Source organism: Harmonia axyridis, chromosome 5 (assembly GCF_914767665.1).
Source record: "Harmonia axyridis chromosome 5, icHarAxyr1.1, whole genome shotgun sequence".
Lineage (NCBI taxonomy): Eukaryota > Metazoa > Arthropoda > Insecta > Coleoptera > Coccinellidae > Harmonia > Harmonia axyridis.
This window is the reverse complement of record NC_059505.1, coordinates 18,798,535-18,870,623: the sequence shown is the minus strand read 5'-3', so window position 1 is coordinate 18,870,623 and position 72,089 is coordinate 18,798,535. Positions and strand designations below refer to the sequence as shown.

Genomic DNA, 72,089 nt, shown 5'->3' with positions numbered 1-72,089 from the left:
ACAGTCAGCTCACATGTCTCGCTCTACTCACTTAGCATTGGCACAATCTTCCCAAAATTCTACTGAATCTTCAAAGTCAATTGTAAATCAAGAAGATACACTTAATAATATTCTGACTAAGTTCTGGGAAATTGAAGAGATATCTAATCAATCTGAACACATTTTATCTTCAGCAGAAGAGAATGCTGAACGGATATTCAAAAACAAAACCATTCGGTTACCATCGGGTAGGTTTCAAGTTGACCTGCCATTCAAAACTCCAAATGAACCATTTAAATTAGGTGATTCATATTCGCAAGCGAAGAAAAGATTCTTGAATCTCGAAAGAAGACTACAAAATAATCAGGAACTGAAACATGAGTATACGGAATTTATAATGAATTATATATCCCTAGGGCATGCAAAATATTTCTTCCCTCATCATTGTATAATGCGTGAGCAAAGCCTCACAACTCAACTTCGAGTAGTTTTCGACGTTTCAATGAAATCTTCATCTGTCTTTTCTATCAAAGGTTATATAGTACGACCCGACTTGTTCGATATTTTAATTCGGTTTCGTACGTTCAAAAATATCAAGATTGCTAATAATTCAGTTAATTCACATATAATTACAGCTAAAAGTCGTGTTGCACCTTTGAAAATTTTGACTATACCCAAGCTCGAACTAATGGGTACACTATCTCTGTCTACCCTTGTTTCAAAAATATCAACTTTTCTGCCAATTCACTCACGAAATATAAATTCTATAAATCTATGGTCTGATTCGGAAATAGTATTAGCATGGATTCGATCACATCCATCACGTTGGTCTGTATTTGTCTCAAATCGAATTGTGCAAATGCAGGACAATTCCAAAGATCCTACTTGGCGACATATTCGATCGCACCTGAATCCTGCAGATATATTTTCGAGAGAGTCATTGCCATCACAATTACTTGTCTCAGATTTATGGTGGCAGGGTCCCGATTTTCTTCTTCAATCAAATCTAGATCTAACACCGCCGCTTAAATGGCCTTTGGCCCGTGTAGTAGAATTGATTCCCGGAAAAGATTCACGCGTTCGCATTGTTCGTGTTAAAACTCAAGGAGGAACATTCACTAGAACAATCATTAGGATATGTCCACTTCCATTCTGCACGGAAAACATTGACAATCAAGTATGATTATCAATATGACTCTTTCTTTCTTTACTTCTTTTATTTTTTATTTATTTTTTGTTTATTTTATTTGTTCCAAGAAATTATTTTTTTTATCACTACATCAATTTTTTTATTTTTTTTTTTATTTATTTTCACTTTTATCCTTAACCTGGAAGGTTCAGCCCGGGGAGTATGTTAAGTTTTGATCAAGGTTCGTAGAACTGAGCGCCGCCATTGTCCAAAGATTCACCCCTGAAGTTGGTTATAGATAATTCCGCGCACTTTATGAGTGCGTTGCACGCAGTCGTCCTTATAATGACGGCTGGCTATAATGATAATTTAACTATGTCCGTTTTATCTGTAGCACTTCTATGTTCTTAACCCTTTTCGATGGTTCGACAAAAAGGTCGAGGTGGGTTAAGACATCGAACTTCACTTCAATTAATTCGAGTTCAAGTCAGTTCAGTAATATTCAACACACAGTCTAGTAAGTACAAGTCAAGTACAGTTTAGTATAGTTCGTCGTTGCTCTCGCCCCTTGAGACACAGTGTTCAGCTTGCACATTTCAAGTTAGTTAAATATTGGCCTTGTCGCCACGTGGTTCAAAAAGACCCTACAGTCGGTCATCGTATCTTCGTTAGTACCCAAGTCGGTAAATTGTTATTTGATAAGTGCGTGCAACTGATTCATAGTTTTCGATAACTAGTTAAGCGAATCTTGTAAAATGTACATTGTGTAATTGTATATATAAACCTACTTCAATAAATAGTGTGGAAAATTTCATGGTCCTTCGAACTTCACACCCCAGTACCTCACAGTCCAATTTATGTATGGATGTTCTCATCTAATATCTACAATATGTATCTCCCAATCCAGAATTTCATCTATTTGTATGCCAAGGAATTTTGTAATTGATACAGGTTCTATTATATTATTTCCAAGAGTAATACTTCTTGGTGTAGATGTTTGTGATTGTTTATTACGAAAGAACACCAAACTTGTTTTTGGAGTATTTATCACTAGCCTATTCATAGAAAACCAACTATCAACCCCATTGTAGCAATTCTTTGTTTGTTCAATTATTTTATTGGAAATATTTCCATGTAATAAAATGTTGGTGTCATCAACGTAATTAGTGATGAGATATTTATTCAATGACAATGGCAAATCCTTTATGTAGATTATAAACAGAATAGGTCCGGCAAGACTAACCTGAGCTATACTTACATCAATAAAAGAAACTTCAGATTTAACTTTATTATCAACAACAATCTGTTGACACCTATCTGAGAGGAACGACCGTATCCATTAGCCTTACCCCTAACACCACACCTATCAAGTTTCTGCAATAAAATATCGTGATCCACACAATCATAAGCTTTTTTCAGATCTATAAAAAGACCTATAGCTAAATTTTTGTTTTCTAAATGATCTAGAATTGCATTTATGAACTGATAAATAGCAGTATCAGTCAATCTTCCTCGCAAATATCCATGCTGACATTGGGAAAAAAGATTACACTCATTCATAAAACTGAGCAGCCTTGAACACATCACTAATTCAAAAATTCTGGAAAAAGCGGGTAATAAACTTATTGGTCTATAGTTGTCAAGATCATTTGGATCACCCTTTTTTAAAAGTGGTTTTATCAGAGCATGCTTCAACCTATTTGGGAAGGTTGAGAATTTCATTGAGTTATTCAATATATAAGAAAGTATAGTGGAAATAACTGTAATTGATGATTTAACGATACTAACTGGTATATCATCATAACCACTGCAGTGTTTATTTTTCAAATGACTCGACAACTCAACCAACTCAGCAACACTTACAGGTTTGAGAAACATTGTCCTATCATTTTCTGGGATAATATTAACAAAAGGGGTATCTTCCCGACCTAATTGAATATCCTGAATAACTTTCACTAGGTATTTATTGAAGTCATTAGCTAACTTTAATGGATCTTCACAGAAAGTCTGTTCATGCGTTATGTTCTTTCCTGTTATTTCTCTACAAATAGCCCACATAGATTTTATTTTGCAGTCAGATTTTCCGATTCTTTCATCATATGATTTGCGTTTTTCTTCAACTTCAACAATTCATCATACTCTCTTTTACATTGATTATACCGTATTCTATATGAAACATCAAATCCAGATAATACCATCAGAGTATCCAATTGTTGCTTCATACTTTCTATATTATCATTTTTCTTAATAACTTTACGATTTTCATACACTGGTGTCAATGGAAAACATTCATTGAATAAATTCAAAAATTGATTAATATTAACATGCCATTATTCATTAACATCATGCTCGGCAATGAGATAAACATTATCCCAAGTTTGTTCTTCAAGCTTATGCATGAAAATTGTTTTTATTTGTTTCTCATTTGTAAACGTCAGTTTCCAAAAACACAATATTAATCAAGAAAGTTTATTTTATCAAGTCACTAACTTGTAAAACTGACAGTTAACTTGCAAAATTTTTACAAGTTAGTAGTATTATTTACATTAGAAAATTTTGTTTTATCGTCATATATGTTGAAAATCATGTTACAATTGTTATTTCAGTAACACAGATTTTTCCATGTGGATATGTCAAAAAAAATCTTAGGCTTTCTGTTCCAGGAGGCCGAAGATTTACATATTTTCTGTATAACATGCAAGGCTTGAAGCTGCAGCCATCATCGGTTATGGTGAATCTTCTTGTTGTTAAATTTTTTGTTTCCCGCAATATCACAATAACGTATTTTTCCATATCTTCTACATCATTCATGTTTAAGGAGAGAATTTCGTCACATCGACAACATCCAAAAATCCCAAATATTGTTACAATTTTAGCCAGCAACCACTGGTTATCAGGAGCATGTAAAAGAAATTGTTCAGCCTCTTCTTTACTTAATACCTTGGCCTTTTTTGGCGTATAACGCTCATTTTTTCGTTTCAGAAACGCTATTACCTTTTGAAATCTTCAAATGACAACTAAACGTCATATTTTTCAATAAATTTTTTAAGGAAAACAAACCTGTGAACAGGGGCATTTTCTTCCATTTCCAAGCAGCTTTTCAGCCTAGACCATTTTGCCCATAAAGTATTAGGGCTGAATCTAGCTGATAGTTGATTCAAGTAGACCAACAAACATCTTCAGTTACCCCAATCACACTATTTTTGTTTTGCCACTTTTTGAAGTCGTCGTATTCTCGCTCGTACCTTGAAGCTGATTTTGCAGGTAATAAACTTGAAGCTACACTACTGGCTGCCTCAATAATTTCTTTTGGTACATTCATTCTCTCTTTCGCCAAAACAAATGTAAAGAAAAATAAACAGACATGTTCATGGCAACGCTTCCATAGCTTACATAGACTTGTCTATGATAGCTTACGACATTTGAGACAAATTATTGAGATTTTTTTGGAATTTATCTAACCTTTTTACAAATGAGAAACAAATGAAATATAAAACAATACACGCAAGGTAACGGGTTTTACTGGCTCAAGGAGGTAACTGACTCGCCTGCGGCTCGTCAATTATATCCTCCATTCGCCAGTTAAAACCCTCTTACCTCGCTAGTAATGTTATATACTATATTGCTCTCATTAATGAACCGTTTCCGAACAATCTCAGTTTTGACTCTATTACTAATACGAAAACAAACTTTTTGAGCCATGTGGTCAGAAATCTGGTATTCTAAAACCACTGCTGATATTACGCTAGAGAAATCAGTAAATATGTTGTCTAAACAACTCTTAGAGTGTTCTGTTATTCTGGTATACTCATTAATCTCAGCCCTTATTGAAAAAGTATTGAATAATGTGAATAACCTATTTTTAACATTGTTTTCATTTTTCATTTCAATATTAAAATCACCTACTATAAAGAATATGCTATTAGGTACAATTTTCTCAAATAGAATATTCTCCATTAAATCAAAGAATAAATCCATACCTCCACCAGGTGGTCTATACACTGAGAGAATCACCAAAGTCAACTCATTTATAACGCATTCCACAGCACTGCACTCAAATTCGCCTATAATTGATAGATCACTAATAATTTTACGTTTTCTTGCCATGACAGGATTTCTTACATAAATAGCTGAGCCCCCATGTTGTCCTGCTTCTCGGCATACACTTGCAATTGATTTGAAATTTTCCAAACCCAATTGATCCAGTTGATCCTGTGATTTCCAGTGCATAATATCATACATTCAGGATTGTCCTTCAGAAGTTTTTTCAACTTATTACAATATCAGAGTAGTTTCATGTGGTAAACATCGTCTAATTGCGCTCCGTAATATTTCACAAAGTTGGCTGGTAAAATACCGGAATTTAATCAAGAAGGCATTGTGATTGAATTCTTTTCACCATTAGTCACTACATAGGCAGAAATAAGAAAGGAAGAAAAAACTCCCTGAATAAAATATTAAATACAACAAAGAATCCATTTTGGATCGAATTCGTGTATCGATTCGGAGCAAAATAACGAGAGCGAAACCTCCTAAAGGGTAACACACCCGTTGTATCTAATTTGTGATTATGCAAGACAAGGGTAAATCGGTACTACGGCGGATTACACACTGAAACGATTGTATGAAGAAATAGTCGACAGCAAGAAGGAGGTGAAATGCTCGATCGCAGCTGCTGAGGCAAGACTCGTACTGGAGATCCATTCACTGAAAAGCAGAATAGGTCATTTGGAGGAAGAAAATCTTACCTTGAAGGAAAAACTTGAATATTCTGAAAGAGCCAATAGGAGGAACAACTTAATAATTTTTGGATTGAATAAACCAGTGGACAAGACCACACCCAAGTTGGTTTGTGAAGAGTTGCGTAAACTGTTGAAGATTGATCTTACTGAGACTGATATTAACGATTGCTATAGGTTAGGAAAAACGGAATATTCGCCAATCAAGCTAGAATTGACTTCGAACCTGAAGAAAAAAGTCATCTTCTCTAAGGCCAAGCAATTGAAGGGAACATCTGTCAGCTTATCGAATGATCTAACGGAAAATCAACGCAGAGAGTTCAAAATATTGAGAACAAATCTTCTCCAGGCAAGAAAGAATACATCGGTCAAATCCTACATACGTGGTAACCGCCTCATAATTGGCACAAAAGAATATACGGTCGATGATCTACTGAACTCCCCCCAGGAAAAGAAGACGTGTAGTGCGCCCTCAACACCTTCAGCCTCAGAGAGTTCACGACAACATATACCATAGGAAGAGAATCAAGAGGTTGATGAAGCAGGTTGGGAGACTGTAGAGGACAATGTGGAAATAAGCAGTACAGCTACAGCAGGCCCAAGTGCACCAACTCCCAATTTCACTGGTTCACATAGAGTTTTAAGAACTAACAAAGTCCTCAAGAAGAAATCACCACTTAAAAAGGATCCCAAACCAGGTAGGGAACTAAGGAATGGATCTACAAGATCTTAAGTTGACTGTTTATCATTTCTTTTATTGTTTTGTTTAAGTTAAATTGATTGCACCAGTAAAATGAATCCATATATAAGAGACTATCAAGATGTTAAATATGAAACGGGGATAATAGAAGATATTCACACATTCAAACACGACAGTAAGCTTGGAAAAATTAATATATTACATTTGAATATTAGAAGCATTGCAAAAAATCTTGATGAGTTACTAATCTTGCTTGACTACCTCACAGTGAAGTTCGATATAATAGTACTATCTGAAACATTCCAAATAAATAATTCAGAAATTTTCAACATAAGTGGATACCGAACAATTTACAGCAACGGAACATTGAATAAAAATGACGGTGTGTTAGTATACATAAGAAAGGATATAGAATGTACACACAATATAATAACTTTAGGTGAAAACAAGTCCATAGAAATAAATATAGCCGGGGATAATAGCCTTACACTGACTGCTATTTATAAATCGCCTCAAACGTGTGTGCATACCTTTAATACAAATATTTTTGATTATTTAGAAAGTAAATGCCAGGTTAAAACACATATGATAGTTGGAGATATGAATATTAATTTATTAGCAGATGATGAGTTTGTTGAAGAATATAAAAACATAATGTGTACATTCGGATACATGTCTGTTATAAATGAAATAACTAGGCCTGGAGGAAACACTTGTATTGATCATATATTCCTTAAAGACGTCAACCTTGAAAATCGATTACAACACATAAAAGGATATATTTTGCATTATCTAATTACAGATCACTTTTCAATTATGGTAACTTTTGAGTCAGGGGATAAAACATTATTTCATAAAAAGGCGGAACGGAAAGTGAGAAAATATATTATGATAACTATTCGAAATTACGAGAAAATCTACGTAAAGAAACATGGTCACTAATGTATGAACAGAAAAATGTTAACAATATGACTAACTTTTTTATTGAAAAACTGATGGAACACTTAAATGGAAACACACATTTCGTGAAGGTTAAAAAAAATTAGCAAACTCGCAAAAAGTGGATCACACCCTCTTTGCTGAAAGCGATTAACAAAAAAAAATAACCTCTATATACAGCTGAAAAAGAGTCCAAATGATACAAACTTAAAATCGGAATATACTAGAATCAAAAATGAAATTCAAAAACTTATAAATACTTCAAAAAAAAATTATCTACAAGAAATAATAAAAAACAGTCAAAACGAGTCGAAGGCTATATGGAACTGTATGAATGGTATTTGCGGGAATTCCAATGAACAAAAAATGGAAATCGAACATATCGAATGTGAGGGAACTCTTATTCGGGAGGAAAAGGAGATAGCGAATAAATTTAATGAGTATTTCACTGGTGTGGGAAAATTATATGCTGAAAAAATTGATTCTCCCAATGAATTCGAGGAAGTTGACATTTCACAGTGCAATTCATTTTACTTGACTCCTGTAGACCCAATGGAGATACAGGATACCATAAGTCAGCTGAAATCCGGAAAGACTGCAGGGCACGATTCTATAAGATCTGAAACTCTAAAAGAAATCAAATCAGAAATATCTGAACCTTTGACATATCTAGTGAATAGCTGTTTTGAAAATGGATGTTTTCCTGATGCATTCAAATTAGGTATAATTAGGCCAATATATAAAAGCGGTGACCGTTCACAAATCACGAACTACAGACCCATCTCCCTGATATCAAATCTGGCAAAGATAGTTGAAAAGACCATAAAAAAACGTATAGTGAACTATCTGAAGAAATATCATATTATCGATGAAAAACAATATGGATTCACTGAAGGAAAATCTACAGAAGATGCGATAAGACAACTAACAGGTAGGTTGTATGAATGTCTGGATGAAAAGATTCCTACGCTGTGTATTTTTATCGATTTATGTAAGGCATTCGATACTGTATGCCATATTCGTTTGCTCAAGAAGTTGAAAAATTGTGGATTTAGAGGACCAATATTGCTAAAAAGCTACTTGTCAAGCAGAAGACAGGTTGTAGAAATTGGGCATTCCAAGAGTAAAGAGGAAACAGTAGAGTACGGAGTTCCGCAGGGTACTGTATTAGGACCTATTTTATTCCTCATCTACATAAACAGCTTTCTAAAAATGAAGGAATCTCAAGAAGCAATTTGTTTTGCTGATGATGGGGTTATTCGATACCAAGGAAATACATGGGAAGAATTGAAAGAGAACGTAAGATCGAAGTTTGCTGAAACAATAAAATGGTTTAAAAACAACAAACTAACCTTGAACACTGAAAAGACAAAATATATGGGCTTTGGTTCCAGCAAACAAAGTCTTCCAACTTTCGGAGACCTAAACATTGACAATGAGATCTGCATAGCTGAAACGAAATATATTAAATATTTGGGAATCACGATTGACAGTCAATTGAGATGGGACCAACATGTGAAAAATCTTGTTAACAAGATAAGAGGCCTTCTCTTCAAGTTTAGGTACCTTCGTAATTATATAAACTCCATAAAATATTTGAAGATTTTTTACCAAGCCCTAATAGAATCTCAAATCAGCTACGGCATAGTTGGATGGGGTGGTGCTTACAACAACCACATAAAGCCCTTGGAAGTTATCCAGAAATGGATATTAAAAATAATATATAAAAAAAAGCGCACGTTTTCCAGCCAGCGGTTATTCAAGATCTCTGAAGTACAAGATGTTAGACAATTATATGCTCTGAAAATTCTCACAAACATTATGTCAAAGAAAATACACGTCAGTACGTTGCATCATGAATATACAACCAGAGGAAAAGATCATACATACCTGCTCCCTAGATGCAAAAAAAGTATAGGACAAAGAAGTTATACCTACCTAGCACCAAAAATTTTGAATGTTGTCCCTGATCACCTAAAAAATATAAAAAGCATTGGAAAGTTCAAAAAACGAATGAAAGCTTGGTTGACTGGTGAAACTAGGGAAATAATCAATAATACAATAAATAATAATTGAAAAACTATCAAAACATGAATTATGACAAATACCTACCCTCAACTGTGACAGAAATTTCAGAACCGATTTAGACACTATATAACACGATTAAGAATGACTTTGAATTGAATTGAGAAAAACTACACCCTAAAATGACATTTATGACACGCATTCTCACCTCATGATGTGTCGAGTGTGAATATAAAATAATATATCCAACAAATTTAATCAGTGCAAAAACTTTCACCCTGTTTTCTGTTTTTTTTTCTGAGTTTTGTTTGCTTTAGTTATTATTTATCTTTTCTCTCAAACTCTGCCTTCATGGACAATATAAGTGGTTATTTTTGTGATTCTATTAATGAATGAAATTTTTTAATTTTTTTTACCCAATAATTTTCGCATGAAACTAATTTAAGAATTTATATTGTATTTCATATCACATACAGGTAATAATGTTTTATACCTCAGTGATGTATTTTGTTTATTTACCGAAATAAACTCTATTATTATTATTATATTTACACTATTTTCCAGAGACCGCACATTCTGATGAATTATGCTCGCCACTTGGAATGTACGATCATTAGGAGTTACTATTCTTAAGGGTCTAATTGTTGCAGCCTCTTCTTGAAAAAAAACTTCTAAACCAACGCGTCTGAGGGCCAAACTTCTTTTTTCCATGCGTCCTTGAGATTTTCTTGACGAATATTGACTTTCATTGATACGTATTTATCAGGGTGTCGAGATTCATGTATCTCACACCTGACTCCAGGAAATTTATCTTTCAGAATGTTCAGTACATCAGTGGCTTTAGTCTGTGGATGGAGTCTAGTAATATGCAGAGTCACATATTTGGGAACAGTTGTAATATTCCCTATATTATTGTTCTGCCCCACAACGAATTTGACGATTTCTCTTACGTTTTACGTACTTCCATTCTGTGTTATTATCGCCGTCTTTCGTGGTTGAATTCTCCTTCATTTCATTTAGTTGATTAGCTTCCATTATTGCTGATCTAACCTGTTCTATTCTGAAAACTGGTTGTTTGTTGTTACTCATTTTGAGGTTATGATTCGAGACAGCTTGACTTTTCTGGTTTTGTTTGATTGTCACATTTGAAGTATCTCTGTCTCTTTCAACCACACTGGAATAAGTATACACATGGGAATTCGATGAACACGTTGAATTATCTTTGTTTACACCGGCAATCTCATGATTTTTTTGTTGCATTTCCGAAATTTGCAGTTTTTGTTCAATATTTTCAATTTTCTCTTTGAGGAGTACTATGTTATCCTCCAAGATCAAATTCTTAGAATCTTTTTCGTCGATAAGTGGACGTAAAAGCACATTTTCAGCGGAAAGAACATCATCAATTACTCCACTTTTCGTGGTTGGATTTTGATTTTCTTTACATGGATCACAAACCCATAACATATTAACATTTTCATTGAAAATTTTTAGCCAATTATCTTTGATGGCCACACAGCTAGCATGGTACTTATTTTCACAGAAAAAGCACTATATATATTTGTTTGATACAATAAAATTCTCCGAGCATCTTTCACATACGTCCGCACTTGGCGCCATCATAACTACATGTACACTTGTACACTTTAGGGGTAAAAAATTTTAGCGCTAGTCTCTACGATGAGTGGATCCTGAGATATGGCCGCTTACCTCGCTTATTTGCCCACCCTGTACAACTTCGTACACCGTACAAAGTTTCGTCATTGCAGGAGTGCCAGAGGTAAAATAAAATGGCTACCAAGTTTGATTTATACCCGAAAAACCACGTGGTAGTAATCCCTCTTAACCCATTTGTGCCCATGTTCCCATATGAGAACGGTATAATTTTTTTTTTTTCGTATATTATAGTTTTATCTGATGACCAACGATCAAAAAGTTCGCTAGCAGTGAATTTTGAGCCTGGAACGTAACTATTTTATGAAATTTCATAAGTTATGAAATTAATTCATTTTCAATGTTGAGTACCATTTTTTGTTCAATTATTCCGCAGAATATGTGTTTTGCTGTTTTTGATCTTTTTTCTTTCACTTCCGTTGAGACCCCAGATATGCCCAACGTACTTATATGAGGACACACCTCCAAAAAAAAAAAAAAAATTAAACATGATAATGAAAAATTCATCATACACTCGATTTTACGGTTGTACGCCATCTTAAGATCATTCCGCCCTTTCTTGTTTTTACTTATGGTGACTGGTGACTCAAATTCAAAATTAAATAATGGTAAAAAAGAACTGCCTCTACATCATTATTGTGCAGACTGCAGAGACTTTAACATTCTTATTCTACACTGAACGAAAAGAGTACGTAAATACAACGAAAAAGTACATTGCGCCAATTTATTTATTCATCAAAATTGTCCCAATGAACGCGTCCATTGGCCTAACGAATTATCGTACATCGGGAGTATGTACCGAATGTGCGTAAATATCACTACTATGATACATCACGACAACGTATGATAATTCATCGACCGAATGAATCAGTTTCGTTGTCCCAATGAAATTTGTTCATTGGATTCACGAACGTTGTACGTTAATTCAACGTACGAATTCGTTGAATCAATGTACGATGTTTATTATTGGAACGAACGAGTTCATTGACCCAATGAATGGGTTTCGTTGCCGGAATGATATTTGTTCAGTGGATTAACTAACTTGGTACGTTCATTCAACGTACGTATTCATTGAATCAATACTATTCGGTTTTGCAAAAAGTTGAGAAAATCGTTATCAAAGGTTCATACTCCTTTTATTTTGAATAATATTATTGGTTTATAATTTTATCCAAAATAAAAGTATAAGGAACCTTAGACTGCGATTTCCTAGACTTCTCGCCAAACGGAATTATAATAGTAGATAGTTTCATTGATTCAATGAAAATTCAAACTATATTATTTTTGGATTTGTGTAAACATAACAAAACATAGTTTAAAGTGCAAACCATTAAGGATTTTCTAGAAAAATCTAGGTAAAACATATAATTTTGACTCAAATATCAACCACTCTAAAAAATCTATGGAATTTCAATCTTCTGTCATCAAAATATACAAACAATTCATGTATAAGTTTTATATCATCTCCGATGCAATGCCTTTTATGAATGGATGTATGGGGTTGTTAATCTTGTTTTCTAATATTCTATATGATCTTCCACTTCCTGAATCTACCTTCCAACAAACAGGAATGATCCCTGAGAATCTTCAATTTTATATTTGGATGTGTTCTTTGTCCAGTAATGGCAACCATCGTAGGCACCAAATAAGCAAGTAAGCTCCAAACAATTGAAGCATCTTGTCCATCTATAAAACAATTAAGTATAAGAACTCTGAGCAAATCAGAAATAGGTCCAATTTAAATCGTACAGGTATTTTGATTTGAAAAGAATCTTACTTTCACTGAAATTTCCTTCACTAACAGTGCCCAGAAGTTCTCTCACAGTTTTTTCTTTCTCGTTTTTCTCTTTCATGAGGAATGTGATGATGTTTTGATAGCACCTCTCCCAACCTGTGAAAAGGGAGTTTGATTTACCAAAAACCATTTGGAAATTCATGTCGGCCCGAAAATAATGTATTATTGAATGAGTCGAACCAATTCCGTAAGCTTATGAACAACGCACAACTTAAATTTTCTTACCAAATGTTTTCTCCGAGAGTGTTTTCGAGCATTTTGAAGATTCTTCCTTGTGTTTCGTTCATTGATATGCTTGGAAATTGTACAATTAATTGATTTTTTCATATTTGACAACTTATTTTTGAGTCTTTTCTGTTTGGTCGTTCAATAAAATTCCTGGAATAAGAAAATTTTAATTGTTTATTTAATTATGTAATGAATAGAATCTCACCAATTTTTCAGTAGAAAATCGTTCCAATATTTTTTGTCAATATTGGGCACTCATTGAAATTAATAATGTTATTCGATCATCTTGAAATCTTGGAGTTTCATTGAGGATATTGGATAAATGAATCAAACTGCTTTCATCAGGTGTTATCGCTCTTGAATACTGTGTATAACTACAGGAGGAATAGGATGAAACTTCAGAAGGTACTCGGAATGAGTGCTATGAGTTCAACAATTCTTACACAATGAAATTCATGCGGAATGGATGACCAATAGATTGTTGCCAAACTCCTAGCTTCTGCTGAAACCTAATTTGTGAGCCCATAACACATATAACTTTTACTTATAACTTTGAGGTCATCAACAAATATTTTTTGCAGCTGGAAAACATTGAATTTCTAGAATAATTCTGTACATAGAGTAATATTCAACTCACCTAAGTGATGATCATATAATGATTCCATACTACTTTCCTCCAGAATAGTGCCTAATTATTCCTAATTCTTGAATTGTTACAGTGGATGATGTACTAATATTATAGATAAGCTGATTATTTTATCGAATCATGAATCTTTAGGAATATAATAATGTACTGTTTGAAGAATCAAAGGTAAATTTGTTCTACTTTTGAAGAGCCTTAGTAAAATATTGAATGCACCAAAAAAATCCCATTTGAACACCATACAACTTGAATTTTTTACCTAATGTTTTCTCGGAGAGTGTTTCCAGGTATTTCGAAAGTTCTTTCTCTTATATAGGTATACAGGGTGTTTCCTAAACATGCGGCAAAAATTCAGGGGGTTGTTCCTTGGACTATTCTAAGAATATTTTGTCCTTTGATGATTTTTGAAAAACCTATTTGTTTCGAAGATGTAGGGGAAACAAAATTTCAGATAATAACATTTTATTATGAAAAATTACATGAAAATTGTCATGCATGTCATGCATGTCAGTCATCTCGGTGTTTGTATAGCGATTCATAATAGTCAAAGATAAAATGTTAATTGCTAATACATCACAAAACGAATTCAAATGAAAACCGTGTTTAATCTGTATTCCTTTACCATCTGCACTTATCAATTTTTAGTCAAAAAACTGGCCGTTTTTAGTAATTGGAATGTTGTTAAACAAATTTAAAAATAAATTGTACCTACTTAGTAAACACAGTGCGGTACGCATTTTTATTTAAACTATTATTAATTTTAAAAATATGAAAAATGTTGTTCGCCCTGTATCTTCGAAACAAAGAGGTTTTTCAAAAATCATCCAAGGACAAAACATGCTTAAAATAGTCCAGGGAACAACCCCCTGAATTTTTGCCGCATGTTTAGGAAACACCCTGTATAAATTTTGTTCATTGATATGATTGGAAATTGTACAATTCATTGATTTTTTCATATTTGAGTAGAGTTTTTCCATTTTACATGTTTGACAAAATTCCAGGAATTTGAAAATTTTAATTGTTTGTTCATATTAATATGAATAGATTCTTACCAATTTTTCAGTAGGAAATCAGGTAATCGTTCCAATATTTCTTCATTTATACATTTCGCTGATGATCAGGTAATAATCTGCCAGGATCAATATGATTTGTGATTGATTGATTACATCGCACTCGATGTGTATTTAGGTTTTTTCACTAGCGTAAAAAATTGAATACGATTTCCACTATCAAATATTCATAATATAAACACTTTGCAAACTCAAGAAACTAAGCTGAAATTCAAGAGTGATTCTTTCATCATCAAAATTTAACTGGTAAAATATTCTAACCTTAATGCTGGTTAAAATGGCGGTATATTTGAGAATGTCAAATCAAATCACAGAACTATGAGAATTGTTCTGATGAATATAGAAATTGAACAAAATATTACAAATACATGCTATTCATTAATTATTAATAAATAAAACATAACACTCAGCTATATTTATTTCAATCGACCACATATAGATTCAGCATTATTGAATTGAATAGTATGGGTAAATAAATATAGTGCATAGACCTAAAGTCTGATATTAGGTATATGATGTAGTGTGATATTAACTTATGTATTAATTGAGGATTATTGATGGGGTTCCAAATAAATTCTTTATTTCCATGAAATAAATATTTGTCCATACGGCCAATCCATTATTCATCAATTATAATGCATTTCCGATGAAATCAAGTAAATACTTCTTTCAGTGAGATAATTATTTACGAATAATATCATTCTATAAAGCTTAATATAGTTTTCGATTAAAATGAATATAGCTGAGTGTTAATATAGTATTGAGTAATAATTAATGAATATCATTAATTATCAGTTTATTCAATTTAATTTTTCATTTGATAATTAATGATAAGCATTATTTATAATTCAATGTAGAATAAAGATAATATTTCAATTCAGTAATGAATAACGTATTTGTTTGATAGTTATTTGGGCTGTTTCTTCAATTTGGTTGTTTGGTTGTGAGAAGAACCGTTTGCCAAACTAGGTCGGTCTGGCCTATTTTTTTAGACTTCCTATAGGGTATTAGGCAGGTACAAACGATCTAAACCCAAAATTCAGTACAGATGGGCTCAGCAATATTCGATAAGCCCAAAATAACACAAATTTTCAGTTTGAAAAGGAAATAATGATGGGAATTGTGTGTATACTCGGATTTTAAGCATTCAAAAGAAGGCTGTTCATCTATGTGATCGCTAGAATTATTTAAGTTTGTTAATTATTAATAAATCCCATATTTTTAGTCAATATATTATCTACTGAAGTCAGAGTTTATTCATACAGGGTGTCCTATAAGTGGCACGTCACAGTGACACCGGAGGTAGGTCAGCTAAAGAGGGACCTAACCAGCCTAACATGACCCCAGTAAAAGTTGCATGGTTTTCGAGTTATTACCAAATTACGTTTTTTAGTGAATTTTCATCTTTTTTAACATTGTCAGAGTCAGAATTCTGCTGGAAAGCTCTCGAAGCTTATTTTTTTGTTGTAATGGAATCTTAAATAGTTATTTAAAATGACATGAGTATGATTCTGTCAAAAAGTTATGTGGATTTCCGTAAATTAATGGATAAATCTTGATTTCAATTGCTAGCAAAACGAGAACTTCGACTTTGGACACCTGCTGTGAAAAAAAAATCCTTGAAACAAAACGAGCAAGTAACATCAAAAAATTGAGCATTTTAGACAGATTTAGAAATGGTACAATACACGAATCTTATGCCCATAAAACTAGGTATTTTCATCATTTTACCGATGCCCTATGTAACTAATTTAAAACTATGCACCTCGCTAGCCGTCCCTAGAGAGAGACTTGTTCTGTCTCTCTTTATCTACTTGGTAAAGAAAGGGATGGATAGAGTGCTTTGTTCGATCATGTAGCACGAGCAGCGATGGCCCTGCAAACCAAATCAGTTCGTTACCTTGCGTTTCGTGCGATCCACGTGTTCTCCGTGTCTCTGTTTTCGTGTGTTCCTTAACTAAAATCGACTTGGCATTTCTCTGGACTCTGATTTACTCTTTATTTGTGGAATAAAGTGACAACTCGGCACTCTATCGGACACTGATTTGTGTATGCAACCATGGCGAATCACAAGTTTACTCATAGTGAGTACGCTGACATGCATTTAATCTACGGCGAAACCAGGCGTGTTTCAAATCGAGGCAATGTGAGTTACAATGCAAGATTGGCTGCAAGGTTGTACTTGGAACGATATCCGAATCGTAATCCTACCAACTACGAAGTCATTTTGAGAACTGCAAATGCTTATCGCGAGGGCAGACTACCAGGGACGAATAGCCGATCTGGAAGACCTAGAACGATTGACGACAACGTCGTTTTAGAAGAAGTGCGAGCGGAGCCAGGAACTTCAGTGCGAAATATTCAACGCCGTACTGGAGTCCCCAAATCCTCGGCACAATGAATTTTGAACAGGAACAAATACTATCCCTTCCACATTCAACGCGTACAAACTCTACAGCCGACTGATTATGCACCGCGTGTTGAATTTTGTCGAAAAATGATACAAAAGTGGAGAGAAAATCCCAACTTTTTTAATGAAGTGTTGTGGAGCGATGAATCGGCCTGCAGAAGGGACGGATACACCGACTTACATAATATCCATAGCTGGCAACTAGAAAACCCGCATGAAACAAGAGAAGACCGGTCCCAATACCAATTCAAAATCAATTTGTGGACGGGAATTTTTAACGGCCAAATAATAGGACCGGTCGAGTTGCCAGCTATTTTAAACGGGGCAAACTACCTGGAAATGCTTCAAAATGACCTGCCAGGATTATTGGAAGATTATTGGAAGCGCCGTTGGCACTCAGGCAGAGGATGTGGTTCCAGCAAGATGGCTGCCCGGCACACTACGCTCGGCGGGTTCGCGAGCAACTCAGCAACACATTCCCCGACAGGTGGATTGGGCGATTAGGACCCATACTGTGGCCACCGCGATCCCCGGATTTGAATCCACTGGATTTTTTTCATTGGGGATGTTTAAAGGACAAAGTGTTTGCAAAACCAATAAGAAGCGAGGAAGAATTGCGTGAACGCGTATTCGACGCAGCCCGGACCATATCGGAAATTAGTTTAAGATAATTGAATCGTAATTTTATAAAACGGTGTCATTATGCATTAGAGTCCGAGGGAAACAGTTTGAACATTTACTGTAAGTTAGATTTAATAATTAAATAAATAATCGAAAGTTAAGTCTGTTTTTAATTAATTTACCTTTTTTTTCAATAATATTCCTTTTTCGCTTCCCCTAATCCATCTTTTTCGCTATTGTGACTTTAACGAAAAATAACAAAGCTCGGTATCAAATATAATGTCATAGCAAGCGGCAAAATTGCCTGATAGCGGGGTTCCTAGTTTCAACTTAGTTAAGTAGGGCATCGGTAAAATGATGAAAATACCTAGTTTCATGGGCATAAGATTCGTGTATTGTACCATTTCTAAATCTGTCTAAAATGCCAAATTTTTTGATGTTACTTGCTCGTTTTGTTTCAAGGATTTTTTTTTCACAGCAGGTGTCCAAAGTCGAAGTTCTCGTTTTGCTAGCAATTGAAATCAAGATTTATCCATTAATTTACGGAAATCCACATAACTTTTTGACAGAATCATACTCATGTCATTTTAAATAACTATTTAAGATTCCATTACAACAAAAAAAATAAGCTTCGAGAGCTTTCCAGCAGAATTCTGACCCTGACAATGTTAAAAAAGGTGAAAATTCACTCAAAAACGTAATTTGGTAATAACTCGAAAACCATGCAACTTTTACTGGGGTCATGTTAGGCTGGTTAGGTCCCTCTTTAGCTGACCTACCTCCGGTGTCACTGTGACGTGCCACTTATGGGACACCCTGTATATAGCAAATGTTTGTTAACTACCGGTTGAAAATTTGTTGACAATGTAGTTATGTTATGTAAGTTCATATAAATTAGTTATGTTATTACATAAATACTTTGTAAACAAATATTTATTCCCTATTAATAAACTTTTTTCAATGCATGATTTACCTATTGATGAATAAGTATATCAAATATAAATTTGCTGTAATAGTTGTGAATAAGTATCCTTCAAATAATTGCTTTATATAAAAAAAGATGGATTTCTCTCAGTGTAAAGCAGTAAATTAATATTTCCAATCGAACCACCAAACATCTCCAATTCGGATCGGTTATTCTTTTATTTACGTGAGTCACGTGATCTGTTAGCAGGTGGTCGGCTATGTTGAACAGATTCATTGAGCCAACGTACAAGTTCATTGCAGGGATGAATATCTTTCATTGAGTTGATGTACTGTGTACATTCCTATGATGAACTGTTAATCCAAAAGCCGAGTTAGCACTTAAACCGTCAACGAACGCCTGTTCATTGGGACAACGAAACTGTACGTAACATGAATTTCAACTTAAACGAATTTGTTCGTTGGCATAATGAAAAGTACATTGTATCAACGTACGTAAGGTCGATGAACGGCATTCATTGATATTACGAACAATATTTCTGTCAGTGCACTGGGTAATTCTTCAATGAAATAACAATTTGAAAATCTTATATATTCATTCGAGTTATAACTTCAATTTCTAAATTGATCCGGACGCTGTCGCTACCGAAACTGACAGTCAAAAGTATAGCTACCGCTATGTAAATGTTGTGAAATGTTAATTATATTCAATCATGTACCGTAGTAAACTGATAGAGAAGGCTGAACATAATAATCGCAAGAATGTTAGAATTGTAACTCTTCTAGTAGATATTAGCCGGTTATATGCATTCATAATTTTAAGATTTATCCAATAACTAGCTGATCTGGCGAACTTCGTACCGCCCTATAATCAAGAAATATGTTACCTTTTTATCTGAATTAAGTTAATTTCTTTATTAAGTATTGCTGTTGGTATATTAATAAATCAAAATTATTCCAAAAACCAAGTGTTTATTATTCTGATGCTTTATGATACACAATATTCTTAGTTTTATTTTCTGGCACGTATATAAATAGTGCTGTTGGTATTCCGACACGGGAACAGGCGACATATAACTGGCCATGTGAAAAACATGAATTTTCAAGATCAATGCCACAAACACTCAACGAATGCCCTTGTGATTTATTTATCGACTTTGCAAATGCTAGCCGCACTGGAAATTGAAACCGTTTAATGTCGAACGGCATGTCGTTCGGCTTTAAACGGTTACAATTTCTTTGTTATAATTAAATGCAGCTCTATAGGGGTTAAACGCAACACTTCTATTTTGTTGGTTCCGGTTCCATCGATTCCGTTCAACTTCATTCCGCGTTTCACGTTGCTCATCAGTTTGACTTGCTCTTGTATTTCTTTGACTTGCAGCATACGGGTTCTGCGACTTAAGTTTGTATGTCTAATTGCCGGCATTTTTGGAAACAAAAATTCAACTGAAAATAAAAAAAAACTATAGTACTTATTCTGTTGTAAAAGTATGAAAATGGTCTATCAAAACTTTCCAACACTATATTGATTTGACTAACCTTGTTGACAAACACACACTACAAATCATCCTGTAGAAACCAATGTGAAAAGTACACTAAGAAATGGTAAATGAATTATGTAGGTATTTTGTTATTATAACTCTGACCATAGACCAACTCCGATCGATATACTTGCAAAGAACATGTAAATTACATTTCTTTGTTTTAATGTCAACTACGTGAATATTACTGCCAGTGACACATTATTTTATTGAAAAAGTGAAATGTTCTAGTTTCCTGTACAACTTTCGTATTTTTTCCTTTCATAAGAACCTTTTACTAATAATAACGAATACAACAAAAAAAGAATTAGTGAAATCGGTCCAGCCATTCTCGCGTGATGCCGTGACCAAGGGAAAAAGGGATTCATTTTTATATACATATATATAGATGTCTTGATATTGCAAAAGAAATCAAACTATTTTGAATCGTTCGAGAGCTGTTCAAATATTTCGCAAAAAAATTGAATACGTAAATCAAGTATTTCTATTCAGAATTTAGGAATGTTTCATATTCATGTTCATAAGTGAATTATTTCTAAATTTTTCTCGCTCTCAAAACCCCTTCACTGCCACAGCTACTTCTTTAGCATCAACAAGCGAATGAAAGAAGACTTTATCCTATTTGTACATAATGAAATATACACTCAATCTGTCCAATGCTCTACAAGTTTCAGTTTGATTAAAATCTTTACTCTGCAGAATTCCTGTTTGAATTTTACTACAACTCTCCATTCTATTTCCTACAGAATTAATTGTTTCTATATCGAGCAGCCAACAAAATTAAAATTGCTGTGATGATAGCCAACGTTCGAAAAGGACAAGGCACATGAAGAAGAAGAATACCGAGGAGCTCGAAATGAATGCATTATCAAATGATTTTATCTTTCAATACGGAAAAGACAATAATTTTTCTCAATACGAGGTGATTTCGAACGAATAATAGAATGAATATTGAAAATTTTCAGGAATGAATTCTGATATCAAAAGGTTTTTCCACTACTAATTAAGGGTTCAAAGGGCAGATCGCTCTATAATTACGTGTCTATATTTTTCAAATTTTGAACCGGAAATAGTCTCACACGATAGCGTTTGACTCATTGGTAACAAATCCGTCCCCAAATTCGGTTCTATCCGTCCGTCCGGCTGTAAACATGATAACTACCAAGCGAAAAAAGAAGAAACTTGAAATTTTCAGGGTATGTTAAGATGCCGAATACTGGTTGAGTTATTTAATAGACATTATCTGACCAGCAGTTCCATAAATGTGGACGTTCAAAATGCTGTGTATCTATTAACTTTTAAACTGCAGGTTCCATCAATTTTTTTTTATGTCAATTAGGAAAAATAACAATTAGAGCTCCGTACAAAATTTCATTCGATCATTCGATCTGAATCATAGAAAAATGATAGACTTTTTATGTAGAGGGACCAGGACGCCTGCGGCTCCCTTAAAGACTCAGTGCCCCTGGGCCCTACCCATATTGCCTCTGAGGGCGGCGTGGCCTAGAGATTCATGGCTTGACTTGATATTCAAGCTACTTGACATGGCTTGACTTGAAATCGAGTCAAGTTCAAATCAAGTTGTAGATTTTCAATGTCAAGTCAAGTGTTTATTTATCAAGTAGGTACTTGAATTTTATCAAGCTATTTGATTTTCGGCTTTGCGTGAAAATTTTTTATAGAAATGCGAGAAAACTACTAACCAAGTCCACTGGTCGATCATAGGGGAGGTTATTGGGGGCATTAACCTTCATTGTTTAAAAGAAAAAAATTGTGAGTAACATTAAAAAAAAATGGAAGATTCTGCTTTTTCAAAGTGGGGTAAACTCCCCTCATCAGTTAACTCTAGTTATGCCACTGCTGGCGATCGCTTCGGTCATCTTGGAGCTCAGGGAATCCCCTTATTTTGTCTAAGCGCGCACAAGTTTGCAAAAATATATGACGAGCAACTCGTGGGTATCAAGCTTAAGTAATATCAAGTACATAGTTTGAAATTAAGTAAAATAATAAATATCTCAAATCAAGTCGAGCTCAGTATGTTCAAGTATGAATTCTTCATTGTCAATTCAAATAGTTGGTTAAAATATCAAGCTACTTGGCTTGATGAATCCCTAGCGCGGCAATGTGTACTGATATATTATTCCAATTTTTGTGAGAAAAATCAGATATATTTGTGCTTGGGCAGAAATGAGTTGAATGCTGCAATTGTATAATCCAAAACACCGAAAACTCATACACATTAATATCAAAATAATGGAAAACTTATATTCAACTTGAAATATGACGTGAAATAGTGACTTTATCGATGTAAATGAATATTATTTCAGAACGAATTATTTTACACTTGGATAAAGCATGAAAATTCTGAACAGAATTTCAGAAAAATAAATTAATATTTCCGATCTAGTTGCGATTTTGTGTGTAATATGAAAAAACAATTCGAGAGTTTTATATTTAAGGCGTCATCAGATCATGAGAAGAATAAACAGAACAAAAAATGATACTTCAGTGAAATCGGATTCGATCGAGATTAAATTAATTTCAACTGCAGAATTCTAGATCCGAACCGATCTCAAATATTTCAAATTTCTAGGATTTTCATTTGGGAGTTATCGCATGTTTACATAGGAAAGGACGTTAAAATTTGCTTTTCGAAGTTCATGTTCATAATTGGAAATAATCAAAACGACAACCGTTTCTTGAAGTTACAGGTGTGTAGGTTTTTTGTCGATGTTTACCTGCAAACCTGTTATTCAATCTAATTCGTTTACAAAAGGGGGACTGAATTTCCGCAAGTAAACGGTTGACTTAATGAGCCCTTCCTAGTAGTCGTCTCGCTTTAGGGTAATGTTGAGTACCAACGACTTTTCCACCGACGCGACAGTTCAACGTTGCGAGACGACCACCTATTTCAGAGTGGCGTTGACGTTAACGAACTACTGAATGGATCAGAAAGCCACTTGATGTTTTCAATACCATAAAATTGTTAATTAAAGTTCCTATCGCGGGGTATATTATTAGATTAGAACTCCGCTCGCTTACTGATATCTCCAACTGCAACCGTTTTTCCCGCTAAGATTGTATTAATATCTACTATAATCTAGTTTCGCAACACTTTGCTTAGACAATTGTCATTTCTTCCCTAAATCGAAAATACGCACTTATCCCTGAACGAAATAAAACTCAAATTTTCGGGAAAACATTAAACCTGAATAATAATTACTAGACTGGTTTGTGAATTCCACAACTATTCAATATTTTATATTTGTATTGACTTCCCCATTCCTCAAATAGGAACCAAACCAGGATTATAGATTTTATCTACTCCTATTGAATTATAAACTCATTATTCAACTGCTTTTGAGCAATTAATAGTATCTATTAACAAACAGCGTGATTTATAATAACTCACTACTATAACTCACTATTATAAATCGAAAAATATGGATCTGTGCTTCTATACTTCTCTGCTTCTATTCGATTGGCCGAAAGGGAACATTCCATTATTGTTATTGAGGGGAGGAATGTCCGAGGGAATGTCACTTTTGACGTTTTCAAATTAAGTTGATATCTAATAATTGTGAATGTTTTGCTGAAAACGATTAATTCAGATAGTGAATTAAATTATAAAGGTATACAATTCCAAAAGACAAACAGCTAATGTTACCATACAGAATTAATTGCTCGAAACAATATGAAGGAGTTTGAAAAAATTTTCAAGATTGGTGTAGCAGTAAGATTATTAAGTCATCGTTTACAGGGAATATTTTTTGGTATATTTTAATGCATTTTTACAGGCAATTATTAAGGTTTTTCAATAAATTTCTATGTCTGTACTCTGTACTGGATTCGAGCTAGCCGAAGCTAGTTCGATTGTGATTGGTAGCATTAAGTTTCCATCTCTCGTGTACGGGATCGAGCACATTATGTTTATTTCCCGTTCCTTCTGTCTTTATTCTAAGTCTGTATTTTTTCCTTAGTATTTATTGATATAGTCGTAGATAAAGTATAGTATTCAACTTGCGGTAATGGTCATAACTCACTTGATGAATTACAGCACTCGCCTGCGGCTCGTGCTGCAAACATCATCTGCGTGAGTTATGACCTACATTACCGCTCGTTGAATAATATACTATTACGATTATATTGGACATTTGCCGCCTGGAATTTCTAACTATTCTATAACTGTCAAAAATGAAACAATTCGATAGAATTCAATCAAAGATGTGACAAAAATGTGTGTATATTCGACGTAAAATTATTGAAGTACGTGTTTCGGAACCAATTTATTTTCATTCTGCAATTTATAATAATTGTTGTTGAATTTTATAACCATTTTTAACACTTTCGCGGCCACAGCGGTCACAAAGAAAAGATCAGTCAGGCCATGGCGGTCACCGGTGACCGCTCTCAATCGAGAGGTTTGTATGCATATCACACTTATTACGAAGAATAGCTTAGTTCAGATGCATAAAGTGAAGCGAGTCGTAACTTACAAAAATGACCGCCGATATGATGGCTGACTATACGTCGGAATGATGCGAGGAATAATATTCCTCTACAAATTGCAATGCGGTCTTCAGTGACTGATCTATTTTTTTGTAAATATGAAGTAAATAAAAAAAAAATCGATATCAACAGAATCAGACTGAAGTAATCAATAAATATAATAATAAATTTATTTGCAGAAATAATATAATACAATCTACAAATAAACAAAATTCCCACAAAGGCTTAGCCGGTCCGTGAGGTGAACAACCAAATTGAATTTTTTCTCAATTTTATGAACAGTGCAGAATAACAAAGCCAATATATGCGACACACAACTGAACAACAAAAATTTTTTTTCATTCTTATCGAAAAACATTTCTTGGACATTTTTCAATTGTTTTAAGAGTGTTACTCAACTAGAAATCGTATGAAATAAAATGAAGAGTTTGCCTTTGGTGGACTCAGAAGCAACAAACCAAATATTACCATATTACAGAACCGACCGAGTGGAAATTTCTAGTGATTATGAGATCCGTTCAATGTTATTTTTCGAAATTTTCAAAACTACCTATTTCATTCGAAATAACTTCAAGCTTCACTCAAAATTTATGTTGGCCCCATTAACAAAGCTAGGAAAAATACAAGAAAAATGTCGAAAAAAAATTAATCTACTAAATTCGTGACCACAAAGTGAGAAAGAGCCGAGATCATAGAAACAAAACAATTTAAAACTCCGTCTAAATTTTCATCTGACTCCAATTTTAGATCAATGAAAAATTTAGCAATATTTAAAAAAATTAAATTCAGCAGATCCGACTTGGTTGAAATTTAAATTGAATACCTAGTATAATTACTTGAATATTTGTATCGAACTTCAGGAGGATTTCAACTTCAGAATCCATCGTCTAAATGAAATAATTGACAGCAATGACATCATAAAAAATCTTATATCATTTACATCTTGTATGTAATATATGTACAGTTATGTTTTCTCTAGTGTCGCTATTGACGCACTTACCAATAGCGCTTGAAAGCTCCTGACTTCACATCGGATCCTTCCTCATTTTTTAATTATAATATGCGTATTGCTGCTGAAAGATTAAAGCCAAGGCATTAAATATATATAATATATCTACCAACAGTTTAGTTCACATTCACGAAAATACAGAATTCAAATGAACCATCTATGGAATATTCTTTGCTTTGGTCAGGTTACAACTGTTTTGAATGAATGCTATAACCTCGGAAAGAAGTGGCTGAATCTGCAGATCCCTTTTTCATGTTCAGGAATAGGATTTGAGGATCAAAATCATGCTCATTTTCTTTTGGTAAACGCAGGGAACAAATGATATTTTCCGATCTCGTTTTTCGGGCCAGTTTCAGTTTTAGAATAGAAATCACATGAAAAATTTATTTATCTACTGCTGGAATTTCGTTACTTTCATGAGGGAAAACCGTAAAGAATTGCATAATACTCAACCCAACTCAGAGATTCCCTTTCTTGTTGAATATAAAAAGCAAATATTTTGGTGTACTGAAGAGTTTTTCAGATGTGGGAGGCCGTTACTTGGACCTCCATACGAATGGTGAATATAAAGGTAGTAGGAACATTGAAATAACCGCCATTTTCGCCTTCGGCAAACTTCAGACGTCTTTCGTTTTCGAATAAATTTTACTATGAATAGCCAGATTTTTGTGTTGAAAAGATGGTATAGACGTTATGAAAAATCGGTGTGATGAAGTATGATGAAGGGATGGAGACTGGTGAGAATTTGGGGGATTCAGATATTTCTCAACTTGAAAAGATTTGAAGCACTTAAGAAATTTCATATTGTCATATACTCACATGCAAAAAAACGCAGCAAGTGGGTATTTGGTAGTATTTGAAGTCTCATAGTTTTAATATTTTCAGTTCAATTTAAGAAATTTTGACCGTAAACCGTAAATAAAATCGTAAATTTCAACTTACATGTTCACTCTATGGTTAAATGCTGACTCATTAGTTATTATACATGGTTGAACCCTAATTCTGAATCATTCTGTAGAATAATTGCATGGTCAAATTTTATCAAATTAACTATTTTGATTGAGACCTATTCCTTTTCAAATGTTGGTTTTTGTTCCTGCCTTTATGCTCTAGTTTATTTTTAAGGGCCAAATGATATCCTATTTACAGTTTACCCAATTTAAAGATATGGTATTTTTTTGACGAGATGGCTTTGCTCCTTGTACCGTAATGTCAGTTCGATAGCCTAGTTTGTAAAGTAAGGAATGGGAAGACGACAACGTAATCAAGTATAATGATGAGCTTTGATTGCAAAATTTATTCATGCAAAATTATTGAATTCAACTAAAAAATCAAAACAAGCCACTTCAACTAACTTGAAAAACCAGACTTTCTACATCTAATATAGCTTAATGTTTTGTATTATTACCTTTAACACTTCTTACTGCCTGCATAACAAAGGTACGTCGGTTCATACTATCAATAAGGTAACGTTACGAATAGCTTTTTGAGGAAAATTTCATTTCTGCAAGCAACACGTCGATGACAAGTTTATTTTGAAACTTAATGTGAACTTGTACTCTTACAGCTATACACAGCTTAATTTGAAAAAAAAATACCTTGAAAATATTACACAGGATTAATTTAATTCGAGTTCGAAAAAAATTTTGATTAACCCTGTATAATGACTAATAAACCAGCATTCAACAAAAAAGTGAATATGCAAGTTGAAATTAATAACTTTGTCTCAAGAGGGTTCTGTACCGTATCAGCGATCAGTTAAAAAATTAGAACGCTTTATTTTACATTTGAGACCATCGATTTATATGAGGTTATCTTTATAATTCTATTTAAGCAGTAGGTAACTGCGGAAAGTCCTCATTTATTAATTTTTTTTTGAAATGGAAAGAAAATAGTTATTCTTTATTGAAGAAAAAATATATGCATGATATAACTTTCCGAGAAAACTTTTTTTATGGATTTTCACATCGTAATATCATACAAAAAATTCTTGTGAAAAGCTGATAAAACGGTTTTCATAAAATTAGAAATGAAGACTCAAAAAAGAATTTCAAATAGAAGAGGAACGTTTCAATTTGCTTCACGCATCCAGAAAAGTGGTGCAATATACCAATATAACAAGTTTGAGAGGGAGGAGTAGTTAAACTTTGGCAGATCACGAGTGAGTCTCTCAAGTTTACTGAAAACATTGAATAAGAATTGAAAAATATATATGACCTCAAATTTTACCTGTTTAGAGCTGTTCTTACCAAACTCTGAGTGATACCTGTAGCTATTAGATGTAGAACATCCATACATAAATTTCCGAATTTCCGAATCAGACCATAGATTTATAGAATTTATATTTCGTAAGTGAATTGGCAGTAAAGTTGATATTTTTGAAACAAGGGTAGACAGAGGTAGTGTACCCATTAGTTCGAGCTTAGGTATAGTCAAAATTTTCAAAGGTGCAACACGACTTTTGGCTGTAGTTAGATGTGAAGTGACTGAATTATCAGCAATCATGACATATTTGAACGTACGAAACCGAATTAAAATATCGAACAAGTCGGGTCGTATTATAAAACCTTTAAGCATATTATCATTGATAGAAAAACCAGATGAAGATTTCATTGAACCGTCGAAAACTACTCGAAGTTGAGTTGTGAGGCTTTGCTCACGCATTATACAATGATGAGGGAAGAAATATTTGTTCTGAAACAATTCATTTTTCAATACTAAAGGTACATATTTTGCATGCCCTAGGGATATATATAATTTTTTATAAGTTCCGAATACTGATGTTTCAGTACCTGATTATTTTGTAGTCTTTTTTCGAGATTCAAGAATCTTTTCTTCGCTTGCGAAGAATCACCTAATTTAAATGGTTTGTTTGGAGTTTTGAATGGTAGGTCAACTTGAAATCTACCCGACGGTAACCAAATGGTAATGTTTTTGAATATCCGTTCAGCATTCTCTTCTGCTGAAGATAAAATGTGTTCAGATTGATTAGATATCTCTTCAATTTCACAGAACTCAGTCAGAATATTATTAAGTGTATCTTCTTGATTTACAATTGACTTTGAAGATTCAATTGAATTTTGGGAAGATTGTGCCAATGCTAAGTGAGTAGCGCGAGACATGTGAGCTGACTGTGGGACTTTTCCTGCAATTAGATATCCTAAGTGGGAATTTTGAAGAACAGGTCGACCAGGACCTAATTTGATAATGCCATCCATAATAATTTCAAAATAGATATCTGCACCAAAGAGAATATCAATATTGGAAGGAATATTGAATTTAATATCCGCTAATTTAATGCCAATAGGAATGGGAATACAACACGAGTTGATATATGACTGTGGTTGTTGGCAAGTTATATTTTTAAGAATAGCACAGGAAACCTTAAACTTTCGATGAGGGTATATTAACGAATGAATTGTTAGATCAATCATTCTATTTGACATAGAACAACTTTGTGAGATGCCAGAAATTTGAATCATTTGATTATAAGGTTCGAGATGAAGTCTGTTGACCAGATCTTCAGTTATGAAAGACGTTTGACTTGACTGAAGATAGAGATGAAAGACTAGTCACGTTTTGACCTGGACTAATATTTTCAGTTGTAATGATTGGTTGAGAAAAGTGGACAAATGAGAAACTGCTTGAGATTCATTCTGAATTTGTGACAAATTATTTGATCTGGATACTTCGTTGTTGGATCTTAGACTAGGCACTTCATTAGAATAATGGCGAGTTAAAGTCCTATTGAAATGGAGCAAACTATGATGTTTTTTATGGCAATTGAAACATGTGTGTTGACTAGAACACGATTGTAAATTATGACCCAACGTAAGACAATTCAGACAAGCATTATTTTCTTTCACTAGACTGTGACGATCGTTAGGAGACAAATTCATGGCTTTTCTACACGGATATATCTTATGTTCATCCGTATTACACATAAGACATTTAAAAATTTTTGTAGCTATTAGATGAGAACTACCATACATAAATTGGACTGTAAGGTACTGGGTTGTGAAGTTCGAAGGACCATGAAATTTTCCACACTATTTATTGAAGTAGGTTTATATATACAATTACACAATGTACACTTTACAAGATTCGCTTAACTAGTTATCGAAAACTATGAATCAGTTCCACGCACTTATCCAATAACAATTTACCGACTAGGGTACTAATGAAGATGACCGACTGAAGGGTCTTTTTTAACCACGTGGCGACTAGGCCAATATTTAACTAACTTGAAATGTGCAAGCTGAACACTGTGTCTCAAGGGGCGAGAGCAACGACGAACTATACTTTACTGTACTTGACTTGTACTTACTAGACTGTGTGTTGAATATATCGAACTGACTTGAACTCTTGAATTGATTGAAATGACGGTTCCATTTCTTACCCCACCTCGACCTTTTTGTCGAACCATCGAAAAGGGTTAAGAACATAGAAGTGCTACAGATAAAACGGACATAGTTAAAGTATCATTATAGCCAGCCGTCATTATAAGGACGACTGCGCGCAGCGCACTCATAAAGTGCGCGGAATTTTCTATAGCTAACTTCAGGGGTGAATCCTTGGACAATGGCGGCGCTTAGTTTTACGAATCTTGATCAAAACTAAACAAATTTACTTTCGTTCGTTCTGTTCGACGTGTTGGCATGATAAGAATTAATATGGGCATATTTAGGGGAAGTTTTGAATTTTGAATGATCTGTTTGTTCGGTTGAACTTAAATTTTCGAGAACCTTATATTCCTTTTTTAAAAAACCAATAAATTCTGGGAGCGTTAGAAAATCTGAAGTATTCTTCTCTTCTTCAAATTCTTTTTTCAGTGTAAAATCCAATTTCTGGGTGAAAATTTATATGAGAATTAAATCCGTTAATTTCTCCGATAAATTTTACGTTTTCAAGGCAGTGATATTTATCTTTATTTGAGTTATGAAATCTCTTAGCGCGTGTTCGTTACTTTTCTTCAAGGAGGGAACATTCAATAGTTTTCGAATATAACTGTAAACAGTTATTCTAGAGATAACTCACACTTTATTTTTTCTGAGTTTAATTTGAAATCGTACTTATTGTAGTGAATATTTGAATAAACTCATTTATTATTATTATTATTATAAGCGTTGACAATAAGATATGGATTATCATATCTGTCTTTTAAAGTGTTAATAGCTATGTTAAAATTCAAACCTACAACTTCCAAGTTTTCAATTAGGTGTAAAGGTTTTTTCGATAAGGATGATTTTAAATACATCAACCGTTGGATGCCAGACAAATTGTCGTTATCTGTTATGAGGGCGTTGAATAGTTCAAAGAAACTCGGACATTGTTTAATATCACCCGAAAAGTAAAGAATCGAAATTTCCGGTAACTTTATACAAGAATGAGTTGTGGGCTTATTAGGTTTTTGATTTCGTGAGTTTTCGCACTGATTCATAGTTCTCGTTGCCATAGAAATAACCTTAAAATATTTAGTTTCTACAATATCTCTGTCCTCTTCATATGAGGGAGAGTCAATTAGCACCAACTGAGTTCGAACATGTTCATAATCTTTGAAGATTTGCTCTAATTGACTTTTACGAGCACTACATTCTTCTCTATCTTCAAGATCATCTTGGCCGAACCAATTGAGCATTCTAGTTAATTTACTTTTGAGAATAGTTCTTTGTTCAACCAAATTATAAATATTAGACATTTTTAACAACAGAAATAATTAAGGAAATATATAAAATAGAAAAAAATTCTAAAATTAACTTATCACTTTCCAAAACTGCTTGCACTAGGACCAAAATGGATCCTGGACAGAAACGATTCTTGATATATGCAATCGATGGATGATTGCGATACGTTGTAGGCAGCGACCTCTTCATGCAAAGGACTTCACCACACTTTGCGCATGCGTTGTTAAAGTTAACCAATGTCTGCTTCAGGCACGTGGGTTTTTTGATACTTCAATTGTGGAATTGTCAATGAGGTTGATAATTTCTTCAGGGATATCTCCAAATTATATCCGGCTCGAAGGACTAAATTTATGTAGCCATTAGATGTAGAACATCCATACATAAATTGGACTGTAAGGTACTGGGTTATGAAGTTCGAAGGACCATGAGATTTTCCACACTATTTATTGAAGTAGGTCTATATATACAATTACACAATGTACACTTTACAAGATTCGCTTTACTAGTTATCGAAAACTATGAATCAGTTCCACGCACTTATCCAATTACAATTTACCGACATGTGTACTAACGAAGATTTTGGTGACTGAGACCGATGACCGACTGTAGGGTCTTTTCTAACCACGTGGCGACAAGGCCAATATTTAACTAACTTGAAATGTACAAGCTGAACACTGTGTCTCAAGGGGCGAGAGCAACGACGAACTATACTAAACTGTACTTGACTTGTACTTACTAGACTGTGTGTTGAATTTACTGAACTTACTATTCGATCTATTACCACACCTGAACCTTTTTGTCGAACCATAGAAAAAGGTTAAGAACATAGAAGTGCTACAGATAAAACGGAAATAGTTAAAATATCATTATAGCCAGCCTTCATTATATGGACGACTGCGCGCAGCTCACTCATAAAGTGCGTGGAATTATCTATAACTAACTTTAGGGGTGAGTCTTTGGACAATGGCGGTGCTCAGTTCTACGAACTCTGATCAAAACAATACCAAACAATTATTCACGAAAAATACAATCAATTATTATTTTTTCAAAAAACTCGTACTTTCTCCATAACTCACATTTTTCTCAGAATTAAAATAATAAATATTTTGGGACAGCGTGACGACTTGGTCGATGCTGGGGTTTAATCAGGCCTCAATCTGATTAACCTCGGGACAACTAGAACAGGACATGCGCTAACTAGGCCTCTATCTGCCTACTCCTAGTTAGCAGGGAAAAAATAAAACAGTAAAATAAAATATACAAATAGATATATTATAATACACAAGGTGCTACAGAAGGTAGGTAGGTGTTTATTTGACTGGAAATCTTCGGCTTGTATTCCGCTTAAGTTGTGTACTTCGGGGCTTAAATAGATTGTTGCGCCCTCTGTTGGGGGAAGCGTTAACCTGGTTGGCGGCGCCACCATGATGGTAACGCAGGAATCTGTAATCCCCACAGTACCCCCTTGCTAGTGATTAACGATATATTACATCCCCGCCTGGAAACGCTCGGGGAAATGAACTTGCCGACCTGATCTGGTCGTGTAAGGTCGTCGTACTGCTGGCGCTTGCGTTGCTGCCTCTGGTTCTGCTGGAGCAGGTGGGATGGGTTGTTGGGCCGGGGGTGAGTTCTCGCCTGGTACAAAGAGAAGAATTCCTTCGTCTTCATCGTCCTTGTTCGAATTTACAGCGTCCTCCGGTGAATTTTCGCTGACCGCGATGTAGGCTGGTTTCAGCCTGTCGATCGAGACCGGGACGTTGGTACCGTGAATTCGGAGGGTGTAGTGCTTTTCGGCTCGAGAAACCACCTCAAACGGTCCATCGTAGGGGTGCTGGAGCGGACGCCGAACGGCGTCGTGCCTTACGAAGACGTGGGATGCGGTGGCGAGATCTTTAAAGACGAAGATCTTCCGCTCACCGTGCCTGGTGCCACTGACTGGTCGGAGCGCCTGGAAGTGCTGGCGCAGGTCGCGAACGAAATCGTCGGAGTTATCCAGGTTCATCGTCGACGTCGAACCTAGGAACTCACCAGGAAGACGGAGTGGTTCTCCGTATATCATCTCAGCAGCGGTGGATTGGAGATCTTCTTTCCAAGCGGCGCGGATCCCCAGTAGTGCAGTGGGTAGTGTGTGGACCCATGTGTCAGAGTCCAAGCATTTAATGGAAGCTTTGAGTTGACGGTGGAGTCGCTCGACCATTCCGTTGGCGGCCGGGTGGTACGCCGTGGTTCTGAGGTGGTCCGTCCCTAGTAGCTTATTCAAGCAGCGAAATAGGTAGGACTCGAATTGACGTCCTTGGTCTGTAGTTACCCGGAGCGGGACGCCAAACCTGGCAACCCAGTTAGTGTAAAATGCTCGGGCGACGGTTTCTGCTGTCTGGTCTTGGAGCGGTATCGCTTCTGGCCATCGAGAAAATCGATCGACGCAGGTGAGGCAATACCGATGTCCTTTTGAAAATGGCATCACGATCAGGTCGATGTGCACATGTTCGAAACGGCTCGACGGCGGTGTGAAGTTACCTATCGGAGACGAAACATGTCGTGACACTTTTGACCGCTGGCACGGGATGCAGACTCGGGACCACTCTCGGCAATCTTTGGAGATGGAGGGCCAGACGTATCGTTGGCTCATCAGCTTTGTGGTGGCCTTGGCGCCTGGATGGGACAGGCCGTGGATGGCGTCAAAAGCTGGTTTCCGGAATGGAGCCGTCAGGAAGGGTCGTGCCTTTGTGGTGGATATATCGCAGAAGACGGCAGCGTTGGATCCTGGTATCGTGACTTGGCGTAGAAGTAAGCCAGAGTCTTGCTTCTGGCGGAACTCCTGGAGCTCTGGGTCACATTGCTGGGATGCTGCGAGGGCCTCGAAGTCGAGTGGTGCTGCGATTTCGTCCACCCTGGAAAGGGCATCTGCGACGACGTTTTCTTTTCCGGATATATGCCGGATATCTGTGGTGAACTGCCCGATGAAGTCCAGGTGGCGGTATCGGCGTGGGGAGCATTGATCGGACTTTTGACTGAAGGCGAAGGTCAGCGGCTTATGGTCAGTTAAAATGAAGAAGTGGCGTCCTTCAACCATGTGTCGGAAGTACTTGACCGACTTGTAGATGGCCAGGAGTTCCCGATCGTAGGCGCTGTACTTGCACTCAGCGCCAGCCAGCTTCTTTGAAAAAAATCCGAGTGGTTCCCACTCGTTGCCAACCCGTTGATGCAGTGCAGCTCCAATGGTGTGGTCCGATGCATCACAAACCAAAGAGACCTCGGCGCCAAGTTCGGGGTGTGCCAGAAGTGTCGCTTTTGCAAGTTCTTCCTTGCATGCGGTGAATGCGGCATCAGCGTTGTTGTTCCAATTCACTGGTGTCTTCTTTTTAATGTTTCCTTGGAGCAGGTCATTGAGTGGTGCCTGGGTCTTAGCAGTTCCGGGCATGAAACGCCTGTAGAAGTTCAACATGCCAAGGAATTGTCGGAGATCTTTTGCTGTTGTTGGCCTGAGATATTCGCGGATGGCAGCGACTTTCTCGGGGAGTGGTTTTGTTCCATCACCAGATACTAGGTACCCCAAGAACTTTACTTCCTTAGCGCCAAAGTAACATTTCGCTGAATTGACGACAATTCCGTACCGCTGGAGACGTTCGAATAGAATGCGTAGGTGTTCATGATGCTCTTCCTCGGACGAGGAGGCCACCAGTAGGTCGTCAATATATGCATACACGAAGTCGAGTCCCCGGAGAACCTCGTCGATGAACCGCTGGAATGTTTGAGCGGCGTTTCGTAGTCCAAAGCTCATTGCCGGGAATTCGAATAATCCGAACGGAGTGGTGATGGCCGTCTTCTCCACGTCTTCAGGGGCCACCGGGATATGATGGTACGCTCGTACCAGGTCAATGGTGGAAAAAATTGACTTTCCACGGAGCATTTGGGCGAAGTCCTGGATGTGGCGCACTGGATACCGGTCTGGTAAAGTGCGCGCGTTTAGTCCCCGGTAGTCTCCACAAGGACGCCATTCGTCTCCCTTCTTTGGCACCATGTGGAGTGGCGAAGCCCAACTGCTCTTCGATGGGCGACAAATCCCCAATTGGAGCATGGACTCAAACTCCTTCCTAGCGGCGAGGTAACGGTCCGCGGCTAGGCGACGTGGCTTCTGGAAGACGGGTTGTCCTGATGTGGTGTGGATGTGATGCACTGTACGGTGTTTCACATCCGCTGCTTTGCAAGCGCCATCGGGGCGCGTCAGCTCCGGGAACTGCTGGAGCAACGCGTGATATCGAGTATCGCCTGCGGATGTTCGGATTCCGGCGATAGTCGCGCACTTGGAGTCCCGTCCCGTGACACTGAGACTTGTGGATCGGTCAAGTAAGAGTCCGTTGCGCAGATCCACGAGGAGGTCGTAATGAGTCAGAAAATCCACCCCGATGATGGCCTTGGACACGTCCGCGATGACGAAGTTCCACGCGAAATCACGGCGGAGACCGAGGTTAAGTGTCAGTGGAATTGAACCATACGTAGCGATCGCACTACCGTTAGCCGCGGTTAGCTCGTAACCGGTTTTTACTCGTCGGCCTTTCGCTAAACGTCGCGGAAATACGCACAAGTCTGCGCCGGTGTCGATTAAAAAGTCTACTCCACTGTTTCGGTCCCTCAAAAACAAGCGGCGTGTGTTGGGGCAGCCTTCGCCTGCCGCGTTCAGCGACTGCCTTTGCCGTTTCCCTGTAGTACGCGATGTAGGACAATCGTGGTTTCGCGAGTGACCGCGCACTTCCGAACGAAGCTTGTTTAACTCGCGGCTTTGTTCGTCGAGGCGCACCGACAACCTCTTCAACACTTCACCAAGCTGTGATTCGCTTGGTGACACCCGAGGTGACACCGCAGATACTTGTTGCGGTGCGACAGTACCTAGCGCTTCCATTATGCAATCTGCGGTCTTGGCCAGGTCGTCCAGGGTGACATTGGGTTGGCCAGCCTGCGCGGCGATGCTGGCGCGAGCGAGGGGGTTGATCCGCTCCATCCACAGGGCGCGGACGATCTCGTCTGCGGCGTTGTCCCCAGCGAGCTGTTGGAGGTACCGCAGGAACTGGGAAGGCTTCCGGTCTCCCATTTCGACTCTCTCCAAAAGTTGTCGCGTCTTTTGGGCCTGCGATTTCCCCAGGCGTTGGAGAAGCTGCTCCTTCAGCGTTTCGTACGGCTTTTGTGCTGGCGGGTTGATTATCAGGTCGCGGACCTCCTTCGCGTACCTGCTGTCTAGGGATTTGACCACCTGCCGGAATTTAGCCAAGCTGGCTGTTAGCCCGAAATCTTCAAGTGTCCACTCGACCTGCTGGAACCATACTTCTGGGTCCTCTGGGGTGAACGCCGGGATTTGGAGGCGTGCGAGTATTCCGGGAGTGGGTGCTGCGGCGGATGGATTCGGCATCTTGGCGTCTGGCGTCCTGGCGTCTGGTGTTAGTCGACCAAATCGTCCCTGTCACTCATTAAGTTGACGTTGATCACGTCGGGGTCACCAGTTTTGGGACAGCGTGACGACTTGGTCGATGCTGGGGTTTAATCAGGCCTCAATCTGATTAACCTCGGGACAACTAGAACAGGACATGCGCTAACTAGGCCTCTATCTGCCTACTCCTAGTTAGCAGGGAAAAAATAAAACAGTAAAATAAAATATACAAATAGATATATTATAATACACAAGGTGCTACAGAAGGTAGGTAGGTGTTTATTTGACTGGAAATCTTCGGCTTGTATTCCGCTTAAGTTGTGTACTTCGGGGCTTAAATAGATTGTTGCGCCCTCTGTTGGGGGAAGCGTTAACCTGGTTGGCGGCGCCACCATGATGGTAACGCAGGAATCTGTAATCCCCACAAATAATAATAATAATAATTGTCTTTATTGTCACATCAATGAACTTTCACGTAATATTCATAGGTATAATAATAGATATGAGAAAAGGCGAAGTCCAGATAATGAATAAATAATAAACAAAGTGAAAACTCTCAACATCACATGCGCAAAATATGTAGACCTCACAAAGTGCACTCAATAAAATAATAAGACTTGTTCGTTTTTCGTTTAAGACAAGAATTCCTTTTTGAATTGAGAACAAACAAAATTTTATTTACCTTCTAGTTGGGCCTCAGAAATGTTCTGGTCTGCACTTGCTTATTATAGGATGAATTATATAGAGTGGCCACTTTTTTAATGGGATTGTATTCGTGACTTTTAAACCATAAAAGTTAGAAGGTCGGTCAAATGGAGAAAAAGTTGCATGCATTTAAGCATTATCAAGCACTTCAAACAAATCGAGATTATCAGGGCCGGTTATTGAGATATCATAAAAAAAGTATATTTTGTCATTTTAATTTTTCTCTTTTTCCCAATTCATTTCGAAAATTATCAAAAAATGTAACAAGAATTTTTTATTCGACAGTAAATTATCCTCAATTTGACATAATCAGATTTCGTATCCAACGTTTCGTACTCTCTGGGCCACCCTCAACCTCAGTTTTTTCAAAACGGGCCTGCATATTTTATGACACTTTTCGAAAGAACCTCTAACGCTGAATTCAACGATAAATCATACAATGTCATTCAAAGATTTTCAGGTGATTTTGACCCTTATCCAATTTTCTTTGGGTCGGATCTGTATTACATTTAGTTACCTTCACTTTAATTACCAACATGCAATACATTTCGATAAGAAAATCAACTTAACGAGAGTATCATTTAATGAAAGAAAAATCAAATGATTATTCGAAAGTAAATGAAAATTAATGAAGTAAGTGTTCGAAATGTCTACCATTTGGTAAAATGCACTTTACGGTTCTGGAACCCATACTTCTTATACATTTGCTTGTTTCGTCTGCTTGAATACCTTCTAATACATTCTCAATCTTCCCGCGAGGAATCACTATCATTTGTTTCGTTGAAACAAATAACTGAATCGAACTTTATTTTGAGATCATTACGATATAATTTTTGCAAAGCTTGGTATTCAAATTAAGAATCATTGTATTCGCGTCTCTTGACTATTTTATTAACAGTAGTTTTTGATAAATTCCATCCACTGGTCACGGTTCTCGATTTTTTTTCTGGGTTCAATTGAATTTGGTTCATAACATTGATATCTTTGATAGACTTGTTTTTTCTTACATACACACCAGTAAATTTGGAAACAGTCAGAATCACCTGAAAATCAACTTTGAATGACATTGTATGATATATCGTTGAATTCAGCGTTGAAAGTTATTTTGAAAAGTGTCATAAAATATGCAGGTCCGTATTGAAAAAATGAAGTTGAGGTTGGCCCAGAGAGTACGAAACGTTGGATACGAAATCTGATTACGTCAAATTGAGGATAATTTACTCAGTGGCGACCGCTCAGAGGAGGCAGAGGAGGCCGGGCATCCCCAAATTTTACCGCATTATATTTAATTCTTAGTTCAAGTCCAACTATATTATGTTAACCTAATTCAATAGAATATTCCAATTTCTGGATACTTTTTACCCCAATATTTCATCATATTTATACATTCTCCGCAACAGACTTCAAATCTGAGAAGATTGCGCACCGCTGCACCGTACTACAGGCATGCGATGCGCTAAAGAATAGAGCAGACTCCAGACGCGGGTCGCGGAGGCCCAATTCCTCTCTAGTCGCGTTTGTCTTGAACGTAGAATTTCAAATTTCTCCCGATACGAAGCTCCGGCCACTCTAAATGCGAGCTGGATATCACGTGACGGAGGCGCGGTCTCCGTTGACCGTAAGCATATATTCGTTTAACCCGAACGGCCCGAACATGATCCACGGCGATTAACGATGGGTCTATATCAGCTGTTTCTGTTTATTAGCACCAGAATTAGGGAAAGATAAAGATAGGTCAGAACTTTTTATTCCTTTCCGCGTGTGCATTGTGGTTTCGTGTTAGGATTGTTCGGCAAAGTTTGTAGGTAAGGAAGGATATTGGCTGGCTATTCAGATATATTTTATCGAGAAAAATGGAAACGGAAACGTCGGAAACTAGAAATGAAAATGATAGTGTCAGTAGGGAACTCAGAGTTACTGAAGATATTGTAGATTTCATTTTGATTAAAAAGTTCAGCCAAATGCCTTACGATGGCAAAATTCTTGCACTTGGGTATGCATTTCGCTGGCTAAGTAGATACACTAGTGGTATACCTATTTTTTTTGCTTGACCTCCTCTGAATGAAAGCTCACGAGCCGCCACTGAATTTACTGTCGAATAAAAAATTCCTGCAACATTTTTTGATAATATTTTAAATAAAGTGGGAAAAAAAGAAAAATTGAAATGACAAAATTTACTTTTCTTATGATATCTCAATAACTGGCCCTGATAATCTAGATTTGTCTGCACTGCCTGACAATGCTTCTATTGTTATGTATTGTTCAATAACTCAAAAATATTAACTTGTATTGCCGGAGAGAAAATATGGACTTGGGCCACTCGTCCTAAAAGTAACGAGGAAATGTAAGCGACACCTCTCACAGAGTGAAAAATAAAGGAAAAGAATGCAAATTAATAACCCGAACTTAAAGCAAGCCACCAACGAATTGTTCCTTACCTTGTGGGTTGAGATGATGAAGTCTGGAAGGGCCCTTCTTATCTGCATCCGCAGCTTGATCGCGAAGAACACACAACCTAAACCGCACAAACACCTTTTGCGCGTTTCAATCTATTGAAACTTTAGTTTTTTAGCGTTCACAGCGAAAACTTCGTGATTTTTGCGTATATTTTATCCACTCTTGGAAAATGACGTATAGTAGAATACAGCGATTAATTATTATTAGAACATCTGTTCGACCGTTCAATTCAGTCTTTCAAAAAAAAGTCACAAGCGAGCAGCGCGCATATATGTGCACGCCTCCTTTCGGCGCAAGACGTTGGCCAGCAGAAAAATTTAAAATAACAAACAAAAAAAGGAAACCGGAAAAACAAAACTGTGAGAGGTCTCTTAATCCAAATTTTTGAATTAATAGTTCCGTGGTTACGGAACATACTCCCCCCAAAGGTGAATATAATGAACCTTAACCCAAAAAAAAATAGAAAAATCTTTAAATATTAAATGGAATAATGATGAAATAATAATGAAATAGAAATGAATATTACTAGTTATAATTTGAAAAATTATACTACGAGAGAAGAAAAGAAATTAAATCGAAGTATTGTTCAGCGGACATCATCAGCGGTAGAACATGTTTCCATGTTTTGGTAAGGGACTCAATTTGTTCAGAGGTCGTTGTATCATACCTGATTTAGTTTTAACATCAGCGACATGGCATACTCCATCTTGACCGGGAGTAAATTTATCAATTCGTCCTAGGTCCCTCTTAAGGGAGGTAAAATGTCATCTTTTATAAGTACAAGCGAACCCATATTAGAAGATTTCAACCACTTATTTCTTTGTTGCAACGTATTTAAATATTCATTCTTTCATCGACGCCAAAAATGTTGAATCATCTGTTGAATTAGATGCCATCTTTTCAAACGATTTATTTTGACATAATCGAATATCGAGAACGGCACTCAAGGGTTTTAATGTTAAGAAGTGCCTGGGAGTTAGCACTGACAAATCATTAGGATCTGAACTGATTGGTGTGAGAGGTCGAGAATTGATCACAGCCTTTATTTGAACAAGAAGGGTATAAAATTCTTCATAATTTAAAATCTGATCACCGATTACCCTTTTGAGGTGCGATTTCACGGACCGGACCCCAGCCTCCCATAAACCTCCCATGTGTGGGGCGTGACCGGGTAAAAAGTGATGGGTAATTGTCTCATATTCAGCGCATTTTTGAATCAAGGCATTCAATTCTCTACTCGCACCGATAAAATTACTCCCTCGATCCGAAAAAAGATGTGAGCATCTACCCCTCCGTGCTACAAATCTACGCAGCGCAGCAATAAAAGCATCCTTGCTTAAGTCGGAGACCAATTCCACGTGAATGGCCTTAGTCGACATACAAACAAAAAGGCATACATTGGCTTTGGAAGTTTTAGCACCCCGGTGTCGACTCATGGTAAGAAAGAAAGGACCGCAAAAATCTACACCCGCATGAGAAAATATTTTCGATGGAGAAACTCGAAAATTCGGCAAATCTCCCATAACACTTGACGCACTTTGCAAGCTTGGAACGAATAACCTTTCGCGCAGAAAGAATCCAAAACTGCTGTGATAACAGGTAATGCATCGTACTGATACCTGCATGTAAATATTTCTTATGGAAAAAATCAATAAGCAGTTCAACAAGTCTTGGTATTGGGGGAAGCAAAAAGGGATGTTTTTTATCGTATGATAAATGTGCATAGGAAAGTCTGCCACCTACCCTTATATAGCCTTCAGAATCGATGAAGGCATTTAATTTCTTGAAATATTTTGTGTTATGGCAAATTGTAATGGACTGTATAGATTTAAAAGAATTGTGGAAACTGCTGAAAATTCAACTCACCAAAATCTAATCCTTGTGCTAACGTATTTTACCCTTCGTGAATCAAAGGAGATAGGTGGGGTTGGGGGTAGAAAAAGGAGCGAAGAGTCTCAACAAGCGCCCTTTCTGCTATTTTCCTTGTCGGCTTCCACCCAATACTGGAAGACACTATTGGCACTTTCTTCTATTGCGAATAAAACTATGTGATAGCGGGTGCACTACAGTTTTTTGGTTTAGCGGATTTTCTATTGTTAATAATAGCGAAAGTTTCTATAATTTATAGCGGAATTTCTAAGCGGGCGAACTAATATTTTATTTCGAATGAAAAACGGAAGAGATATCCTTCAGCGTAAACAATCAAATTAATACTGAATTAAGAATACTACGCGATCTCGTGAAGACGCGATCGACAGATGTTCTTCCTATGTTTTCACGCAAGGTAATACAAGAAAAATATAAAATGCGCAAACATCCTCCCTCACTATTGGGGGATGGTACTCATTCTCCAATTATTAAATTACTCAATGCATTAAAAACTAAGACAAATATACAAAAAAAAATGAAAAACCATTGTGTCGGCAAAGGACACAATTTGGTAACTGGCCTATGATATGTTCCATGTTTTGTTTTGACAGAGGCGGCTCTAACAATACCGTCTTTTCCTGGAAAAACCTCAACTATGATACCTAAAGGCCATTGAAGTACAGGAGTATTTTCATTCATAAGAACAACTATTGTTCCGAGTGTAAGGGGACTTGAATTTTGTGTCCACTTCGTGCGTACCTGAAGTTGACTCAAATACTCGTTCTTCCAACGTTTCCAGTACGACTGAACTATTTGATCCAACAGTTGCTTTCTATGCAATCTATTAGAAGCGATATTTGAGACGTCAATTGATGGTAGGCATTGTAGCGTATTCAAAGTAAAATGAGCGGGCGTAAGCATTTCAGGATCGGATGGATCACTACTAATATACCCACATAACTATTCAAAAGTGCTTCTATTTGGGCCAAAACAGTAGCGAATTCTTCATAACAAAGAATTTGATGTCCTATTGCCTTAAACAAATGGGTTTTCATCGATTTGACATTGACCTCCCATAAACCACCCATATGAGGCGCTAATGGAACATGAAACTTCCAACTAATCTGATTTTTAATAAGACTGTTTTTGAGAGAATTTGTGTAATCGCTTGAGACGATGAATTTCTTCAAGGAATCTAAGTAGCGTTTAGCTCCTACAAAATTCGTTCCTCTATCCGAGTAAAGGGTCTGAATTGGGCCTCTTCTACTCAAAAACCTTTTGAGGCAATCTAAAAATGTGTCAGTAGATAAGTCTGACGCAAGTTCTAAATGTAAAGCTTTGGTAGCTAAACAGACAAATAAACAAACATAAGCCTTTTGCGTTTTTACTCCTCTATGTCGAGTCAAGGTAATCGAAAAAGGACCCGCATAATCAACCCCGGTATCTATAAACTGTTTCTGCGGAATATTTACTCGGTAAGGAGGTAAATTTCCCATCAATGGATAGGAAGCTTTAGGTTTGAATCTGAAACATATATTGCAAGCTCTAACTCTCTGAACGAATCATAGTACGAGCGGAAATGATCCAATATTTTGTCCTTATCAAAGAATGCAATAAATGTGAACCGGTATGGAAATTTTTTCTATGATAATTATCTATCAAAATTTTCACGAAATGTTCGTTTTTTGGAAGAAGATAAGGATGCCTATGATTGTAACCTATTTCTGCATTTGAGATTCGGCCTCCTACGCGAATAATTTCATTTTTATCCAGGAATGGCGATAAATTCCTAAAATTTGAGGGAATTATTTTTCCTTTTTTCAAACAACAAAAGATCCGCAAACCGTATCTTTTGTAGAATCTTAATGAGATATTTTTCTGCTTCATCTATATCAGAAATAGCTATTTCTTTCCGATAAGGTAATAATTTGGTGAATCGTAATATGAAAACCATAATGTTACATAACCTTTGGAATGATGAACATTTGTGAATAAGAGAATAGAAAATATTCTCTGAAGTTTCAACTATAGAAACGAAAGTGAGTTTCTGTTTTTCAGGCAGATCATTAGGCAACTCTAAATTTTCAATACCTACTAAAGGCCACTTTTTAATGTCTTCCTTTAACCGTTTCGGACCTGAAAGCCAAACATCCTTATTTTCCATGAATTCGCGGGGATACAATCCTCTTGAAATAATGTCAGCCACATTTTCACGGCCCCGAACGAAAAACCAATCTTCTCTAGAAATGTTGGTTTGGATTAATGACACGCAATTAGCTACAAATGTTTGCCACCTATGAGGTGAACTCGAAATCCAAGATAACGCGATCTGCGAATCACTGCAGGCATATATTCTTTCAACTTTACCTGTAGCGCGATATACGGATTCTACATACTTCATTAATTTGGACAACAACAAAGCAGCGCAAAGTTCCAGTCTTGGAATTGATATTACTTTCAAAGGAGCTACTTTTGATTTAGAATAAATTAAATTTACATGAACTTGTTGACCAACAACTAAGCGTGAGTAGATGGCAGCACCGTATGAACCACTACATGCGTCTGCGAAACCAATTAATGAAATGGGAATATTATTGTTTGCTCCTAACCATCTAGGAATAGAAATATTTTCTAAAAGCGGAATTTCTGTTTCAAATTTTCTCCATCTACTTATTAAATTACTTGGAAGATTGGAATCCCAGTCCTCCTTCAAAGCCCATAACTGCCGAATAAATAACTTGTCATATAGAATAACCGGACCTAAAATGCCCAGTGGATCGAAAATTCTACTTATTTTTGAAAGATTTACACGTTTGCTGAGCATCTTGTCTTCAACTAAAAAATTTTTTATATCAAAAGACAATGAATCTGCCTCCGAATCCCACCGAATACCCAATACTTTAACAATTTCACTCTCATCGTTGAACTGAAAAATCGAAGAACGTTGTTCTATAGGAATATTCGATAATAATTCCTCCGAATTAGTGTGCCACTTTTTAATTTGGAAACCTCCTGACCTAAACATATCAGTAAGTTCAGAAAACAAGAGCTTTGCATCATGTATATTATCCACACTAGTGGTTAAATCATCCACATACAAATCTCTGGAAATTATCTTTGAAGCGAGTGGGAATTTTTGTGATTCATCGGAAGCTAACTGTTGAACTACTCGCAAAGCTAAAAACGGCGAGGCCTTCACGCCGAAGGCAACTGTAGTTAATTCATAAATGTCAACTGATTCTTCAGGTGAAAAGCGCCACAATATCCGCTGAAATCGGTGATGATCCTCAATTAATTTCACCTGTCTATACATTTGACATAAATCAGCAATGATAGCTATTTCGAAAATTCGAAAATTCAAAAAGAGTTGCACTATATCTATTTGCAGTCTAGGACCCGCAAACAAACAATCGTTCAACGAAAGGGATTTTGGATTTGTTTTCAAGCTAGCATCGAATACGACTCTAACCGGAGTCGTAGTGGAATTTTTAAAAATAGCGTGGTGCGGAATGAAATAGTGCGGTGCGAGAGTAGAAACATCAAAAGTTTCATCTAAAGTTGAAGACTTTTTCATGTGACCTTGATTCAAGTAATCTCGAAAAACTTCACTATATTTCTCCTTTAAGTCTAATGACGAGGACAGTCTCTTTTCTAAAGTTAAAAATCTTTTCAAAGCAGAAGTGAACGAATCTCCTAGATTGGGGGGATCTATTTTGAAAGGAAGAGCTACTTTATACCTTCCTGAAGGTTTCCTAGAGTAAGTTGCTTTGAATAAATCTTCGCAAGCTAAATCATCCTAGCTAAAATGTTCCTTTTCTGGAACTTCTTCGAGTTTTATGAAATGTTTCAATAATTTCTCTAGAGCGAAATCATCAACAACTATATGAAACGAATTGGAGCAACGCGGCGAGTTGGTTTTGTTACATGAAGAAAATTTTCCACTAATAACATAACCGAAGGAAGTGTTAAGAGCGAATAAGCTATCTGATCGGTCAATTATTTTATCCCCCTTCAGAATTCCAACGAAAATTGCTGCACCCAGAATACCATCAATTTCCTCAGAATAGCTAAATTTACTATCCGCCAGAGGCAAATTGTCAATGAAACTTAAATCTTTCAATAGTATATCATATGAGGGTAATTTTGAGGTAAGATTATCTATAACTAATGCGTCCAATGTTATTTGGAATCTTTCATTGAAGCGTGAGAATATTGTTAGGTCTGGAGCTATACCCCTTATAGGTGTACTAATATTTCCTATTCCAGTCACCTTAATATCTCTTTTTGAGAACGGAATTTTCAGATGCTTGCAGCATTCAGTTGAGAGAAAATTATCCTGGCTACCACTATCTGAAAGAACTCGAATTTTTTCTAATCTATCATCTACTTTAATCATTACCTCAGCTGTAGGTATTAAAGTGATTCTATCATAATTATGCGAAATATCCATTTTGCGATTAATACTATCAGCTACCATCAAACTAACACCACTTTGAGAAATATTACTTTCTGCAGTACTATTAACAAAAGGTTTTACTTCTTTTGGAATTTCTTTGTTGAAATGTAAAAGAGAATGATGTCTATTTTTGCAAACACTACAAGAATTTAAGGATTTACATTGACTTATTTTATGTTTGCTACTCAAACAATTTAAACATAAGATTTTTTCTCTTGTCAACTGATATCTTTCGTTTGGCGAAAGCTTCAAAAATCGATGACATTTGGTTATCAAATGGCTATTTTCTCCGCAGACAGGACAAGGATAATGTACGATTTTATCTGAAACAGAATTAGCGCTGGCATAAGAATATGAACCTTTAGGTTTCGCCCCAGGCGATTTTGACTGGGTCGAACTACTGGCATGAGTAGAGATTCTACTCAAAACTCCCGATTGCTTTTGAACGAACTTTATTAGGCTTTCATAAGATGGAATTTCATTCGATGCCAAAGACATCTCAAAAAGCCTTTGTGTATTAGGATCTAATTTTGATAACGCTATAGAAACAAGCAAAAAATTAGCAAGATTCTTCAATGAAAGCTGTTTAAGAGCACTAACGGCTATATCAAATTTTTCTAAAAATGAATTCAAATTATTTGCGGATTCTATATTCAATTGTTTAAATTCAACCATAGATTTGAAATATGTAGTAGCTAGAAGGCGTTCATCTTGAAAAGTGTCTACTAATATTTTCCAAATTGTTTAATAATTTTCTGCTACTGGTGAGATGCCAATGCACAAAGTTTGAGCTCGTCCGCGTAATTTCCCGAGCAAATAATGAATTTTGCATGTGTCATCCAAATCAGGATTTTCATGAACACAGCTTTTGAAATTTTGATAAAAAATTGGCCACATTTAAGGATCACCAGAAAATTCCACTAAATCAATTTTCGGCAATCTTGGTTGTGCTTTCATTGCGGATAAGGAACTAACATTAGTTTCATTCATAGACATCATTTTAGAAGTCTCTACAATGTGACAATATAAATCGTCCACTGCTTCAATTACTTGATAGGAAGGAACATACTCTGGCAAACATTCTACACTCAGTAAATTGATTTCATCAACTACTTCCAACAATTGAGTCTTCGATTTCTCTAAATTATTCAAACCGACTTTGAAATATTCCAGAATTTTTGGATTATCCAGACTTTTTGTATAATCGTACAGTTTCTGGAAACGTTGGAACAACATTTTTTTTCTTGATTCTAAAACTTTTAGTTTATTGTTTTTAGTCTCAATTTGAGGTTCTGATTTCGACATACTTAATTTAAATTCGATCAAATGGAAAATGAAATCAGGTTCAATAATATAAAACAGCTTATGTGAACAAAAAAACCCAGATTCTGAATGCGTTGATTGTTAGAACATCTGTCAATTGAATTGAATTCAACATGAAATGAAGAGTTGAAATTTCAATCGTGACATACAGGATAATTTCAACGAAATCAACAAAATTCAAATAAATGAAATTGAATTCCAGCAATCTACACAATATCCGGCTCTGAACGGATCAATTAATGTTATGGCAAATTGTAATCGACTGTATAGATTTAAAAGAATTGTGGAAACTGCTGAAAATTCAACTCACCAAAATCTAATCCTTATGCTAACGTATTTTACCCTTCGTGAATCAAAGGAGATGGGTGGGGTTGGGGGGTAGAAAAAGGAGCGAAGAGTCTCAACAAGCGCCCTTTCTGCTATTTTCCTTGTCGGCTTCCACCCAATACTGGAAGACCCTATTGGCACTTTCTTCTATTGCGAATAACACTATGTGATAGCAGGTGCACTACAGTTTTTTGGTTTAGCGGATTTTCTATTGTTAATAATAGCGAAAGTTTCTATAATTTATAGAGGAATTTCTAAGCGGGCGAACTAATATTTTATTTCGAATGAAAAACGAGAGCGATATCCTTCAGCGTAAACAATCAAATTAATACTGAATTAAGAATACTACGCGATCTCGTGAAGACGCGATCGACAGATGTTCTTCCTATGTTTTCACGCAAGGTAATACAAGAAAAATATAAAATGCGCAAACATTTTGGAAATACAGTACAATCGCGCTAATATGAACACGCGTTATTATGAACCACTCCGTAATGTGAACACAAAATTTTTTGTATTGACTACTCTATAATATGAACATAGTATAATCTCGTTAGTATGAACTTGTCGGAACTAGTCTATTTTATTCAAAGGAATGAATCGGTTTTCACGATTTATCGTCATTTATGCATTGCCGGTTCGCGCTTTTATTAGTTGTCTCGCATTCTTCTTCCGAGTAGTACAATAGCTAAGGAAATGGTGAAAGTGCGTGGAAAATCAAGATGTTTATCTCTTCATGAGAAAGCTGAAGTCTTAGAAGACATCAATAAAGGCCTGAATGTTACCTTATCAGCGAAGAAATATGGAATTCCTGGTTTTGTTTTATAAAAAACAAAAAAATACAAATTCGAGAGAGAGTAGGCAATACGTTCAGATTGACCAAAAAATGTACACTAAAGAAGGCGGAAATGCCAGAAATGGAAATGCAGCTGTATAGATGGTTCCTTGACCAACGAGAAAGAAATATGCCGATTTCTGGAGAAATGATCAAACAGAAAGCCTTGAATTTATGTGCAAGTTTGAATATCTCTGAATTTAAAGCAAGCGATGGATGGCTCCAGCGCTTCAAAGAACGTTATGGTGTAAGATTCTTGAAAATAACAGGGGAGAAACTCTCGAGTCAGCCAAAATTCATTGCTGCTTTTAAAGAAAGATTGGAGAGAGTCATTCAAGAACATGAATTTAACGAACATCAGATATACAACGCTGATGAAGATTTTACTGGCGATTACTACCAGATAAAACGTTTGTTTCCCTAGCCGAAAAATCGGCATCTGATTTAAATATTTCCAAACAAAGAATCACATTTTTAGGCTGTTTAGGCTTCAGGCTCGCACAAAATTAAACTTCTGGTTATTGGAAAAGCGAAAAATCCGAGATCTTTCAAGAACTTCAACCCTTGTATACCGAAACAGTAGAAACGCATGGATGACGTGTAACATTTTCAAAAATTGGTTTTTCCAACAGTTTGTTCCAGAGGTTCGAAACTTCCTGAGAACTCAAAATCTTTCTGAGAAAGCGCTGCTTCTTTTAGACAATGCACCCTCCCATCCATCGGCTGAGGAATTGAAAACCAGTGATGGACATATTTTTGTGATGTTTATGCCACCAAATGTAACGCCTCTTATTCAACCGATGGATCAAAATGTGCTCAGGCTCACAAAACTTTATTATAGGAACCTCCTTCTAAGTTCAATCATTACTGGAGATGAACCGGTAGGATCTGCCCTCAACAAACTCACACTAAGTGAGGCAATGATGAATTTAGCTACAGCATGGAACAAGTTGAGCCCTCAGGTTATTAAAAAAATGTTGGAATAAGATAATTACCGAGACTGAAAATGATCAAAATCCGCTAGATGAAGAGAATTTGCCACTATCAGTTTTGCAGAAAAAGCTCACTGGGACGAGAGGTATGGAGTCTGTGGTTGAACAAATAATTTCTCTGCTTCAAGCTCTACAGCCTATGGAATACTCAGGTCAAGATATAGATGAATGGAACAGAGATGAAGATACTAATCTAGAAGAGTGCAACGAATCTGAAGAAAGTGACTGAAATTTCTGCCGAGTCAGTTAAAGTCTCACACGCGGAAGCAGTTCAAGCTTTGAACATATCAATGGAGTGGGCAAAATAGAATACTCTGGATTAGACTGAGATACTTACCCTGAAAAACTTACATGAGAAAGCAGTTTCATCGAAATTTGCTGCGAAGAAGACCCAAACTTAAATAACATCGTTTTTCTTCAGAAAAGATCAGTCATTATAATTAACTCGTATTATTTTTGAAATATTTGAATATTTTCTCATTGAAATAATCTTTTTATAACTTTATGCGCATCATTTTTATCGATATTCATGTACTCATTACGAAATAAAACCTAAAAAACATGTAAAAATTCTTATTTCTTGACCTTCACAAATATGAACAGTTTCTGTAATATGAACAAGCCAGAATTATTTTTGTTCATATTAGCGCGATTGTACTGTATTTTTGTTTCAAATATTTCTTGAAAATGTAATGTTTGTGTTCGCTTAACCAAAATCAATGTAGCGTTTTGAATTTCAGCGTAAGATAATGAATTGCCAACCTTAAATTTTCCTTTGGCGTGATTAACGAATCTCATCATGTAACACAAGACTCTTCGACTAAATTCAAAACTTGAATGATTCAAAAGCAAGGAATCGATGAAATTCTCATCATTCACTATAATAAGAACAGACGTAGGTCTCTTCTTTTGTTTCGAAATTATATTTGTATGCCCGGTTTTGACCGACCGAATTGTAGAAATTCAGGTCCTTGAAACCAGAATTCATTTTTATAAAGTTCAGATGGAAATAATCCGCGAGAGGCTAAGTCCGCAGGATTTTCACTAGACTTTACATGCGACCAAGAAGATACGTCTATTCTTTCTTGTATAAAAGAAACGCGGTTGCCAACGAAAGTCTGCCATCTATGTGGAGACGAATGTAACCAAGCGAGTACAATTTCAGAGTCGATGTAGGCTTGGATCAGTCTGAATTGCAGTTTTGGGTCAAAAATTTTCTTAATCCATGTCAAGAGCTTGGTAAGAAGTACAGAGCCGCACAATTCCAACCGAGGAATGCTCAACTTTTTTGAACAAGGCGCTACCTTAGATTTACCGCACAAGAAAAATGTTTCAATGTTTTTTTTATTATTAATGACCCTGCAATACACTACCGCGCCATAACCTCGTTCACTGGCGTCACAGAACCCATGCAGTTCTGCCGCCCCACTTTGAGGAATACTTATAAGACGATCAATGCGTACACGCGAAAAGAGAAACAGTTCGTTTTTATATTTGGTCCAAACTCGTATGACCTCATTTGGTGGCTTGGTATCCCAATCTAACACTGCCAACCATATTTTTTGAATCAGATATTTACACATGAATGTTATAGGTGTCAGAAATCCCAAAGGGTCGAAGATTCTAGCTAATTCGGACAATAATGTGCGTTTTGTACAACTTCGATCGAGAGGTTTAACGTCAAACTGAAAAGTATCAGTCTTTGGGTACCAAATGAGTCCCAATATCTTAATTGACACGTTATCATTTTGATCAAGAGAATGCGTTTCAGATGAAATGTGTTCGTCAGGAATGGAAGTCAAAAATTCAACGATATTACTAGACCATTTCCGCAATTGAAAACCCCCCTTGGCTAACAGACTATTCAATTCGTCTTTTAACTTGAGTGCATTTTCCAGGGAATCACTGCCTGTACAAATATCCTCAATATAGGTCTCGTCTAATAAAGCAGTTGAAGCTGCCGCATACACCCTCCCTTCATCTTCCAATAATTGGCGAACAGTTCGTAGGGCTAGATAAGGCGCGCAGTTCAACCCAAAACATAAGACCTTAACGCGTAAATCCAATATCTCATATTTAGGAGAAAAGCGAAATACTATGCGTTGATAATCTCTGTGGTTAGGATCTATCAAAATCTGGCGATACATTCGTCTTATATCCGCGGTAAAACAGATTATGTGCAAGCGAAATTTCAACAAGAAAGCGCCAATGTCGTTTTGTAATTTATTAACGACGTACAAACAATCATTAAGCGATTCAGTAGTTTTTGTCTTCGCGGAAGCGTTAAAAACAACCCGTTTTTTGTTGTTTGATGATCGGGTTCAACAACCGCATGATGAGGCAAATAGAAAAATTTTAACCCGTCTTGCGGAGGGTCTACAATCTCCATTTGAGACAATTCGAGATAATCTCTGATAACAGCACAATACTGTTCATGAAATGCGGGATGACGCAAAAGACGTCGTTCTAATGCGTAAAATCGTTGAAGTGCTAGCGCACGACATTGAGGAAGAAGCGGATCTGTAACCTTAAACGGAAGAGGTACCACGTATCTACCTGAGGTGGTTCGACAATAGTAATTTACGTAACAAGTCCGGAAAATAGGGTTTTTTTGGACGAATAGACAAAATTCCAGGACGAGCGTAAGCGAGTCCTGGAAGTCTGTGAGTCCAAAAAAACCATTTTCGGGCGTGTTGCGTACAATATTTTTTCGGCAACCATGTAAAATAACACTATCGCTGCTGCTTTCCATATTTTATTACGATTGCGATCAAAAAACATGCAAATTTTTGACAACTAATTTCATATGAACTGTCAGCCGTTATCTCGTTTGCTATGGATTCTATGATTCTTTTCCGGCCTAGTCCGGGAAGTACGTACTTTCCGGACTAGGCCGGGAAATGCTACTTTCTCAGAGAAAAAGCGTCCGGGAAGTGAGCACTTTCCGGGCGGTTGCCGAAAAACATTATTTTTAAAAATATCCTTACATTCACCTTCTGGAGGAGAGGTGACTGAGTCCGGTAATGTTTCTATTTAAAAAAACTGTTTCATTAAATTATCTAAAAAATCCTCAGAAATTGTGTTAAGGAAGGAATTGACCTGCAAGACGATCGGTTCGTTTTCGATCTTTCCCAACAAGACGTAACCAAAAATAGTACGAAGAGCGTTAGGACCACCATTGATTCCAGAAATTGTCTCATTCAACAAAAGATTGGCGAAAACATCGCAGCCCAACAATACAGGGTCTTTCACGAGGAACCTCACCCATATTTATACGGGAAACTACTGAACGTATTTTCATGAAATTCAGCACTTGTAAGTATTTCACGATGCTGACGAAATCTAAAATATTTTCAAGACATGAGCACCTCCGGTTTTTCCGGAAATGACGTCAACTTCCGTTTTTCAAATTAGAACACCATTTTTTTATTGCAGAAATAGATTCCTTAGAAAATTTCAAGTTATTTCGATGTAACATTTTTCAGTTTTGGTTGGAAAATTCCCTCTGAGCGGGAAAATTCGAAAAAAAAATCGAAAATAGAGCTCCGCTGAAACAAGAATAACTTCGAGGTGTTTGGATGGAAAATTTTCATTTTTGGGATTTTTCAAGATGTAAGATTGATGTATCCACTTCAAAAGTCGAAATCGCGATTCATGATACAGGGGGTGAAAAAATCGCTTACAAAGTTAGGGATGACAAAATCGTGAAAAATCAATTTTTTCAAATTAGAACCCCATTTTTTTATGGCAGATATTGAATCTACGTTAAAAAATAATGTTAGTGTATGCATCACACCCTTGCCCTAAAATGGATATTTTCTGAGTTATTCACAAAAAACTGTTTTTCGTCTTGAATTTTCAGCTATTTCTTTTCCCTTCACGCCAAAAAGATGAAATTTTCAGGAACTGTTATTTGAACCATGCTGTAGATTTTTCACCCCTTCTTGAAACCGACTTCAAGTTACTATTAGGAGAACCATGGCAAACTCTCGCAGTTATAACTAGAGAAGATGCTCAAAGTTTTGACCGTTAATTTCTAGACATTTATTTATACGTCTCAGGAATGCTTCGTGCGTTGCTCTTCTTATTTCATAGGGAGGAAGAGATCTGCAAAAGTGTTTAAAAACCAAATTGAGTTTCAAAACTATTAATCTAAAAATCTAAACATCTAAACAAACCTGAACGCATTTCTGACTCGTTCTATGCAGTCCTCTTTATCAATCAGGGGAGTTGAGTAGACAATATTTTTTATCCTACCCCAAACATAATAGTCTAAAGAAGTTAAATCGGGAGAACGTGGTGGCCAAAGATGTAGACCATTGTTCGCCAACCATCGATCTTCAAATAGCCTGTAGAGGATATTTGACACATTGAGTGAATTGTGTGGAGGTATCTTGTTGATACCATAAGTCATTATGGTTCTGTACTAGCGGCTCAATTATTTGAGTCAATATGTCAGAATATCTATCTCCTAAGGGAGAACATTCTTTAAATAATGCAAACATGTGTAGTGTTCTATCTTACCAGTTAAAGTCCCATCATAAAGGTGAACATCGAGAATTGCATTATTTTTGATGGCGCAAAAAACATTGAAACTTCAGGTCTCTTGAAAGTTCCATTGTCTGAAGTGGTGGTTGTTCTCTTCATCCCAATAATGACTGTTATGCCTATTGAAAGAACCATTCTTTGTGAATTTAGATTCATCTGTCCAAATTATACAGTCCAAAAAGTTTTCAATCTCTTGAAATCGAATCATCATAGCTTCGCAAAACTCTGTTCTCCTGACGAAATCAGTTTCCTTCAGATGCTGTACCCTATTGAATTTATATGGGTGCATTTTATGTTTTTTAAATATTCTCCAAACACTCGATTGAGATAATCCCAGATCAATCTCGGCATCTTTGAGAGAATTTTGAGGATTCACACGAAAATATGCAAGAACTGCAATTTCGTTGTTCTCATCTTCTACTACACTTTTTTCTCTGTGTATAGTTTTCTTAACGAAAGATCCGACATTTCTCAAGTTTGTCATGGTTCTGTTAATGGTATCTCTCGTTGGTCTGGGTCGGTCAGGAAACCTCTCAATGAACAGTCGAATCATTCTATCTACAAGTTTATTACATTCTCCACGAAGTAGAATGAGATTTGAATAATCTTCATTGGTAAAATTAGGCATAGTGATCGATTTTATAACTTAATACGAATTATCACCAAATTAATAGTAAACACAAAGTGCTACTGAATAAAGAGGAATTTGGCAGATGTAATTAATGATATCTATCATTAAAAAAAAAGAATGTAAAACATGGTATGTTTTTGCATATGGTTCATAAGGAATTATTTATTTATCACTGGAGAGAAAACCGATGGCCGATTAGTTGAAATATAGTTATTTATAATACAAGTGCAGAAGGCATTGATATTCTTCCACGAGTTCAAAATTCAAAAACGAGCCACGTAGTGGCGAGTTTTGGAATGAACGAGTGGTAGAATGAGCCTTCTGTACGAGTATTATACATTATTTTCTCTAATTCATTGCATTTTCATTAAAATTAATGAAATATTTCCATAAATATAATTTAGTGATTTTTGTATTGAAAAATGTTGGTTGGCAGAACTGATTTCTTTAAGGCAAATTGATGAATTGACAGATAAAGCCGTGACGGAAAGTTCAGAGAACCAACATAGAATAATAAAATATAACCATGAAAACTGTGCGTTTCTGATATATTCTCGCACGATTTTGTTCTACAAGATGTGGAAGAATGAACGGAATAACCACAGAATTAGAGAAAAGAGGTTTCCGATACAAATTCGAATCAAAATTCGCCATCTATTTAGGAACAAGCTGTAACTTTTTTCTCTTGCATATTAGGTTAGTGAAATCTAAAACATGGTTTAAGTAACAGTTCCTGAAAATTTCATCTTTTTGGCGTGAAGGGAAAAGAAATAGCTGAAAATTCAAGACGAAAAACAGTTTTTTGTGAATAACTCAGAAAATATTCACTTTAGGGCAAGGGTGTGATGCATACACTCACATTATTTTTTAACGTAGATTCAATATCTGCCATAAAAAAATGGGGTTCTAATTTGAAAAAATTGATTTTTCACGATTTTGTCATCCCTAACTTTGAAAGCGATTTTTTCACCCCCTGTATCATGAATCGCGATTTCGACTTTTGAAGTGGATACATCAATCTTACATCTTGAAAAATCCCAAAAATGAAAATTTTCCATCCAAAAACCTCGAAGTTATTCTTGTTTCAGCGGAGCTCTATTTTCGATTTTTTTTTCGAATTTTCCCTCTCAGAGGGAATTTTCCAACCAAAACTGAAAAATGTTACATCGAAATAACTTGAAATTTTCTAAGGAATCTATTTCTGCAATAAAAAAATGGTGTTCTAATTTGAAAAACGGAAGTTGACGTCATTTCCGGAAAAACCGGAGGTGCTCATGCCTTGAAAATATTTTAGATTTCATCAGCATCGTGAAATACTTATAAGTGCTGAATTTCATGAAAATACGTTCAGTAGTTTCCCGTATGAAATGGGTGAGGTTCCTCGTGAAAGACCCTGTATATCAACTTCACCCGGTACATAGTACTGCGGATCTGCCAGAGGCAGATCTTTTAAATATCCCCACGAAGTATTATCTAATCGATGAGTCGGCATTTTATCACATATTTTGGGCAAAATTACCGCGTCGATCGCCAAAACTAAATCTGAGTTACCAATAGGTCTAAGTTTAATTTGTGCTATGCCTTTGTTTACGACTTGCGTATCACCTACACCATTTATAACAACGGAAGAAACCAATCGCGGAATATTTAGAGCGTTATAACATCCTTTAGATATTATAGAAATTTCTGAACCGAAATCTAGCAGTGCGCGAATAGTTATTTATAATACAAGTGCAGAAGGCATTGATATTCTTCCACGAGTTCAAAATTCAAAAACGAGCCACGAAGTGGCGAGTTTTGGAATGAACGAGTGGTAGAATGAGCCTTCTGTACGAGTATTATACATAATTTTCTCTAATTCTGTGGTTATTCCGTTCATTCTTCCACATCTTGTAGAACAAAATCGTGCGAGAATATATCAGAAACGCACAGTTTTCATGGTTATATTTCATTATTATATGTTGGTACTCCGAACTTTCCGCCACGGCTTTATCTGTCAATTCATCAATTTGCCTTAAAGAAATCAGTTCTGCCAACCAACATTTTTCAATGCAAAAATCACTAAATGATATTTATGGAAATATTTCATTAATTTCAATAAAAATGCAATCAATTAGAGAAAATTATGTATAATACTCGTACAGAAGGCTCATTCTACCACTCGTTCATTCCAAAACTCGCCACTTCGTGGCTCGTTTTTGAATTTTGAACTCGTGGAAGAATATCAATGCCTTCTGCACTTGTATTATAAATAACTATTCTCTAGTTCATTGCATTTTCATTGGAATTAATGAAATATTCCCATAAATATAAATTAGTGATTTTTGCATTGAAAAATGTTGGTTGGCAGAACTGATTTCTTTAAGGCAAATTGATGAATTGACAGATAAAGCCGTGGCGGAAAGTTCGGAGTACCAACACAGAATAATAAAATATAACCATGAAAACTGTGCGTTTCTGATATATTCTCGCACGATTTTGTTCTACAAGATGTGGAAGAATGAACGGAATAACCACAGAATTAGAGAAATTTCTTTTGCGTTCCATCATATGTTTGTACCTCGACTATCGCCGTCCCCAATATGACGCAGCGAGAGCGAGAACGTGGTGGAGTACAAGCGGTAAAAGAATGTTCTAAGGACGTGGAAGGGATCAGCGCCGACGCACCTTCCCGGTTTTGATTTGAATTAACCCCACTCCAATTTGTGACATGATTTTCAAATTTTTCAGTTTCCCAATGAAGCGTTGTGTGATGTTTTTTACTACCGCATTTGCGACACGCTGACTTGGATTTACATTTATTCAATGTATGAAGACAACTCAAACAAGAAAAACACAACGTTCGGCTTTTACAAAAGGCATATCTCTCCTTTTGGGTTTTATTCAAATATTCGCTACAAGTATAAATATTATGACCTCCTGAGCACAATACACATTGAGGTGTTTTAACCTCTTTTCGAGGCAGAAAATTATGAGTTGGTTTCGAAGGGAATGATTTAGAAGCCTTCGAAATTGATTTTGAGATTGGGTTACTTCCAGATATATTCAAAAGTCCATTACCATGTTTTTCTAAAAATGTAAATAGCGTTTTATATTGAGGAATAGATGTAGAACCATATTCCCTTTCAAATGCCTTATTAGCTGTTTCCGTATCTAAGCGTGATAACAACATATGAGTTAGAATGAAATCGCACTCAATGTCAACATTCATATTTTTCAGACTTTGTAAATTTATGGAAAATGTATCCAATAACTTCCGCAGTGAACGAGGATCTTCTGACTTTGAAGGAGCGAAATTTTTTATCGGCAGCCAATAAGCAAGAGCTCGAGGATTGGTATAACGAGTAACCAAAGTTTCATAAGCGGTTTTATAATTCTCGGTTGTGGCTTTCAGATGTTTTATTAATTCTAAAGGCGTACCAGTCAGCGAAGAAATCAAATAATTGAATTTTTCCACGGACTTGAGCGCTGAATTGCTATGAACTAAAGCATCGAACATATCCTTGAATCCAGGAAAATCCCTAATATCTCCGGAAAATCGTTGCAAATCGATTTGTGGTAGTTTTACATGGGAATATCAGCATTAGTTTGATCACCTGAAGAACCTGCATAGCTCAAATGAGCCGTTACATCGAATAATTCTGCATAAATGGATTTGATGTCATAAAACATTTCTAAGAAATCACTTTTAACTGAATCTTCGGCGTTCAGGTCTGCCTCTTAATCCGTGGCTAATAACGATAGAATGGAACTGTGACTTTCATAAAACTCTTCACTTAAATATTTGAGAGAAGTATATTGAACCTCGAATTTGATACGCAATCCAGCGTCCCCTTTGGCGGAAAGGGCCAAGTTATGTATAACTTGTATTTCCCTCACACCACCGAGTCTTAAAGCGATCATTTTTCGTAACTTATCCTCCATTTTGTACGTGCAACAATAACAATATGATGATTAGCGTGGACGATTTTATGTAACCTCTGAACAAATCTAATTCATGACAAGCGATTAATTGATGAAACGTCAACTTTTCAAAACAATGCGCACTGATGACAATTACAACCTTAACGGATGTCGGCTGAACATATACATATGTTGCGGAGATATGAAAATCAAGATGTCCAAAGAAACAAAGAGAATAAATTTGAATTCTGATCAATAAATTTTTTGAAATGAATGCGTTAAATTTTGATTATATAAATGAAAAATATCTCCAAATTCACCTATGCATGAATCTGAAGCGATCAGCGCTTAGCGAAACTTAAAAAAAAAATTAGAAATGAAATTGATCTGATGGCAAGGAAAAATATGATTTTATCGAAAATTGAAGTAGAAGGGCCTTAATATCCAGCTCGAAGGACCATGTTATATATTGTTCAATAACTCAAAAATATTAACTTGTATTGCCGAAGAGAAAATATGGACTTGGGCCACTAGTCCAACAACCAACGAGGAAATGTAAGCGACACCTTTCACAGAGTGAAAAATAAAGAAAAAAAATGCAAATTAATAACCCGAACTTAAAGCAAGCCACCAACGAATTGCACCTCACCTTGTGGGTTGAGATGATGGAGTCTGGAAGGGCCCCCTTCTTATCTGCATCCACAGCTTGATCTCGAAGAAAACACAACCTAAACCGCACAAACACCTTTTGCGCGTTTCAATCTATTGAAACTTTAGTTTTTTAGCGTTCACAGCGAAAACTTCGTGATTTTTGCGTATATTTTATCCACTTTTGGAAAATTACGTATAGTTAAATACAGCGATTAATTATTATTAGAACATCTGTTCGACCGTTCAATTCAGTCTTTCAAAAAAAAATCACAGGCGAGCAGCGCGCATATATGTGCACGCCTCCTTTCGGCGCAAGACGTTGGCCAGCAGAAAAAATTAATATAACAAACAAAAAAAGGAAACCGGAAAAACAAAACTGTGAAAGGTCTCTAAATCCAAATTTTTAAATTAATAGTTCCGTGGTTACGGAACATCTATGCATGCAACTTTTTCTCCATTTGACCGACCTACTAACTCTTATGGTTTCAAAGTTACCAATACAATTCCATTAAAAAAGTAGCCACTCTGTATATTGTAAAGTTTTATTCCCACATCCCCCTAATAATTTACAGTTCACGTCTGTTATTCGATGACGCGTGGCGGTTACCCTCGTAAAATCGCAGATGGAACTCGGTTGTCTATTTTCATATTTGCACGGACACGTGCTTAATATTTTATCTAGATATTATGATGATAGTATGTATGTATACTGCGGTTCCTGTAGTTTGAATGAAATGAACTAGATTAGAACTGATCTTGAACTGGAATTGAAAAGTTATCAGAAATATTTGAACAATATTTCATTTTTTCTTATCAGAATTATTCCTGTTGAAAGATTTAAGGTACCTATTTTCATTTGAGTAGCTGTTATCTATGTTATTTGAAATAATTGTATTATCTTGTATGTGAGAAAAACAAAAGTAGTAGTTGTCAAAAATATTTTGACAATTAAATTAAAAAGGATGTCAAAAAGTCCTCTTAAAAATTAATCATTTTCCATCGTAATTACAACATTTGTGGCAACCGTGACAGGACTAATTGGCGATGGACAATTCAAAGAAAGAAAATGAGCATCTACGGAGAATTTTCACTAAAAGCAATAACAATTTGGAGCTAGACAAGAAGCAATGAACAGGTGTAAGCAGGCTCCAGACAACTGGAAGATAAAAATAAAAGGATATTTACACTGAATGAGTTGTTGAGAGATAATGTTCGCATCTTATCCAAGTCAAGAAGAGCTTGCACAGGAATTTGATCAAATCGAATCCATATGAATATGGAAAAAATTATGCCATAATAATTTTTTCCATATTCATATGGGATTTGCATTTTTCACGTACTGCCGGAATGGGATGAATGCAGTAGAGGTACTCATGAGTTCTCGGTAATCTGAGGAGCAAAAAATTCCGGAATAGGGTAATTAATTAGTTTGAATAGAGCCTCAAATTATTATGTTATTAAAATTATTGTGAGGAGTTTATTTACGATTGGGTTCTGCTAGCTTAACCGTAAAACTAGCTGAACTCAGGGTTTTTCAAAAAAAGTAAGTTCAGAAATTTAGTAATGGGTTCAAACGTGAGCCTAAAAAAAAACAACAAATTATGGTGTAATAAGATTTTCCATAAGATATCGATTAGCTTGGTGGTTCTGCTAGCTTAACGTTGAGCTAGCAGAACCCACGATTTCTCCGAAAATTCAGGAGCAAAAAATTTTTGAATAGGGTAATAAATTAGCCTGAAATGAGTCTACAATTATGGCTAAAAAAAAATCGAAAATTCGAAAGTGGTTCTGCTAGCTTAACGGGGGCGTTTGGGGTAACTCGTGATAAATACGCTGCTTTGCTTTTTCCTTCAGTTGACTCATCATTACCAGAAAAACTCTTAAAGATCTGGGAGAGGTACCCTAGCATAAATCCTGCTGATTTCAGTGGGATATTAAATGAGGGTGAAGAAAATGAAGTTAATAAAACTAATATTTTGTCTATGTCATTAGATTTTTTGTGGAGAGAAGTAGAGCCAGAAGAAAGGATCAACCTTGCTCGAAACACTTTTAGAATAGAAAAGGAATCCAGTAGAAATCAGAAAACTTCTTATCGAATGGAAGACCAGAAGCAAGGTGATTCAGAAATATATCCTGCACTTTATTCATGGAACATGAAGAATCAATAAGAAATACGTAGGAATGTTCTATTTATTTTGTGACAAATGACATGCAAGTCAGGAGTGTTTCAAAGTACAAAAATTACCACTCGATGAATGGAAAGCCGAAGTTATGAGTAGGAGGGCTTGTTTCACTTGTTTAAAGAGAAATCATACAAGTCGCAACAGTAAGACTTTCATTAGGTGTTTGATTTGTACAAAAAAAAAAGACATTACCCAACAATGTGCTCTGATTTGTGTGTTAGTAGTGACTACAATTGATGACCAAAATCAAAAGATTGAGAACGTTTAGACGAATAATCTTCGAACTAACACATTATTACAAACAGTACTCGTGAGACTTGTTAATGGCGCTCTACTAGAATCAGCGTCACAAAAATCGTACATATTTACAAAATGTACGAAGGATCTGGGATATATTGAAAGTGGCGTAGAAAATATTATACAGGGCGTGTTAGGAGGTACGCAAACACCTCCCAAAATACATGGAATTTTCAATATAGTGATCCAAAACCTTGAAAGAAATTTCGAGATGAAAATATCTGTTCTCGAACAAGAAAAAATTTTAATCACATTCCTCGTTTAGAAGATTCATTTTATATATCAGTCACCTTAAATGAAAGAACATAATTCTGAACGAGACCATTGTCAATAATGCTCCATGTGATATCGAATATTATTAGGTGCTGACATTTTTGGCAAACTCCTCACAGGAAATATAAAAAATTTAGATGATCATCTTTTTGCGATTGAAACAAGTCTTGGATGGGACAGCAAACGGATTTTAAAGACGGAATGATATTTTCGGGCATCACTAATTGTTCCATTGCAGATTTGTGGAATGTGGATGTTCTCGGGATAGAAGATCCAGTCGAAATGAAAACCAAGAAAGATCAAGACAATGGCACCATAGAATATTTCAATGAAACAATTTCAATAAACGAGGACGCTAAATATAAAGTTCATCTTCCATGGATTCCAGATCATTCACAACTCTCGAGTAATGATCATATAGCGGAAATCCGAGTACTTTCGACGACCAAAAAATTGTTACATCTCGAAAAATTTTAATCATATGAACAGGTATCAATTAAATGGAAAAAATTAGGTATCATAGAGGAAATCAGACATGAGGAAGATAGTGGTAAGAAATCATAACATTATTTGCCTCATCATGCTTTTTTCAAAGAATCTGGTAATATTACAAAAATTCGTCGAGTTTTTGATGCTTCGGCAAAGGTCGAGAATGGAAATTGTTCAAATAAATGCTTACAAACTGGACCCAATTTAATTGAACTCATACCAACCCTATTGCTGAAATTCAGATTAGGAATTATAGGGGTTACAGCTGACATCGAAATCAAGCATATTATGACAGGGATTTCTTGAGATTTTTTTGGTGGAACAATCATGCAGAAAATAAACGTTAAATATACCGACATTGCAGAGTACTTTTTGGAATCAAACCTCCCGTTTTTGCTAGCTGCTAAAATAAATTATTACTTGTCACGTAGACCAGTAAATTTGAAAGATACAGCTGAAAAATTGAAGGAATGGTTTTATGTCGACAACTGTATCTCTAGTTTCAATAACGAACAGGAATTAGAGAAATTTGTTATTGAATCAAAAGAATTGATGTCGACAGGTAGTTTCAATCTCAGAAATTTGGTATCAAGTATAGATAATGAAGTATGTTATTTAGCAGAGGAAGATGAAATATTCCTATTGGGAACGCTATGGAACGAGAGAGATGACGTGATTTCTTGTGACTTGGGAGCATTTAATAAGTTACAAAAGATTCCGAAAACAAAACGTGGCTTATTATCTGTTGCTCAACGTATTTTTGATGGTGCGCTTCTGCATCAGCGTTGAAACCACTTCTTCTTCTTCTTCCACCAATATCGGTCTCACTATAGGTATTTGAAATCATTCGATGAACCTCAGCCGCAGATTTCTTCATATTTTAGTAGAAAATTAAAACCTCCCGCAAATGACGAGAATTTGGCTCGTGAGCTAACATGGTTAATCGTGAATAACTTTATGATGCAGACACAAATCGACTAACACGTCGATGGCGTTATGTTCACAAATACCTAAACTTATTGTATGATATCTAGTATCTACGATATATTTATTTCTACTACCACTTACCGTTATAGCCATCTATTGTAAAACGGCGGAAGCAAAGTTGTACGCCCTATACAGGGTGTCCCATAAGTGGCACGTCACAGTGACACCGGAGGTAGGTCAGCTAAAGAGGGACCTAACCAGCCTAACATGACCCCAGTAAAAGTTGCATGGTTTTCGACCATGCAACAAGTCTCTCTCTAGGGACGGCTAGCGAGGTGCATAGTTTTAAATTAGTTACATAGGGCATCGGTAAAATGATGAAAATACCTAGTTTTATGGGCATAAGATTCGTGTATTGTACCATTTCTAAATCTGTCTAAAATGCCCAATTTTTTGATGTTACTTGCTCGTTTTGTTTCAAGGATTTTTTTTTCACAGCAGTTGTCCAAAGTCGAAGTTCTCGTTTTGCTAGCAATTGAAATCAAGATTTATCCGTTAATTTTCGGAAATCCACATAACTTTTTGACAGAATCATACTCATGTCATCTTAAATAACTATTTAAGATTCCATTACAACAAAAAAAATAAGCTTCGAGAGCTTTCCAGCAGAATTCTGACCCTGACAATGTTAAAAAAGGTGAAAATTCACTAAAAAACGTAATTTGGTAATAACTCGAAAACCATGCAACTTTTACTGGGGTCATGTTAGGCTGGTTAGGTCCCTCTTTAGCTGACCTACCTCCGGTGTCACTGTGACGTGCCACTTATGGGACACCCTGTATAAATATTCATATGAATTTTTAAATATAAATATTTTTGAGAGGTTAGGCTTGATATCGGTGTAATCTGGGATTTGGTCCCATAGAAAAACTCGAAGCCCATAACGGTGAACCCCCTCAAAATTTAAGGCTAGGGTTAGGACCGCCCTTGATTTGTCGTCATGGAAAGTTATTTGCATCAAATATTTTCATGTGAGCAAGGGCGAAACGGTATATTCTAAGAAAAAAAACATATAGAATTCCACCCTAGAATCAGCATAGTATACCGAGAGAATCGTCTAAAATCAGCTAACGATACAAGGTTTCCGAAAAAATCTTTTATTTTCTAGAGGGATACCCAGTGAAGGATCTACCGCCATAGTGACGGGGTCCAAGGGGCGGAGCCCCTTCGGCGAGCAGAGCGAGTAAATATCTATAAATCTGAAATATTCAGTCACTTCAATTTGTCAAATTTTGTGAATTCTAGTTACACTTTTTTTTCCGCTTAATAGAATAACTGATGTGGGATAATGGTATATTTTCAACTGAAGATTTTACACCACTCGTTACACCATCTGTTTTAAATGAGGTTCCCTTCGGAAATTCCATCACCTTTTGTAGTTATTCTAAACCGACCGCCACCAAAGTAGTTTTATGGCTTTATTATGTTTACATCTGTACGTTTTTCTAGAACCGCGTAGAACCTCGATGAACAATGAATTGATTCATCGGAACAATCTAGGTATCCCAATTCCCAACCGTCTCGGTGAGATTTTTAAAACTTATAGAACCTACCAAAATCTCCCAACTGATTTCTACCTACAAAAAATTTCATGAAAATGCGAAAAATCTACTAAAAAGTAGATTTCTACTTAATCTGGTCACACTGGTACGAAGATGCAGATATTGATTCGTTTGGTCATTATAAATGGTCTACGAACCGTCCGGAGTTGCTTCGTTTCCGAGATATAACGAGCGAAGAAGTTTTGAAAAAAACGGTACCTAGTTATTTATAAATAAACTTGCTTATTTTTTCTCAGTTTCTAATATTTTAGATTGAATGAAACTTTTCGATATCCTATATTATCTTCATATCAAACTTCGTTGTCGAGAAAAAAAAATTAGTTCAAATCATTCAGAAATCTATTCATGGTGTCTATGATATGCAATAGAGTGGCTTCAATTTTTTTTTCTCGAAAACGAAGCTAGATATGAAGCAAAAAAAAAGTTGTATATTATTAGTTGTGCAATCTTCAAAAATTTCTGAAAAAACCACAAACAAGTCAGTTGCGTACTTTTTGTCCTCGGTATTGTTGACTTTTGAGTCCACTGAGACACCTCTGGACCTAAAAAATTCAATCTAGTGAGAGCTAAATAAGCGCCTTATTACTTTCAATGACTTTACTAAATTTCAACTAAATTTATTCAAATACCCAAGTACCCAATATTTAATATTTCGTAGATCCTTCAGAATACCAATTTGTTGGTATTTACTACTATTTTCTTCACAGTTTGAACACAATTTCTCTGAAACGACTGACCGGCAAGGTGAATGAGTAAACAGGTAAAATCTATATTCGACCGGAAGGCTTTCCAGATTACAATTGATGGACATTTGAAGGGTTTTCTTAACTGCAAGAACAATTGTACATATTTCAATCCCTTATTAGAATGAGGACATAAGTACGTTTAACCATAATACCGAAATTTAGTTGAAATTGAAGTTTAACCATAATATAGAAATTCTACAGACCGAAATTAAAATGTTGATAGTCTCAACAAAATCATTAAGCGCTGAAATTTCGTAATGAATGAATTCATTTGAATGAGATTTCGAAAGAAAATCATTTAGAACTTTACTGGGTGTTCAAAATGATAAAATTCATTGATGACGCATTAAAAAGTTAATATTGGACTGTTTCAACTGGTACACTCTATAATTTTTTTTCTCATTCAGTACACAACTTTTCAAATTTGCTACTACTTAAATTTGCTACCTGATAAGAAAATATAATTCATGTTATGCCAGATCATTCAGAAGTATATTTTGAAAATTATCTTGAGGGTGGATAGAACATATAGTACAGAATTATTGTTTAGTGATTGCAACAAAATGAACATAAGACAATTATATATTTTTGAGTGTATAGTGCATCAGATAAAAAGTAATAGTAATTACGTAGACCATAGCTTCTCCACTAGATGGGATCATTACGTGTTCCTTTTGTTTGCAAAAGTAATTTACAGCATTTACAAGTTTTTCAATGTTTTGCCTTCTGCTCTGAAAAATGTTGATTTAAAAAAGAAATACCACAGACATAAATTGGCGGAATATATCGGGCAGAATTATGAAGAATTTCTGAAAGAGTTGAAATAGGATGCGTGTGTTTTTTATATTCGTTTATCGTTCTCTCCTTCCTGAATCGAGTGTGAGAGTGAATATGTATGATATGAGTGAAATGGGGGCTGAGTTATTTTTTACAGTTGATGTGTTCGGTAATTGTGAAGCTCTGTGCAACTCACAAGCTTCAGCTTGGGTTGTAAAGATTTCTAGAATTTACATTTAATTTGATTGTAACTTTCAGACCGAATGAAATTATTGTTGTTATTATTGTTATTTGGAATAAGCCCGATAATAACGTTTGAATGAGTCATCAATGAATTGTCTCAGTAGAGTTCCCAATGATTATCAAAAAGTAAGTAGTAACCTCCATTTGTCTTGAATTTAATTTGTAATCTAAATGAATTCATTCATTCCAAAGCCTGTTCATATTATGAAAAATCGAAATATTTCAAAAAAAGTATTAAGCATATTAAATCTTGGGTTGATTCATTCCATTTAATCTGGAAATTCAATAAAAACAGGTTGTTCTATAAAAAAATCATTTTGTTCATTTCTTTACACATTTTTTGTAAACCCTATGTATTTCAAAACAATTATATAATGTAGCTCTAACGGAGCCTAATGACACTGTGAAAATTTGAAAATTTCAGCCCTTCACCGTAAAGAGCATCGTCATCGCGCCCATGGTGGAACAGCCTGTCTCATTTCAATTCATAAGAAATAAGCCTCCGTTTTATTTCTATGATTCTCCAACAAAGCTTAATAATTTTTGTGTTAGCAAAATAAAATAGGATATATTTTAAAGACGTGCCTTATCGGCATCGGAACAGGCCTGATTTTATTTAAACAATTAATTTCATAATTGTCCATTTTTATTACCTTCCGGAATTTTGTGTGTATGTATCTATATTTCGGGATTCTAAAAATACAAGCCCGGATGAAATAAACCTGTTTCGCATCTCGTAGAAACTTCAGTCTTCAGATAGAAAAAATCCTAGAAGATTTTTTGCAACCGGGTTCACCAATAACAAAGAGGGGTATAATAAACCATCAAACGTGCCGACAGGCAACAGTAACAGCGGACAGCCGTACATCTGAAATGCAGTTTTGAAATATTTTTACCTATACTGAATTGAAGATAGAAACTTCTCAAGATGTAAATTCTTCGAAGTAATAAATGTAATAATAAAGAAATTGAAAAATTTATCATATTCATCAACATATTATATCTAAATCATTCTTATTTTGGAAATCCTGAACGTAGAATCACATCAATATATGAATATAATGTGCAATTTTGGATTTCAAAAATTTTATCAAAGATTGTTTGAAACCTGACATACTCCGATGACCTGAGGTTGAAGTCAGAAAGGTCTACAGTGATATCAAGACCGCCCCTTATCTGAAATATCAGGTCAAACACTGTAAAAAAATTCAGATTTTATATTTCATATTGATTAGCCATATGCGAGAGACGTACTTTTGAATTCCTAGTGTTTATTTTCAATTATATCAAGTTAATAGTGTTTAATTTAGCCCTAATCCATCAAGGGTGAAAATATTAATATTGTGAGTTCGTTCACTGAGATTTTTGTTTACCGGCAGTTTTTACAGTTGATTTTCTTGACTTAAATTAGTTCTTGTGTATGAATACTACCTTGATTACCGTATCAGTTCAGTTCACGCATCTGCTGTCGACTAAAGCGTTACATACTTCTCAATACATCTTGAACAAGGCAGTTAATGAAGAATTATCAAGATTTTTGAGAAATGAATTTTCCAAGCAAACTGCTGCTCTAAAGGAGGAACTGGCGAAGGTTAGAGAAGAAATAAGACAGGTAGGAGTAAACACAGGATTACGGTTGGAGTCGTGTGAAGAAAGAATCTCCAAGGTGGAAGGTCAAATACTCAGTCTCAAGAGAAGTGCTTTGAAGAAAAACATTATTGTTTCGGGATTGGAGTTGGATGACTCAAATTTCCTGCATTCGGTTGTTTCTCAGCTAAACTCGTTCCTGCGCGTTGACTTGAAGGACATTGAGATTAACAATATTTACCGACTGGGAAGAAACAAACCGGTGGTAAAGGTGGAGTTCATATCGTTTTTAGCAAAGACTAGAATTCTCAACAATCGGCATAAATTGAAGGGTTCTCAAATTTTTTTAAATGAGGATCTTTGTGAAGAGGACCTTGGTGACTTCAGGATCCTGAGACAGCAACTAAATCTAGCTTAGTCCAAAAATTATAAAGCATATATAAAATCAAAGTGCCTATTTGTTAACGGTGAAAAATTCACTGTAGATCAACTCAGGAAGCAACTTGATTCGGATTGTTTGGCATCAACTAAAAAAAACTTGAATCCCCAGCCTGCTAGAAATTCTGAGGTGACGACGAGTGCACCAAACAGTCCAGCCCCTATAGCTCGGTATAAAGCAATTCTGACTGAGCACGAACACTTGGAAATAGAAGAGGACTCGAGACTCAAAAAGGATATTGCATCGATCAATCAGGTGCTTCATAAGGCGAAGGACTGGGAGGAACTGGGTAGAACGAGGTCACAGTCACAATCTTCGGGAAGTGTCAGGAAGGAACAGAGAGTGGTTAACCCCGGGAATAAGAACAAGAAAGGTGAATGAGCCGATCAGTTGAGTTTAATGTTTTTTTTTCCTACTTTTTAACTTTTCTATTGACTGTTTTTGCGTTCGATTGATTGATTTTGGTTTTTTCTTTATTGCTAATTACTTATTGTGGATTGGTTATCTATTTTTGCTGTTTCAAAATGGATCAATTTTTGAGAGATTTTGAGGTGGAAGTATACCGGTCTGAATATCTGGATCAGTTGGCTGATTTGAACAATTTTAATGTATCAAAGAAGCTCAAAATTATACACAACAATATAAGAAGTATAGAAAAAAATATCGATGAGTTTAAATTACTCCTTAGAACTTACCCTGAGGACTTTCACGTAATAGTTTTAACGGAAACGTTCACGATTTCAGACCTGAATCTTTATAAAATCAGAGGATATACTTGCTAATACAACAATGGAAATTACAACAGAAATGACGGTGTTATCATATATGTTAGAGAAGATCTACAGTTCAGTGAGATAATAGTATCTATTGGAGGGAATTAGATATAGAGTTGATGGGAAAGACAATTAAAATAACGGGAATTTATCGTTCGCCGCAGTTGTGTCAGAAGATATTTAATAGAAATTTATTGGATTATATTGAAAATACGGGGGAATGTGATTACCATGTTGTTGTGGGAGATATGAACGTTAACTTATTATCAACCGGTGAACTTGTTGAAGAATATAAGAATTTGTTCAGTTCATTCTGATATAATTCTTATATTGATGATGTAACCAGACCTTCCAGTGGTAGTTGTTTGGATCATATCTTTCTTGGTCGTCGTGATCCCACTGAAGATAAAAATAGTGCATTCATTCTTCGTTCGAATATTACCGACCACTGTGCGATATCATTGTGCCTAGATATTGAAAAAATCCAAGCAGAAAAAGCTCAAAAATATAAAAGTTATGTTGATTATGGCAGATTGAAGGAGGATCTTGGAAGAATAAATTGGGATAATATGATTGAAAATACAAATGTAAACTCTTTTGCAGAAGCTTTTATTGGTTACAAAGGCGAGATCTCTATGGTTATATGTAGATGATCTCTTCGGAAAAACTAGGCCTGCAACAGAAATAATTTCGGTTAAAGGTTCTGATGGACAAGTACTAACATCAAAGGAAAAAATGGTGGAAGAATTCGGAACATATTTCAGCGAAATAGGAAAAAGAATAGCGGAAATCGTAGATGAAGTTCCAGAAAGAGAAGAAGGAGAACGTTATTGTGAAAACACACTTTTTCCATTTCCAACTTCTAAAGATGAAGTGAGAGAAATGATAAGAGAATTAAAAAATGATGGATCTCCGGGAAATGACGGTCTTAGAACTGAACTCATAAAAAATATCCAGGATGAAATAGTAGAACCTATAATGTTGCTTGCAAATCTATGTTTTGAGACGGCTGAATTTCCGAACATTTTCAAGGTGGGTGTGATCAAGCCATTGTTCAAGTCAAGAAATAAAACCATTATATCAAATTACAGACCAATATGTTTAACATCTAATTTGTCTGAAATAGTGGAAAAATTACTGAAAGTTCGTATTGTTAATTTTTTGGAGAAGAATAGAATTTTGTCTGATAATCAATACGGTTTCAGGAAAGGCAAATCTACACAGGATGCTATAAAAAAAGTAGTAGAGAAAATTTACCAATGGTTGGATGGAAACAAGATGGGTCTGTGCGTGTTTGTCGACCTCGCAAAGGCCTTCGACACCATATCGCACAAAAAACTATTACGAAAACTCTATCTCAATGGATTTCGGGGTAAGGCACTTAAATTAATGAAGAGCTATTTGTCAAACAGAACCCAATTTGTGAAGATAGGTCAACGTTCGAGTGAAGGGAAAACTTTTGAATATGGGGTACCACAGGGGACAGTGTTGGGACCAATTTTGTTCATTATTTATATGAACAGTCTATAACTAATGAAAAGAAAAGGATAGATTATCAGTTTCGCAGATGACACTGTCATAATGTACGAAAATAGTATTTGGAAAGAACTGAAACAAGTAGCAGAAGGAGATCTTTCAATTATAAAGCAATGGTTCAGAGAGCATAAATCAACGATAAATTTGCAGAAAACAAAATACTTGCCATTTGCTGCTTACCAATCAGGACTTCCACATATGGGCAATTTAGAAGTTGACAATGAAACATCAATTCCCGAAGCTGAAAACATAAAATATCTAGGAGTTACCATTGATCGACATCTAAAATGGAATAAACATATAGATATCTTGGCGATCAAATTAAGATGTTCACTTAACAAGTTTAGATATCTAAAAAAGTACTTGGATACAAAGAGCTTAATGATGATATACTCAGCTTTATGTCAGTCCCAAATAGGATATGGGATAATAGGTTGGGGCGGAGCATATACTTGTCAT

The 72,089-nt window shown here is 35.9% G+C and overlaps 2 protein-coding genes across 3 annotated transcripts; one reads left to right on the top strand and one right to left on the bottom strand.

The window, feature by feature from the left end:
- Positions 1-12,615: 12,615 nt before the first annotated feature.
- On the bottom strand, positions 12,616-13,345 carry LOC123681121. 2 transcript variants are annotated; one of them, XR_006747633.1, is made up of 3 exons: positions 13,203-13,345; positions 12,960-13,073; positions 12,616-12,868 (listed from the first exon to the last, which is right to left on the bottom strand). XR_006747633.1 is itself a non-coding variant. In XM_045619336.1 (2 exons), exons 1-2 carry the CDS (start codon positions 13,117-13,119, stop codon positions 12,708-12,710), a joined length of 321 nt encoding a protein of 106 aa, XP_045475292.1. In that variant the 5' UTR covers positions 13,120-13,142; the 3' UTR covers positions 12,616-12,707. The 2 variants fall into 2 exon arrangements, 1 of the variants encoding a protein (XP_045475292.1); XM_045619336.1 differs by lacking the exon at positions 13,203-13,345 and having other exon boundaries at positions 12,960-13,142.
- Positions 13,346-49,086: 35,741 nt separating this feature from the next.
- On the top strand, positions 49,087-50,234 carry LOC123680846 (jerky protein homolog-like). The gene is made up of 3 exons (XM_045618962.1): positions 49,087-49,423; positions 49,656-49,975; positions 50,070-50,234. Exons 1-3 carry the CDS (start codon positions 49,087-49,089, stop codon positions 50,232-50,234), a joined length of 822 nt encoding a protein of 273 aa, XP_045474918.1.
- The last annotated feature ends 21,855 nt before the right edge of the window (positions 50,235-72,089 follow it).

Bases quoted from the DNA above. Each gene is read 5' to 3' on its own strand.
- LOC123681121 (XM_045619336.1), bottom strand. From the start codon at position 13,119: ATGAATTTCCAAATGGTTTTTGGTAAATCAAACTCCCTTTTCACAGGT. The intron at 12,869-12,959 runs GTAAGATTCTTT...ATTGTTTTATAG, and splicing joins TGAAGGAAATTTCAGTGAAA to ATGGACAAGATGCTTCAATT.
- LOC123680846 (XM_045618962.1), top strand. From the start codon at position 49,087: ATGCCAGAAATGGAAATGCAGCTGTATAGATGGTTCCTTGACCAACGA. The intron at 49,424-49,655 runs GTTTGTTTCCCT...AGTTTGTTCCAG, and splicing joins CGATTACTACCAGATAAAAC to AGGTTCGAAACTTCCTGAGA. The intron at 49,976-50,069 runs GTTATTAAAAAA...TCAGTTTTGCAG, and splicing joins GGAACAAGTTGAGCCCTCAG to AAAAAGCTCACTGGGACGAG.